The 64,329-nt window shown below is 40.8% G+C and overlaps 1 protein-coding gene across 1 annotated transcript; it reads left to right on the top strand.

The window, feature by feature from the left end:
* Window positions 1-3,826: 3,826 nt before the first annotated feature.
* asic4a (acid-sensing (proton-gated) ion channel family member 4a) lies at window positions 3,827-58,811 on the top strand. The gene is made up of 10 exons (XM_063005584.1): window positions 3,827-4,622; window positions 48,154-48,298; window positions 48,485-48,612; window positions 48,696-48,849; window positions 53,118-53,171; window positions 54,174-54,330; window positions 54,940-55,031; window positions 56,205-56,284; window positions 56,418-56,561; window positions 58,215-58,811. The coding sequence occupies exons 1-10, from the start codon at window positions 4,017-4,019 to the stop codon at window positions 58,332-58,334; spliced, it is 1,680 nt and encodes a 559-aa protein (XP_062861654.1). The 5' UTR covers window positions 3,827-4,016; the 3' UTR covers window positions 58,335-58,811.
* Window positions 58,812-64,329: the final 5,518 nt, after the last annotated feature.

The raw sequence follows: 64,329 nt of genomic DNA, 5'->3' as shown, positions 1-64,329 counted from the left end.
ATCTTCTCACGTTTCTAAATGATGCCGCTGCAGAGCTTCACATTTTACACTGATACAAAACTGCATGTGAATAAACCGTCCACGCTGTGGTTGTTTTTTTAAGCTTTGCTAGCCAGCAAGAAGAAAGCAGTTTTGCTGTACGATGTGAAAGGATGAAACGCTGTGGTAAGCGACAATATGCGCCCAGCCACGCAGCGTCCAGCTGATGTTTACAGAGAGGGTTATTGATCACACATTATTGTACTATGTATTATTTTATTATTTATTTGTTGTATAAAGTGAGTTAAATAGAAATTGATTTTTTTTTTTTTTACAGGAGCTGGTGCGTCTCATCGAGAAGGCCACAAAGAAATAAAACGTGCTGATAAATGTAGCGAAAATAAAAGTGATGACGAACACTGAAGTGCTGGAGATGATGGTGGGAGGTAGAAGATTAGAACAAGTGGATGCCTTATATTTGAAAAGTAGAGTATCAAATACTGCCTGATCAGTGCTGGTGAAAGGAAGTCATGAATGGCAGTGGGCATGGTGGTGATGGTCAAATTAACAAATAAATAAATTAGAGGTTGTGCGATTCTTTAGAATTAATTGGTGGCACATAAGATAAGATAAGACAGACTTTATTGTTATTGTAGTTAATACAACAAAACTTTCTTTGGCAGCTCTTCAATGGTGCCCCATCCAGGGTGACGCCAGACACTTCTCAGCCCTGACCAGGATAAAATGTTTAGTAAAAATGAATGAAAGAATGAATAATGTTGATCTTACTGACAGTATGTATGTAAAAAAATTTTAGAAAATTATATTCATGTTCTCCACATTATAATGCATCTGCACCTTAAGGTTCAACTCAAGCTGAAGTGGACCAGTGGATCATGTGCTCCACCTGGGGAGAAGCTGTGGTTTGATTTTTATGAAGCTATCGTGGAATCAAATGCACTGCTTGGTACAAGCTTAGTCAGCTGTCTACCATCCATGGAATATCTGCCTTGAAAAAACTGTAGCCTAGTATTTAAAGCACTAGGCTAGTAATCAGAAGGTTGCTGGTTCAAGTCTCACCACTGCCAGGTTGCCCCTGTTTGGTCCTTGAGCAAGGCCCTTAACCCTCAATTGCTTAGATTGTATACTGTCACAACTGTAAAATGCTTTGGATAAAAGTGTATGTGTAAATATGTGATACTTCACAATAGTGCCATGTTCAGAATGTTTTCATGCCCCGTGTCCAGTGTTTTTTTTTAAGTGGCTATTGCTGAAACCCTGATCACAATGAATATATTTGTGATGAACTGGAGGAGGAAGGATATAGAGGATTGAAGGTCAGTACGGCTGTAGATCAGAGCTTGTTGATCTGCACTGAAGGGCTTCATGCAGTTTGGTGACTTGAGTAAAGGAGACTCCAGGGCTCGTGCATGGATGAAAATGAATTGGAGTGAATGGGAGGAATGAGGGATGAGAAATAGAGGAGTGTGGGTCAGTGTGGCTGTTGATTAGAGCTTGATGATGTGCACTGAAGGGGTACTGTTTTTTGGTGGCTGTCTGGTAAAGGAAAGATTGTGTTTTTAATAAGGGGGAAATAAATAGGAGCGAATGTGAGGAACGAGGGATGATGGAATGAAAAATAAATAAGTGGGGGTTAAAACGACTTTGGATTTGTACTGTTGGCTCTGCCGTCATGTTTTACACTTAGGTTACATTCATGACAGAAACAGTAGCTACTCGATACACAAGATTCATCAGTTCACAAGTTTAATGTCAAACAGTCAATTTTGTATCTCCAATTCACCTCACTTGCACATCTTTGTACTGTGGAAGTAAATCGGAGCTCCTGAAGGAAACCTACGCAGACACGGGGAGAACATGCAAACTCCACACAGAAAAGACCTCAATTTTCGCTCCACCTTCGCTCGAACCCAGGATCTTCTTGCTGTGAGGCGACAGTGCTACCCACTGAGCAACCGTGCTGAAAATGAATAGGAGTAAATGGGGAACGAGAAACGAGCGAGGCGGGTGAACGAGTGCGCATTATTATTTTGCATTATATTCTGTCCCAACTTTTCTGAGTGTGTTGCAGACATCAAATTCAGTGTTGTTTAGTGAAAATAATGAAATCTTATCTATCTATTTTTTCCAGTTAATTAGAAATCACAGATTCTTTTTTATTGCATTTTACAAAACATCCCGACTTTTCTGGAAATGAAGTTGGTAGTTGGTTCAGTACAGATTTACGCATTATTATACAGCATGTGAATCGAGAAAGTGTGAAGACAAAGTGATAAAAAGTGTGTTGCTGTGGGTTTTTTTTTTGCTCCTGTAGGAATAATTTCAGTGATCACAGTGTTTCTCTTCATGAATTATGAATGAGTTTCTTTTTTGCATTAGGTCAGCAGCTACAGTTTGGGTCGCGGCTGCGCTTATTTATTTGGACACCTGTAAGATTATAAATATTATTATTAGTGTCAGTGCGCCGGGAGCGCTCTCTTTCTCTCTCCCTTTCTCTCTCTCTCTCTTTTCCTCTCTCTCTCTCTGTGTATGTTGGAGTGCTGAGTGAGATTTCATTCGCTCAGACAGAGCAGCTCTGTAGGAAGGAAGGAGGGAAGCTGCTGAACTCTCCGGCTACACCGTGCTTCGTTGCGCTCGCTTCTGAATCAACTTGCGCTGCATTTTATTATATCTGATTCAGGATTTCTGATGCTCAGGAACTTTCAAAACAGCCCTTATTTATTTGAAATGGCTTTATATTTTTGAAGAGGATGTACAAGTTTGCAAGCTGAGGACTTGAAAATGGAATAAATTATGGTACAAGTGGACCAAGCTGCTCTGGGACTCTGCGCACTTTGCCTGCTTTGATTGTAAGTCAAATTAAAAAGATAAATAAAAAGTCGAAACATATTCGTTTATCTGAGAGAACAAATCACTAATATCAACGACAGTTAATGCCCAGTTTTGTTTGGTGGCAAAATTATATTGAACAAACTTTTGCCACTGATGTTGGCGTGTCTGCGTTAAAGGCGCAAAACTGCCCGGAGTATGTGGATGTATAGTGATCTAGGTGCGCCCCAGTGAAAGAGGGTAAATGGGTAAAGGGGCCACAGCATATCCTAATTTGTGCCAACTTTTTGCAAACGAACTTGATCAGACAGGATTGCAAATCAGCACTTTTTTCTACCGTGTGTTTGTTAGAAAATGATTCAGTTTATGTAGACTAACTACCAATTCTATATAACGTATTTTTGGACGGACTCACTTTGGCACAGCTGGGTGCAGGATGGAAAATACCACTGTTGCCTGACATATGCAGGCTGTCCAAAACTACATGAAGTGTCTATAAATATCACGTTTTGGAGCAAAGCAGGATTCATGCCAACTTTTGCAGACGGATCTGGTTGCGGGACGCAAAATAGATCTTGTTTGGCGAGTGTTGTGCATAATAATAAAGCTCGAATCCCTATCTGTACATCTCATTTTGTCTAAACGTTTTGCAATCTGACTTTGGAATATCTGGTCTCTAGTTGAAAGCAGCTCTTTTTGGATTGCACATGTTGGTGCGTAATAATCCAGCTGTGTCCCACTGAAGGAGAGAATTTATTTTTAATTTCAGGGGCAAATGCAGACATTAAAATAAGTTAAAACTGGCATTGGCACTGGCACATGCATTACAAAGCTACAATTAGCTTTTTTTTCTCTTTCTGGACTCACCACTCGCCCACTTGCAGCCCACAAACAGCCCACACACAGCACACCCACAATCACCAGCAGCTCACCTGAAGTCCACAGAGAACCTGTGCACCCATCACCCTTTAGACTGAAGGACATGAATTGTGAGATTACCCAGTACCTCATCCAGAGCCCACCTTCAGTCCACTAACAGCCCACTCACCGTCCACGAGGCCATTGAGACCAGTAGGCGCATACTGGAGAACCACACGTTTTCTCACCAGGTCCACACACATCCCAACAACCGGTGCTCCCCACTCAAACCCCACCTTCAGCCCACTCTCAGCCCAAACGCTGCCCCCATGCCTGTCGAGTTTGTGTGTAAGATTAAATTCTCGGAGGAGGACGAGAAACGCAGGGGAAGTGCTGCCAGCCGACCGGATGGAGAGCGTGCAAGCCTAATCGAGGAGAAAGACCAAGCACCGGTAAAGGACCTGGCTGGTTTCGCCAGCTCGTGCTCATTACATGGAATTAACCATGTGTTCGTGTCAGGGACTGGCAGGAGTGGCAGCGGCGGGTGCGCCAGACGGGTCCTCTGGGCCTTGGCCCTGCTGGCCTCTCTGGTGCTCTTTCTGTACCAGGCGTCTGCATGCGCCCTCTCATACCTGTCTCATGCCCACGTCACTGCGCTGCGTGAGGAAGCTGCCAAGGAGCTGCTCTTTCCCGCCGTGACCATTTGTAACACGAACCGTTTCCGCTTCTCAGCGCTCACCGATGCCGACATCTTCCACCTAACCAACCTGACAGGCCTGCCGCCAAAGAACCCGGAGGGGCACCGCGCGAGCGACCTGCAGTACCCGGCCCCGGACATGCAGGACATCTTTAACCGTACAGGGCACCAACTCGAGGACATGCTCAAGAGCTGCAACTTCAGTGGCCAGAACTGCTCCGCCCGGGACTTCTCAGTGGTGAGTGCCAACTTACTTTAGAATTGTGGGGCTACAAGCTCCATCCGAGTGGAGAAAATGTTCCTGCTCTTCTGGTTTGGTGTTAATCCCTGGGTGATGCTCGATCATGTAAATTCTCCTGGGGTGTGGTGCGTAGTGGAGTGTGAAAAACTGTTGTTGGCATTTGGGTCACGTCAGAGAAACCCTGAGACCCTTAGGGCCGGCTGTATATTTGTACAGTCAAAAGTTTACGCATGTTGGGTGCACCTGTGTGACATCAGGTTGGTAATTTCTTCAGTTTTCTTCTATGATTTTAGTCACAGGCACTTTATTAGGAACATCTATCTGGTACCTACACTCACTCACTCGCTTATCCAACAGGGGTAATCCCAACTTTTCAATGGGCGCAAGGCACACAGTAACACCCTGGACGGGGCGCCAGTCCATCGCAGGGCAGACACACACACACACCCATCCACCTATAGGGCAATTCAGTGTCTCCCGGAGGAAACCCACGCAGACACAGGGAGAACATGCAAACTCCACACAGAAAGGACAGTGCTACCCATTGAGCCACCACTGGTATCTACATTCATTCATTATTTTATGAGCTACACTGACCATACAGGTTAACCATGTGGGTATACAATTACTGACTGTAGCCCATCTGTTGCTCTGTACAATTAAAGGAAAAGGATCCCCATCTGACCCTGATGTTTGGGTGCTGGATCATTCTTAGCACTGCAACAAGACTAACATGGTAATGATGTGGTAGAGTGTGCTGCTCCGGGATGAGTGCAGTAGATGCAGCAGTGTTGTTGGGATTTTAAGTCCTGTTTAAACATCCTGGAACACATACCCATTAGGGACACATACTCAGTTGAAGGTGGACAGTTTTTAAGTGTTTTTCTCCTTCCAGCATTGACACTGAGGTGTTTAAAATCCCAACAACACTACTGCACCTGCTACATTCATACCAGAACCAAAAACATACAATTTATCACCCTACAGTACATTTATAAATGGAACCTTACCCTGATGTTTGGGTGCTTGATCATTCTCAGCACTGCAACAAAACTAACATGGTAATGACATGGTAGAGTGTGTTGCTCTGGTAGCTCTGGAGTGTAGGAGGTGCAGCAGTGTTGTTGGGATTTTAAGTCCTGTTTAAACACCCTGGCCTCTTTATTAGGAACACATGCCCAGTTTGCACTAGATGAAGGTGGACAGTCATTTTCAGTGCCTGCTTTCTGTTCACAGGATTCTTTATATGCTGTCTTTATATTTTTGGTCGATATTCTCCTCCCAGCACTGACACTGAGGTGTTTAAAATCCTAACAACACTACTGCACCTGCTACATTTAAACCAGAACCAAAAGGCATACCAGATGTTGTCGTACCACCTTAAAAACCTGTGTTTATGTGATGCAGGTTGATGCTGAAGTGCGAGGCTGTAACGTGCTTTATAAACTCGTGTCTGCTCCAGCGCAGTGTGAACTGTTGTGGGTTCAGCAGCTCTTTCTGTGAGATCGTTCTGTGTGCTGAGTCGACTCGTTTTCAATCCCGTAGGGTGGAAATTTAGCGCTGAGCTGCTGTAATAATATTTGGCAGAGCGAGTTTGTGCTGAATTCTGGGGAAATGACAAACAGCTTTTAAACTGGAATTGCTTTAGATTAATCCAGTCCCAGTTTAGATCAGACAGGACTGCAGCTCGGGCACAGCTTTCCAGTTCAGACAGATGTTACCTAGATGTTTAGCACATGTTAAAAGCAGCAATCATCTGACAGTTTCCCACATCATTAGGCTTTGGATGGTGTGGTATAAAGTTTATGCCCCCTTTCTGATTTCTGCTGTTTTGTATACACTGATCAGCCATAACATTACAACCACCTCCTTGTTTCTAAACTCACTCTTCATTTTATCAGCTCCACTTACCATACAGAAGCACTTTGTAGTTCTACAATTACTGACTGTAGTCCATCTGTTTCTCTGCATGCATTGTTGGCCCTCTTTCATGCTGTTCTTCAATGGTCAGGACCCCCCACATGACCACCACAGAGCAGGTACTATTTAGATTCTCAGCACTGCAGTGACACTGACATGGTGGTGGTGTGTTAGTGTGTGTTGTGCTGGTATGAGTGGATCAGACACAGCAGCGCTGCTGGAGTTTTTAAATACTGTGTCCACTCACTGTCCACTCTATTAGACACTCCTACCTGGTTGGTCCACCTTGTAGATGTAAAGTCAGAGACGATCGCTCATCTATTGCTGCTGTTTGAGTTGGTCATCTTTTAGACCTTCATCAGTGGTCACAGGACGCTGCCCACGGGGCACTGTTGGCTGGATATTTTTGGTTGGTGGACTATTCTCAGTCCAGCAGTGACAGTGAGGTGTTTAAAAACTCCATCAGCGCTGCTGTATCTTATCCACTCATACCAGCACAACACACACTAACACACCACCACCATGTCAGTGTCACTGCAGTGCTCTGAATGATCCACCACCCAAATAATCCTGTGGGGGTCCTTACCATTGAAGAACAGCATGAAAAAGGGCTAACAAAGCATGCAGAGAAACAGATAGACTACAGTCAGTAATTGTAGAACTACAAAGTGCTTCTATATGGTAAGTGGAGCTGATAAAATGGACAGTGAGTGTAGAAACAAGGAGGTCGTCATAATGTTATCGCTGATATGGCTAAAAATTGGCCCTTAATTTTTATTACTGGCTGTGTTACTTTAATCAGACATTCAGATCTTACCTTGCTCTCGTGCTTCTTAGTATTGTCTTGTTACATAACTCTATTACCCTTGAGCTTCAGATCAGAGACTAATGACCAGACAATCTGGCAGGACTTTCTGGTAGAGCGCCGACTTCAGTGATGCTTCAATAATGGCAAATTTCAGCTTCTCAAACCAACACAACACCACCACAATGTGGATTGTTGTTGTTAAAGTTATGTACGAAACTCCTCGGTTTGAAACTCGGCTGGGCTGGGCGGCTATATGAACAATGTTTGGCTGTTGTTCATACAGAGAGGGAGCTGGATAGGGACTCTCTCATAACTGATGCAATTATGACCTGATGACGTCTGAACAGAGTCGAGGAATAATGCGTTAATCAGGGTGTGGCCCTCCGTACACAAAGCTGATCTGCATATGAACTCACCTCGTCATTTCTTATGCAGCTGCTTGAGATCTCTGTAATCCCTGTAAACAGTATTAGAAAGGATTGACAGGTTTTAGAGCACTCAAAGCAAAATAGATGTTTAATCAAAACACAGACCTGTCTATATAATTATGAGTAGAAGGTTAAAAGACATGACGTGTGTATAGTGTAAGTGGAGATTTGAACTGAATGTAGATGAGTGAAAGGGATTGAATACTCATTTCTCCTCATGTCCGTGGCTGTGGACTGAACGACGTCTTGATTAAATGCTGAGTCCGTAGAATGTTGGTTATAGTGTGTGTGAGGTAAACAGGGAGAGTTTGAATATTTATTGATCAGTATTGAACAGGATAAATGTCAAACCCTGGAGGGAACAACCTTCCAGTCAGAACAAAGGTGCTTTTATTTAATGAGCTGCAGGCAGAATAAACACTTCATCACTTCAGCATCCCATAATACTTCAGGTGTTTAAATCTGATGCAATTACGACCTCTGCTGGCTGATTGATGGCGCCTTTAATGGGGTAATGCTGCCTGCACAGAGATGGTGAATAATGGAGAGCAGTGCGTGAATCTCCATACGCGTCCTTGTTTCAGGTTAAATGTAGGTTAAATATAGCTTTTTATTTTTTTATTAATTGATTAATGTATGCAAATGGGGCAGCACGGTGGCTCGGTGGGTAGCACTGTGGCCTCACAGCAAGAAGGTCCTGGGTTCGATCCTCAGGCGGGGCAGGGCGGTCCGGGTCCTATCTGTGCGGAGTTTGCATGTTCTCCTCGTATCTGCGTGGGTTTCCTCCGGGAGCTCCGGTTTCCTCCCACAGTCCAAAAACATGCAGTCAGGTTAATTGGATACACTGAATTGCCCTCTAGGTGAATGGGTGTGTGTGTGAGTGTGTGTCTGCCCTGCGATGGACTGGCGCCCTGTCCAGGGTGTTTCTGTGTGCCTTGCGCCCATTGAAAAGCTGGGATAGGCTTAGCGGTTAAGACAGTGAGTGTATGCAAATGCATTTTGTTGGTCTGCAGAGTTTTTTTGTTTTGCGGATTTTTTCTGCACGGCTCGAAATGTTTCTGGTTTGTTTGTGGTGTTATCAGCTCTCACAGTTTGAGCATTAGCATAGTGAGATTGTATTTCCATGTTGAATTTTGGTGTTTAGTGAGCTGTTTCCTTTCTCGGCGCTCTTTATGTCGCTATGCTAATGATGCTCCCTCAGCAGAGTCGTTCATCTTCATCGTTCTGATGATGTTGATAAAGCGCCTGACCTTCAGACGCAATGAAACGACGTTCAATTCATCAGTTTGCGGTGTTTCTTGGTATTTTGGTGTGAAAGCGAGTGTGTGAGAGCGAGTGTGTGAGAGCGTCTGGGTTAGTAAATGTCCTGAAGAACACATTAGACTTTAATGAAGCTGGAGGAAGATCTAAATGACCTCACGCCACTTTCAGGAATGAAATGTGACGCAGCGTTTATTTATTCTGAAGAGCTGAATTTATATTCGGGTTTATTCATGAGTTTCCGAATGAAAAATGACGATGTGAAATCGTGCAGGTTCAGTATTTGTGGTTTTCGGTAGTTTAGTGCAGCAGTTGGAGGAGAAAGTTTGGAGAAAAGTGATCGCTTCATCTACAGGACGGAATTAATCGCTTCCTCAGCGTTCCTTCATCTTACCTGAATGATTCAGATGATCAAATGAATCATACATAATACGTTCCACCAATCATGCAGCTCGAATCAGTGAATCAGCGATCAGATTAAATGATTCAAATGAGATGAAAATGACTCGTTTGTGCTCTTTGTATATAAACGCTGAATATCCAAAATGTTATGGATGTGATTTAAATGTCTGTTGATTGATTAATACATGTAATACATATTGTTTTATATATTTTACTTGTATTTTTGTCTCATGGCTGAAAGTCTGAAGTCTTAGGACACCATTAGACTTGCTGTTTTAACATTGGTCAATACAAACACCAAAACTGTCACTAAAATTGACTTTTAGCCACTAGTTTTCTGCAGTAACAAACATAGTTAGTTTATAACTAACTGATATGTTCTGTTGTAACACTAGTTACTAAGGCACGGGGACAGACTAAGTGGGTAGCACTGTCGCCTTACAGCAAGAAGGTCCTGGGTTCGATCCCCAGGTGGAGCGGTCCGGGTCCTTTCTGTGTGGAGTTTGCATGTTCTCCCCGTGTCTGCGTGGGTTTCCTCTGGGTGCTCCGGTTTCCTCCCACAGTCCAGAGACATGCCACTAGGCTAATTGGAGACACTGAATTGTCCCATAGTTACCTAGCCGCTGGGATGCATTGTACCCAAGCCCGGATAAATAGGGAGGATAAAAAAAGCCCGGATAAAAACTGTGCCAAATCCTGCCGGCGACCCCTAACGGGAAGAAGCCAGAAATGTCGACCCCGTAACCGAAAAATGGGACAAAGGCTGAGGAACAAGAAGAAGATTTAATATCATTAATGATCTCACTGAGAGCTACCAAACAAAGTCTCATTGTATAACTACAATGGCAATAAAGTCTATTTAATCTAATCTAAAATAACATTAAGCAATGATTTACTAGGAATAATAATGTAAAAAAAAATTTAACAAAATTAAAAAAAAACCTATGAGTGCAAAATCTAACTTGTGGTTTTCATATTTGCTTAATTAAATAGAGGCTTTTTAAATTTTATTCATGAATTATTGGATTTTTTTTTAAGGCACGTCATGTCAGACGTGATGGATATTGGATTTGGTTTATCTGTGTGAACTAACACACTCCATGTGAACAAACAGTGTGACAGTGCGAGGTGTGTGAACTCTCAGGGCTGGAGCGTATGGAAGAGGAATTGTTTCGGAGCTGATCTACGTTAAAGAGGAGGGGGTGTGGGTGTGATAGGGTGTCGATAGGGTGAAATATCGCCCCCTCGCTGCCTAAACGCTGCGCCGTTCAATAACCTATTAAAGCCGAATCACAGAAAGGTGGCGAAGCAATCTGGAGATTTGTGCCGACATTGATCCAGCAGGAAGACGAGCTGATGCTGCTCATTAACACTCGCATCCCGAGAGAGAGGAACGCCGTAGCTCTCGCAGCGCAGACTTACAGCAGGAAAAATAATCATACTATAAATGTTTAAGCTCCAGGAAAGATCAATAAGAATAAATAAAAACACACTTGTACACTGTATGGCCAGAAGTATGTGGACACAAGTTATTATTCTGATTATTTAGTTCAGGCACTGGGGGGATAATAAGATAAATCATGCTAACCCATTACCACTGAGATTGGGGGTTTAAATCTCAATGGTGCTGTTAGCCAGTTGGGTTTCTACACAGACATGATTGGCTATGTCTTAGGGGAGGGATGTGGGTGGCCGAACAGCCTGGCCAATCGGAGGTGCACTTGTCAGTGTGTTCTCAGTGCCAATCCCAAACCTGGATAAAATAAGGAGGGCTGAGTCAGGAAGGGCATAGGGCGTGGCGACGATGACGCCTACTGTCAGCCACACCGACTACCGTAATAACATACATACAACCAATGATATGAACTAAATCATGTTTCTGACTCGGCAGCAGTTTAGGGAAGGTACTTTCCTGTTCCAGTACTGTTCCTCTCTGAACAATGTAAGCTAAATAAAGACATGGTTTGATATGGAGGACCTCCATGACACACTTTTTGAACGAACTGGAACGCCGATTACAACCAGGTCTGTCCTCACAGATGCTCTTTTGACAGAACATGCACACTTTTCTACAGACATTGCTGTCTTGTGAAATACTTTGACATGTATCGTATGTTTGTCACATTAATTAATCACTTCTCTCTTGTCTCAATGTTGGATGTAAGATTAATGCTATAAAAACAAACTGCTGCTGAACCTTTTCTCTCAGAACTTCCTCTGTTTGATTCTGTTTATTTTCTGGTTGATCATTTATCACCTTGTGTATTGATTGAACTGAAATAGTGAGAAAATAACTTCCTGTGTGATTGATCTTACAGACCTCGCTTTGTTTTTATCCTCCATGTCATTTAAAACCGTGCTTTGTTTATTTTTTTAACAGCTGGTCACTGTTTTGGTAACACCATTAGTACCACCATGGGAAAACTGGTCATGCTGGAATAGACCCTGAACAAGGCATTAAGCAAGGCATCATATTCACTATCACACTCACACATTCCCTGAATTACTTTATGGAAAAAAATTAGATAACAGTTTGAGGAAGGCCTTTCCTGTTTCAGCACAGTCTGACTGTGCACCTGTGCAACAAGTCTATAAAGACATGATTTGATGAGTTTGATGATAAGGAACTCCAGTTCTGTGCCCCCAGCCCTGACCTCAACCCACTGAACACCATGGGGATGAGTTTGAATGTTAAATATGACCCAGACCTGCTTACCTTACGAATGCTGTTTTGACTTGTATACATTTCTGTGGTTTTGCTTTTAAAAGTTGTGGTTGGTTTGCTTGAGCACTTGGATAAAATAAAAATATGTCATAGTACGTTCTCTTGCTGGTACAGATTAATAATAATAATAATAATAATAATAATAATAATAATAATAATGAATACATGTAATGTATTATTTTTTTTATTAATAATCAATCACATTTATAGATTTATTATTATTATTATTATTTATTTTTTAATAATATTAGTATATATATTAATAATTGATAGACAAATTAATAAATTAATTTATTACTTTATTTCATGAATTAATTATTTATTTTTAAAATAATATTAGTATATTTATTTTTTAATAATATAAGTATATTTATGTTTTAATAATAATAGTATAATTATTAATTGACACATTTATAAATTAATTTATTACTTTATTTCATAAATTAATTATTTAAATTATTTATTTATTATATTTGTTAATTAATTTATTAATAATAATAATAATTATTATTATGTATTTATTTTTTAATAATATTAGTATAATTATTAATACGTGATGGAGGAATTAATAAATTAATGTATTACTTTATTTAATAAATTAATTATTTAAAATATTTATTACATTTTTTAATTTATTATTATTATTATTATTATTATATGGATTTATTTTTTATAATATTAGTATAATTATTAATAATTGATGGACTAATTAATAAATTAATTTATTGCTTTATTTCATAAATTAATTATTTGACTTATTTATTTATTAAATTTATTAATTTATTATTAATATTATTATTATTATTATTATTATTCCAATAATCTATTTGAATCATTTCAGTCTGGTTTCCGCCCCCAGCACAGCACTGAGTCAGCCCTCCTCAAAGTCACAAATGACCTTCTTCTTTCCTCAGACTCTGGACAAATTAATATTCTCGTCCTCCTTGATCTTACTGCAGCTTTTGACACCATTAATCACTCCATTCTTCTGTCCCGCCTTGAATCCTCTGTCAACATCACTGGTACTGCCCTTTTGTGGTTAAGGTCATATCTCGTAAACAGACAACAGTTTGTTAATATCAACAATTGTAGTTCTGCCATTGCTCCACTGTCCCAAGGCGTTCCCCAAGGCTCAGTGTTAGGTCCCCTTTTGTTTATTCTTTATATGCTCCCCCTTGGTGACATCATACGTCGGCATGGTTTACATTTCCACTGCTATGCTGATGATATTCAGCTTTACATCTCCTCCAAATCCATTAATACTGAACTTCACTCCACTCTGACAAATTGCATCACTGAAATGAAATTGTGGATGAAAGCTAATTTCCTCAAATTAAACTGTGAATAATCAGATATGATCATCGTAGGTCCTACAACCCTGGCAAAAACCACAAAAAATTTTCAAATTACCATTGATAATGACACTTTGTCTCCGTCTTCTAACATCCGAAATCTTGGTGTAATTTTTGATAGCAACCTCTCTTTTGACCGCCATGTAAATCACATCACCAAAACTGCTTTCTTTCATCTAAAAAACATAGCACGTCTACGTCCATCACTCTCCTTTTCTGCCGCCGAAACCTTGATTCATGCTTTTATTACATCCAGAATTGATTATTGCAATAGCATCCTTTATGGTACATCTAACAAAATCCTAAAAAAACTTCAGTATATCCAGAATTCAGCTGCTCGCCTCCTTACTCATACTCGCTCCCGTGATCATATTACACCTGTTCTACAAAAACTTCATTGGCTTCCCGTTGCTCAACGCATTCAATTCAAAATTCTTCTATTCACTCACAAAGCTCTCCATAATCAGGCCCCATCCTACCTCACCGACCTGCTCCATCAGCACATTCCCTCCCGTAGCCTTCGCTCTTCTGAGGCTAACCTACTGTCCATACCCTCTAGGACCAAGCACCGGACCTGGGGTGACAGGGCCTTTTCCATAGCTGCTCCATCTTTATGGAATGCTCTCCCCAAACACCTACGAGATTGTCCTGACCTGTCCAAATTCAAGTCACTTCTCAAAACTCATCTATTCAATATGGCATTTAACTTGTAACAACACGAAATAAATGCTTTTATTTTTGCTATTCTTTTTAATAGTTTTTATACTTAGATCACGACAGAAATGTGAAGTCCTAGATCCTAAAACTTGTAAAGTTTTCAGTTTCCTGATTGCATGTAAATCTGTCCTGTTTCTGTCTAATTTTAAGAAATTGTTCTATATTTGTTGTTCTCTCTCATAATTTAGCTAATTTTTAATGAACTGTCTTATGCTGCTCTCTTTGTTTTTATCTTAATTATTCTTGATGTTGATGTACTATTTTGATTTTGTACTATGATTTGATTTGTATGGTGTATGTACGTATTTGTTTTGATTATTTGTCTTATGTAAAGCGTCTTTGAGTATCTTGAAAAGCGCTATATAAATAAAATGTATTATTATTATTATTATTATTATGTATTTATTTTTTATAATATTAGTATAGTTGTTCATAATTGATGGACAAATTAATACATTAATTTATTACTTTATTTCAAAAATTTATTATTTGAATTATTTATTTATTACATTAATTAAATAATTTATTTATTATTGTTATTATTATAATGTATTTCATTTTGATATTATTATTATTATCATTATTTTTATTGAAGTTATTATTTGTGTAGTCTACTGGTAACGCACATTTATCCCAGTTTGTCCACTTGAATTAAACTGGGTGCTGAAAATCTGCCGCTCGGCTCCATTCCTGATGAAACCGCTCCCGTTTTTCTCCTCCTGACTGTAGAATGAATAACGACGCTGATGGAAGCTGCTGTAAATTTTACCTGGAAAATCATCACGGTTTCTCACCATGTTCTTGTAGGAGCTCGAGTCGGAGTCTGTAGAGAGAAAAGCTACACCCATGTTGTGTAAATAAAAGCTTTTCCAACCCAAACAGCTGAATAAATCAGCAAGATTAGCATTTCATTACAGCAGAACCTGTAGGAGCCGAACATGGTGTGAAATACAGACGAGAACGGAGACGGAGACGCCCGGAATATCCAACAGATTCTGCCTTTACAAGAATAAATGAAAAGTAGCAGCTCATGTTCGGCTGGTTTGTACCATCCAAAGCAACGTACAATTATGATTGAATACAATTCCAGAAACTGTGGGTTAAGGGCCTTGCTCAGGGGCCCAACAGAGGCAGTGGTGTGGCTTAAACCAGCAATCTTCTGATTTCTAGTCCAGTACCTTAACTGGTGAACTACCTTTGCCCAGCCATAACATTAAAACCACCTCCTTGTTTCTACACTCACTGTCCATTTTATCAGCTCCACTTACCATATAGAAGCACTTTGTAGTTCTACAATTACTGACTGTAGTCCATCTGTTTCTCTGCATGCTTTGTTACCCCCTTTCATGCTGTTCTTCAATGGTCAGGACCCCCACAGGACCACCACAGAGCAGGTATTATTTAGGTGGTGGATCATCCTCAGCACTGCAGTGACACTGACATGGTGGTGGTGTGTTAGTGTGTGTTGTGCTGGTATGAGTGGATCAGACACAGCAGTGCTGCTGGAGTTTTTGACACCTTACTGTCACTGCTGGACTGAGAATAGTCCACCAACTAAAAATATCCAGCCAACAGCGCCCCATGGGCAGCGTCTTGTGACCACCGATGAAGGTCTAGAAGATGACCGACTCAAACAGCTGCAATAGATGAGCGATCGTCTCTGACTTTTCATCTACAAGGTGGACCAACTAGGTAGGAGTGTCTAATAGAGTGGACAGTGAGTGGACACAGTATTCAAAAACTCCAGCAGCGCTGCTGTGTCTGATCCACTCGTACCAGCACGACACACACTAACACACCACCACCATGTCAGTGTCACTGCAGTGCTGAGAATGATCCACCACCTAAATAATACCTGCTCTGTGGGGGTCCTGACCATTGAAGAACAGCATGAAAGGGGGCCAACAAAGCATGTAGAGAAACAGATGGACTACAGTCAGTAATTGTAGAACTACAAAGTGTTTCTATATGGTAAGTGGAGCTGATAAAATGGACAGTGAGTGTAGAAACAAGGAGGTGATCTTAATGTCATGGCTGATCAGTGTATAATATAATATTAAATAATAATAATTATTATCATTATTAAATAATAATTTTTTGTAGGGGTGTCCACATACTTTTGGCCCCATAGTGTCTAGGAGTTCTCAGAATACTCTCAAACTTTTGTAGTGGGTCAAAAAACATCTGTATCTCATCTTAAACAATTAATGTGATGACTACGTCAGGTGACTTCTCTGTGCACATTTAAATAGGGCTAGTTTGGCTGCACCTGTTACACTGAACCACAGGAATTACTATAGGAGGGTCTGGAAAGCTCTTCACAAGCTGTTATCAAAGGCAAGATTATGGTTTTTAGTCAGGATCATCACTTAAAGCCTTTTCTAAGCAGCTTCAGGTCCCAAGATCATCTGTACAAATGGAGCAAGAAAACCCCAATTATTTCCTACCTTTTATGCTGTGAGGAAAATAGGTTGTTCACCACCAGTGTCCAGACTCAGATACCATTAACTGTAGAGCTTCTGACCAGGATGGTGGCGTTGAAGTGAAGTTGAGTTGTTTTATAAGTGATGAATTGAAGTGGTGCTGAGGAGAATTTCACCTCCTCTGTTACACTCCAGGAATGTACCGTGATGTTCGGCTGTGTATTCATCTGAGGGTGTAAATGTGATGTACGGATCTCCTCACCACATGAAACAGAAATGTAGAAAATGAAATCCATATAAAAGTGGAAGTGAAGTGAGAACCTCAGCGTGAGGTGGATCTGAACCAGATGATGAATCTGAACAGCGGCTGATGTGTCGGTTCCTCTGAGGTTCTACCAACGTTACACTCAGATCTTTCAGACCACAGAGTGAATTATATTTCCGTGAGAAAGCAAACGGAGAATAACTAGATGATTATGGAACAGAGAGGACAGAGCGCTGAACAGCAGGAGACGAAGCGACGACTTCCTGCCAGTTTGGTGCTCTGATCTCCATCAGACTGTTCACACGTTCCTGCTGGATGAGAAGAGTCTCTGTTTCTCTCGGCTCATTCATGTTCCTTCACTGTGAAGTTGAAAATGCATGTTGGAGTTCTGATTAACCATATTGCTTTAGGGATTTAAATTCTTTTATGACCTGAACTTAGAGATCTTTTGTTCTTCTACCTTTAAGACAGCAGGATTTATTCTCTACTCATCTTTTATCCGCTGAGAGCAGACGGGGTCCCGATTCCCCACCGTATATTTAATCTCTCTGATTTAGTGCGGCTGAGGGAGCCGTCAAACTCGGACTGAATCGTCTGAGAGCTTTCCGATGTTGCTTTATGGATTTGCTCTATCAGCGAGGAACATTAATCTGCAGTCGGTGAAGAATTAGTTACTGGTTCCACGCTTGGTGCTGGACAGTTTTGGTCATCTTTCTTCTTAACGCAGAAGATCTTTATACCACTTTTAAAGAGTCACTTTTCTGTCTTGCAGCCTGAACTTAAAACCATACAAAAATATTTTTTCAAGCTTTATTTGCCTTATAATTATGGCCGTACTAAATTCACGGAAAAAATATGCTTAATTTCACAGACCTCGTTTTTCAAAAATCAGATTTCATGGATTTTTTAAAGAAAAGTGTCATAAATTGAATGACAGAATAAACGGAAGCGCCGCTCAGGTGGCGCAGCGGTAAAAACACACCCTAGAACCAGAGCTGGGATCTCGAATACATCGTATCGAGTTTCAGCTCTGCCTGCCGGCTGGGCTGGGCGGCTACATGAACAACGATTGGCCTGTTGTTCAGATAGGGGTGGCTGATTGATGGCGCCTGCACAGAGACGGGAAAAGAGTGCTCTCAGGGTGTGTCTCTCCATACACAGAGCTGATCCGCATTGCACTCGTCAAAGTGTAGGTGACAAAATGCATACGGCTGCTGCCCACGTGTCGGAGGGAGCGTGTGTTGTCTTCGTTCTCCTCAATCAGAGCGGGGATCGGCATTGGTGGAGAGGAAGCATGACGCAATTGGGCAATTGGACGCACTGAAAGGGAGAAAATGCATAAACAAAATATAAAAAATAAATAAATAAATGGAAGCTACAACACACAGCACAGCCTAACTTAATGGTTGAATGTAAACCTAGAACATCCAGAGACAATGCGAGGCTCCATGTTCTGTTTCAAATATGAACATATTTCATTTGCGTAGCGTTCAAGTAATAAGGAAAGTGTTTTAATGAAAAACTAGAATAAGAGGGTTGGAGAAGTAAGTTTTCTTATTTAGTACTTTGTAGAGCCACCATTTCCTTTCATCACAGTATATTTCTATTAATCCCCATCAGCTGTACACACACGTTCATTTTTGCAGAATTGTTTGAATTCTGTCTAATTTGACGCTGACTGCTCTGTTCACAGATCTTGTATTGGCCACTGAAGGACATTTACCCTCCTATTCATACTATCAGGGTCATTGTGCTGGAAGGTGAGCCTCCTTCCCATCTTCAGATGTCTATCAGAGGGCCACATGTTTTCCTCAGGAATTTGGATGTACTTGGCAGCATCCATTTTTCTTTCAATCTTAAGCAATTGCCCAGTCTCTGCTAAAGAATAACATCCCCAGACCATAATGTTGCCACCACCATGCTTCAGAGTAGATGTGGTGTATTTTCAGTGGTGTCCCGTTCAAACAAACCGCTTGAAGTTCAGTTTAAAAAGTTCAATCTTGGTCTCATTTGACTATAAAACTTTTGCCACATGGAATTAAATTCTTCTAATGTGTAAATACAGCTGAAAAAAAGTTAGACTCTGTTTAATTTTACTTTCCTGCTTTAATATAACAAAAGGCAAAGCTTTCCATCTGTTGTGGAAGGCACTGTGAATCGTTTTGACCTAAGAAGAGCACGAGGGTGGAGGACATTTGGACATGTGAGGAGCTGTCAGTACATACGTATATACATATTCAGCATTTAGCAGACGCCTTTATCCAAAGCGACTTACATTGCAGTTATAGTATACAGTCTGAGCAACTGAGGGTTAAGGGCCTTGCTCAAGGACCCAACAGCTGCAACCTGGCAGTAGTGGGGCTTGAACCAGCGACCTTCTGATTACTAGTCCAGTACTTTAACCACTAGGCTACAGCTTGTCAGTAAATCTGTAGACGAGGTGAAATGAGCCTTTTTTTCTCTCCGATCAGACGGTTTGATCAAACTCTCGTCTAATTAGAGACCGATACTGACACGACAAACTCAAGAACTTGTAAAAGACGTCCTGAATATTAAAGAAAATTTTGATATGAATAAAAAAGTTGGAATTATTCCAAACCTGTCGCTCCATCCTGGCCCGGGTGTCCTGCTGGGTAATAAAGATTTCATGTATTCATTTTACTCAGCACAAACTTGTAATCTATAATGACCTGACATTTCGGGCTTATTTAGCCAGGAGTTTGTTCCTGATTTGAATGTTAAGGAGAGTCTCTACAGAGCTGAACTCACTTGAAATTCTCCACCCAACCCACCTGCTGACTCACTTGTTTTCCACTACATCAGGTTTTCCTTTAAGATATTCGGTGTAGATCTCGACACAGAATAAATCTCAAATGACATTTTATAATCCAGTCACCGTGTCTGGAGATAGAACTCAAACAAACATTAACAGTTAAATCACTACCACAACAAACTCTAGTTCCAGAAAAGTTGGGACGTTTGGTAAAATTTTTGTTTTCATTCATTAGTAGCCAGTTTGCGCCATTTTTGCATTTTTCCTTTTGTAACCTACACTGTCAAGATGAGTGCTCAACCAAGCACAAAGAAACCAAAAATGCTTCGATTCAGGCAGGAACACTCCAAAGACGGCTGTTTCGTTCATACGTAGAAGAAGCTGACTGAGAATATTCAGATCTCATGTTACGTACAGAAATTTTAACCCTTCAACCTGACATTCATATTAAGTCAAGCGCCTCTGCTGGACAATTTTGGAACTTGCTGGCTGAGGAAAAATATCCAAACATAAGAAAATGTGCCACATATTTGACTGACAGCATTTTTGGATCAACCTACTTGTGTGAATCAGCTTTTTTAAACATGATAATAATTAAGACTAAATATGGGTCCACCCTTACTGATGAACACTTGAAAGCTGCTTTTGAATCAGTATCAGCAGCTATTTTATAGACTACATAAACCTGACTGACACCATTCAGTGTAAATCATCAGAATAAGGTTAGTGTGATTTTTCAGTCGCTTGTCCTGTAAAGCTGAATATCAATATAGGCAACTGAAGCGCATTTAAAAAAGCTTCAAAGCTTTTTTGAAAAATGATGAGGCCGATATTAAATAGTAGATCTCAAGCCACGAAAGTCTGGACACCCCTGATTTAACTGATAGAAGTAAAAATAAAATATTTCCAATGTTTTGACTGATCAGCTTTATTGTATTTTGTAAATATAAGCACGTACGATGCCTGCAACACACTCAAAAACAGTTGGGACAAAGGCAAGTTTAGGACTGTACTTCATCACCTTTTCTTTTAATGTGACTTTTTAATGGTTTTTCATGTGGTAAAAGGTAAAATACCTAAACTGTTTGTGATTTATTTTACAACCCCAAGTCAGAAAAAGTTGGGACAGTATTGAAAATGCTAATAAAATAAAAATACAGTGCTCCTTACCTTTACTTTGACTTTTTTTTTTATGGCAGACAGGGTGAACCTGAGATGTTTCATGTTTTATCTGCTCAACTTCATTTCATTTGTTAATGAACATCCATTCCTGCATTTCAGGCCTGCAACACATTCCAGGAAAAGTTGGGACGGGGGGAATTTAGGGCTAGTAATGAGGTGAAAAAACTAAATAATGATGTGATTCCAAACAGGTGAAAGCCGAGTCTCTGATGAGTAAAGATGATCAGAGGATCCAGTTTATCAACAAATGTGTGAGAAAATGATTGAAATGTTTAAAAACAATGTACATCAAAGAAAGATAGGAAGGGATTTGCATGTTCTCCCTCTACAGTGCAGAATATCATTAAACCATTCAAGGAATCAGGAGGAATTTCAGTGCGTAAAGGCCAAGGATTCAAGCTTAAGCTGAACGCCTGTGATCTTCCATCCCTCAGACGGCACCGCATCAAGAACCTCCACTCAACAATAGATTGACGATTCTCTCATGAAGTTTGTCAGACAGTGGTTAGTCATGAGTCTTATTTGCTGAGACTGAGCCTTCGGTGGATCTTCTTTTTATACCCAATCATGATCCAACTCACCTGGTTAATGTGGAACGTTTTATAATGGTGCTGCTTTAATATTCAATATAAAATTCTAAATGTATTTATATTAAAAAAATACAATGAAGTTGATCAGTGAAAGGACTGGAAAGATTTGCATTTTACAAAGCTGCAATTTACTGGAAATAGAGTTTGTTAATACTCTGTTCTGTTAATACACTAGCTGTGTCTACCGTGATCGACCGTCTGCTTTGTACAGAACTCCTTTTTGATCTTTTGTCTTTTTTCTTCATGTGTTTGATCTTTGTGATTAGTCCTGTTTGATTCTTCAGTGATTGCTTCGTCTTCTTTTACTGCTTCTCCCATTTTTTAAATCTGCTTTCAGCAATTATTGCTCTGTGACTGTTTTCTCAGGGCGTAATATTTTCGTGACCCCACGGCAGCCCTCCTCCCACCCCGTCGGCTCATAATTAGAGTGCATTACTACAGAGAGGAGCACTTTCCACTGCACAGAATGATAGACGAGCTGGTTGTATGTATAATTTTGGTAAATATGAAAGGTGCTCGTTGGTTCGAAACTCAGCTGGGCACCATCTAGTGGGCATAATTGCCAGTGCCTGCAGCAGATACTGATTGGCCACCATCTGCTTGGGTGGGACGACCGGACTATATGTGGGTGGGTCTTCATATGCTGTGTAAGGACCCTGATTGGCGTGTCCAGAATGCGAGGGCGAGAAGAGGAGGGCTGTGCACGTGTTGGATGAGGGTGAGCAGCGTCATGCTCTCCTCAGATGCAGTCGGGTATCCCTCAGCAGCGGAAGACAAACAGAAAATGCATAAAAAAAAGTCCCAAAACTTTTGCACATGCCGCTGAGGAAAGAGAGATTTCCATTATTATCTTGAGGGATTTTCTAACGTGACTTGAAAATGTAGAACATTGAAGAGCTCAGGAGCTCATACGTTCTATGGCCGAAAGTATGTGGACACCCCTTCTGTTCATTAAGTTCTAACATTTCAGCTCAACACACTGCTGACAGTTCTATAACAAATTATGATACGATATGCTCCAGTGTTGTGGTGACAGTTTAGGGAAGGTCCTTTCCTGTTCCAGCATGACTTCTTCAAAAACAAACTCTATTACTTTTCTACATCGTCACCTTCCGGTGCATTTTCCAGCGTCGTACCAACTTTTTAATGCCATCAGCAAAAATGAGCTCACAGCCACTGATGCAGCGCTGCTTTCACATCATCATCACATGAAAATCTTCTTCCCCTTAAAGCTTCTTTGTGCATCGAAAAGGTGGAAATTAGATGCTGCTAAATCCGGACTATAAGCATCTCTCAGTCTTTCAGAGACGACCGATTACTCCTCCTACTACACCCTCACCGCTTATAACCATAATATAAAAGTGAGGAAACTTTTTGAAGATCCCTCGTATATGGGATGACAAGTTTGAAGTGGAGGAACATCAAACTTCAAGAGGACCTCACAGTTCTCTGGCTATTACCCTAATCAACATCTTCAGGATGAATTGGAATGTTGACTGTGATCATCACCTTACTCCTCAACATTCATGCCTGACCGGAGTGTCGCTTTGTGATGTCATTTCCTCCTGAATAAGTGCGTACACTCAGCCGACGTGCTGAAGTCAGGTTGTTATTGATTGATGATATGGATGCATGAGGACAGTTTGTGTGTTTGTGTAATGAAGTGACTCAGATCCATTTCCTCCTCTTCGTTCTTCTTGCTCATTTCTGTTCATCTGGGTTGATTGAATTAAAGCTGCTTGGCTGATTAAATGAAATGACCTGTGGGATTTTCACACCTCATTAAGCTTCTTTACCTCCTCGTGTTCATATGAAAGAAACATCTCGTCTGCTGTCGCTTCAATCTGTTGGAACACGGAGCAGCAGTGAAATGTTTCTGAGACTGATTTTACTGAAAATTAATGTTCCAGGTTCTGCATCACATTTCCAAACAGATAGTAACACAGTCTAGAAAATCAAATCACACACACACACACACACACACACACTTTGTTGAAGCGTCAGTGACGTGACCGCTCATCTGGATCTAGTTCCCTCAGACGTGGCCAATTGTGTTTGTAAACAACAAGCTGGTGGTACCAGAGAGCAAAGATGGAGAGTCAAGTCCGAGTCGCACACACAGCGACTTCAGACTCGACTCGGACTCGTTTCAAATGACTCGGACTCGTGACTCGGAAAAAATGACTTGTGGACAACAAAAGTCAGCAACATTAGTTACGTGTGACAATTATATATATATATATATATGATCCGACAACATTCTGATCGTGTCATTTCTGCTCTCTAATAATAATAACGCTCCGGCCGTCTTTACCTGCAACACACGCAATGGGTAAATGTTCCAGCCAGCTTCCGGCGTAGTGATGAAGCGTCGCTCCCTACTTAAAATGGTGGAATACCCTACATAGTGCACTTCACAGTAACAGATAATGTGAATGGAACGCTCATACAGAATTGGTGCTAATGATTGTAAAAAGCGCTTTCTGGACCAATCAGAGCTTCAGATTGTAACTGTTAGTAAGAAATGCTGTTATTTGCATGTATTTAGTTTGCAGCGTCACACAGATGACGTGGTAATGAAACGCTTGATCGGCTTTCTAACGAGTTCATGTTTTACTTCACAACCGGGAAAAGTTTGGAGGTTTTTAATTATAAGCATATTTACAAAATAACAGATTCTATTCCTAATGGGACACACGCTTATAAATTTAATATCATCTGGAACAACATAAGCTAAGGTAAGTAGTATTATGGATTTTTTGCTGTGTTTGGGATTTTGGCCGCTGTGCCATAATTTGCAATGAAAACAAAACGTCAGTTTAAGCTTTTAACTGGTACCTAGGAAAGTAAAGGCACGAAGTAAAACTACGCTACACTTGCAATATATGTTTTGTGTTTATTATATCGACTCGTGACTCAACTCAGACTCTAGCCTAAAGACTCGTGACTCAACTCAGACTCTAGCCTAAAGACTCGTGACTCAACTCAGACTCGTATTTTGTGACTTGTGAACATCTCTGCCAGAGAGACTTGAATTTAGGTCCCTAAATTCAGGTTTAGGTTTAGTGCTCCTGTCTCCTTTTTTTAGAACATTAAACCATGTTAAGCTTTTTTTTTCTTACAATAAGTGTTTTAGATTCTCGGAAAAGCTGATTCTGATTCTCACAATTTCTCAGAAGCTCAAGCTGTAACACAAGTTTAAAAGTGAAACAGTAAGAAAAATCCAGATAAACACAGATACATGTGGAGCTTTCAGACGGGAATTGACAGTTATTCCACACAAATGCAGATTGTGTTCGCACTTTGATGAAGTTGACAAAGCTTGGTCTGACCACACCCACTTTGCAAAGTGAAACAAACTGAAAGTTTCTAATATGTCTGGGCCTTCAAGACTCAAGGAAGACGAGCACCGAAACATCTCTGTACTGCACATCAGGTGATGTAATGAATTTTCTCTGGTGCTTCAAATTGCTGAGCCACATCACATGTCTTATGTATGTCATGACATAAATGGTGGGTAGCACTGTCACCGCAAGAAGGGTCAGGCAGCCAGGGTCCTTTCTGTGTGAAGTTTCAATGTTCTTCCTGTGTCTGTGTGGGTTTCCTACTGGTGTTCCAGTTTCCTCCTACAAGTCCAAAGACATGCAGTCAGGCCAATTGGAGCAACAAAGAAATGCCCTAAGTGTGTGTGTGTGTGTGTGTCTTTACTGGCTTCCTGTAGCTGCCCACATTCAGTTCACAAACACTGATGCTCGCCTACAAAGCCAAACATAGACCAGCCCCAAGCTACCTTAGATAACTCATCACACCCCGTTCTGTACCACACAACCTCCGTGCCACTAGTCTCACTCCTCTTGATCCTCCACCCAGATCTCAAGGGAGACCAGCATCAAGGATCTTCTCTGTACCAGCACCCAAGTGGTGAAACAAGCTTCCCCATGTCTGTTCAAACATCTGAGTCAGTCTTCAAAAGATAACTAAACACCGTCATCACTTCTTTACTAAGCACTTAAGCCAAGAACCAACATGTACTTACTATCTTCATTTACATTTTTAGCATTTAGCAGATGCTCTTATCCAGAGCGATTTACAGAAGAGCTTCCACAGTAAACATTTCATACTCTAGTTTAAGTAAACAACAGTCCCGGAATACAAATCTGCTAAAACTGTTACAATAAAGGTTCTTTTGGTTTTTTAGAAATAAATAAGAGCGTGATGAAGGTGTTTAATCATCTTTTGAAGACAGTGAGAGACTCAGATGTTCGAACAGACAAGGGAAGCTCGTTCCACCACTTGGGAGCCAGTACTGAGAAAATCCTTGATGCTCGTGTTCCTCGAGTTATGGGTGGAGGATCAAGGCAAGTGAGACTAGTAGCTCAGGGGTTGTGTGGTACAGAGCGGGGTTTATTAGTCCCCTAAGGTAGCTTGGGGCTGGTCCATTTTTGGTTTTGTAGGCGAGCATCAGTGTTTTAAACTGAATGCGTGCAGCTACAGAAAGCCAGTGAAGAGAACGCAGCAGTGGGGTGATGTGGCAGTGTTTAGGTTGGTTAAAAACCAGCTGCATTTTGAATTAGTGTCAGGAGTTTAATAGTAAACATGGGAGCTCCTGGCAGGAGGGAGTTGCAGTAGTCAAGCCGTGAGATGACAAGTGATTGGACAAGAATCTGAGTGGCTTCCGCAGAGAAAAATGGACGAATCGTTAGTAGAGAGAACTTATGAGCAGTAATAATGAAGAGAAGTACAGTGTTCTTGTGTCGTTTTTTAATACATCAAACCATGTTAAGCTTTTTTTAACGATAAGCGTTTTAGACTCTCTCGGAAAAGCTGATTCTCACAATTTCTCAGAAGCTCGAGCTGTAAAACAAGTTTAAAAGTGAAACAGTGAGGAAAATCCAGATTAACACAGATACATGTGGAGCTTTCAGACTGAATCTGACAGTTATTCCACACAAATGCAAATACAGTTTAAAACACTGATGTTCTCCTACAAAGCCAAACATGGACCAGTCCCAAGCTAACTTAGAGAACTCATCACACACCGCTCTGTACCACACAACCTCCGACCACCTTCTCTGTACCAGCACTCAAGTGGTGGAATGAGCTTCCCTTGTCTGTCTGAACATCTGAGTCTCTCACTGTCTTCAAAAGACAATTAAAGACCTTCATCACTTCTTTACTAAGAACTTAAGCTAAGAACTAATATACACTTACTAACCTTCTATAGCATCTTATCTATAAATATATAAAAACTATACCTTTGTTGTAACAGTATATGTAAATGTGATGGGCTGGTGACCGGTCCAGTTCATCAGTGAATTAATACCATGACCCAGACCAGGCTAAAGCAGTGGTAGGACAGATGATGAATGAATGAATGCGATGATAATTGTGATCGAACCAGCTCCGCATGTCTCAGTGAGACGCTGTAATTCCACTAAAAGCAAATAATTTACTGACTCCGAAACTTTCATAGGGATTTTAATGAGGCAGAAGAAATCCTGCGTGTGTTGTAACATGTTTAATACGTGACCTTTAATCTGATCCCTTTTTAACACTAGCCTCTGCTGACAAGTGCTAATTAGCGTTAGCTTCCAGAGGCTGCGCTACATCCTGTAAAGTGACAAAGAGACAGAGAATGGCTTGTAAAATAAACGACATGCTCTTTGTTTCTTTCTTTTTGCTGTTAATTGTGCTCGGACGATCGTCTGCTGGTGTTTAGGCGCCCGGTTGGCTGATAGCAGAACTAAGATTCAAACTCGAGAGCTTGAGGTCTCACTGCTGCACCACCCGAGTGCCCATGTCATAAAAACCAGTTTCTTACATTTACTTTGACTTTTATTTTATGTCAGACAGGATGAACCTGAAATATTTCATGTTTTATCTGCTCAACTTCATTAAATAAACATCTGCAACACATACCAAAAAAAGTTGGGACGATAAAGCATTTACCACGTTGTAATGTTGCTGTTTCTTTTAACCACACTTAAAAGACGTTTTGGCACAGAGGAAACCAAGTGATTTAGTGTTTCAGCTTTTATTTTGTCTCGTTCTTCCTGCAAACACGTCTTAAGATGTGCAACAGTACGGGGTCGTTGTTGTCGCATTTTTCATTATAAAATTCTCCACACATTCTGTATTGGGGACAGGTCAGGACTGCAGGCAGGCCAGTCCAGTACCCGTACCCTCTTCTTCCACAGCCATGCCTTTGTAATGTGTGCAGCAGGTGGTTTTACATCGTCTTGATGAAAAATGCTGAACGTCCCTGGAAAAGACGACGTCTTGAAGGCAGCACATGTTGCTCTAAGATCTTTTCTGCATTAATGCTGCATCACAGAAGTGTAAATGACCTTTACCAAGGGCACTGACACACCCCATACCATGAGAGACCCTGGAATGCTGATTTATCTGACCACAATACACGTTTCCACTGTGTGATGGTCAATCCGAGATGCCTCAGAGCCCAGAGAAGTTGAAGCCGCTTCTGGACATGATTAACATAAAGCTTCTTTTTTGCACAGTAAAGTTTTAAGTATCATTTGTGCAGTAACTCTGTATTGTAGAGCTTGATAAAGGTTTGATAAACTAATCCCTCACCCATGATGCGGTGCCGTCTGAGGGATCAAAGATCACAGGCGTTCAGCTTAAGCTTGAACCCTTGGACTTTATGCACTGAAATTCCTCCAGATTCCTTGAATGGTTTAATGATATTCTGCACTGTAGAGGGAGAAATATGCAAATCCCTTCTAATCTTTGTTTGAGGTTCATTGTTTTTAAACATTTTAATCATTTTCTCACACATTTGTGGACAAACTGGATCCTCTGATCATCTTTACTCATCAGAGACTCTCAGCCTTTCCTGGATGCTGCTTTTGTACCAAACCATGATTACAATCACCTGTTCACATCACATCATTATTTAGTTTTTTACCTCATTACTAGCCCTAAATTGCCCCCGTCCTGACTTTTTTTTGAATGTGTTGCAGGCCTGAAATGCAGGAATGGATGTTTATTAATAAACTAAATAAAGTTCACCAAACGAAACATGAAACATCTCAGGTTCATCATGTCTGACATCAAATAAAAGTCAAAGTAAATGTATGGAACACTGCATTTCTATTTTATTAGCATTTTCCATTCTGTCCCAACTTTTTCTGATTTGGGGTTGTTAAATCGTGTGTGCTGCTCCTGTCCAGGGACGATTTGTGGCTCCATAAAACCAGTTTCCTAACAGATGTGTTTAAAGTGTTTTCAGCCACACACAACAGATAGACGTCATTCATTTACAGCCTATTAAATTACAACGTGAAGCTGCAGGTACGTTAGACAGCAGGCTGTGTCATTACCAGTAAAAGTAAACTGGTATTTAAACTGGTTTTGAGTGTGACCGGAGCAGCAATCACTCTTTATACCGTTTAGCTGGAGGCTGGTTGAAAGAGAACGTTAAAAATCAGGATTATTGATCAGGTCGTAACGTAAACAAGCTTCAGCCCGACACCGATTGAGTTGAATCTGTAATCAGGAAGTTCAGGTGGACACGCGGCTGCTGGAGTGCTGATAAAACCGCCGGCGTTTCATTTCCCTCTGGTTTTCCTCCACACGCTCTGGTTATCACTGTGGGTTTCAGTTCTCACATCACACAATCAGATCAGCCGGTAATCTGATAGAGTTTCTGTGGTGCCGCCGTAGATTCAATTCTCTTTGTTACTCGACTGATGTGATTCATCTTCAACAGCGTCTGTTTTTTTTCCTTTTCAGTTTAGTTTCTGTTCAAATGTATTTATTTACTTTTATTTGACTTATCAACCTCTTTATCCAGGTCAGAGTCGTGGCAAGTCTGGTTCCTCTAGAAAAGACTAGATTCAGGGTATGAGGCAAAACAGATACAGACACAAAGGCAAAGGCAAAACAGATACAGACACAGAGGCAAAACAGAGGCAAAGGCAAACTCTCAAACTCACAGACTTAAACCAAACAAACAGATCCAAAATGGAGACCACTGAGCCTTCCCCAGCTCCCCTCTTAAATGCCCTCAGATGCGGGACAGCTGGAGCTAATTTGCAGAGGGGACCAGTCACAAAAGCGGCGTTGGCTCAGGACTGAGAGTGAGAGAGGGGCGTGGCAGGAGAGTGAGAGTGCTCCCAGAGAGAGGGGTGTGGCACAGGAGCTCCAGCAAGAGCACACAGAGGCTGGATTCGTGACACTGACTCATTAGCTGCATCCGAAATCGCATACTTACAGAGTACATACTAGATTCGAGGAAATATGCACCGCTCGGCTGGTAAAGAAGTATGCGCTTTCAGTACAGAAGTGTGCAGTATGCACGCAACACCCCTATGTACTACGTCCGCCATCTTACCAACGTCAAGTGATGACGTGAGGACATGATGAAGTAATATCACCATAGTTACAGACCGCGTGCTCATTTCAAGCCCCGGATATTTATCATCTGTTTGCGCTAATCATAACGTTATTTAGGGTTGTACTCAATAATAACATTTTTATTTTATTTATCTTACTTACACCTGTAAACAGAGGACTCTTCGTTTTCCGCCATCTTTCTTGTTTCTTCTTCCGCTTCGAACGCCTACGCAGCTCCAGTTGAATTATGGGATGCATTAGCGGACCGAAAGTGTGCATCGTTTGCATACTCAAACATGGCTGCCCAAGTAGTAGGTCATCCGGGTACTTCTCGCGTACTTCTCGAGATTTATGTATACTATGTATTCGGTCATACTAACCGCTCTCGCGTACTGCTTTCGCGTACTATTGAGAATGGAAGTATGTGATTTCGGACGCAGCTTGAGAGTGCTCCTAGAGAGAGGGGTGTGGCACAGGAGCTCCAGCAAGAGCACACAGAGGGTGTGTTCGAAAACCTAGTGAGCTGCCTTGCTGTCTTACTGCCCACATAGGCAGCTGCCTCAGTAGAGAGGATTCTAATAAGTCATCGACTCATAAGGCAGGTTATTCGAACGCACTACTTAGACAGCGATAACATCTGGTTTCGCTTACTAAGCTAACAGTTAGCATCATGCCATTCAAACCAATGGGATGAGGTGGCACAACGCGCTAGCATGTCAAAAAACATCTGCCTCCGTGTACCGAAAATGGTTAAACTGTCCCTGATGCGCCCGAACTTGCAAATAAACGACACTTGTGCACGTTTATACAAATTAAAAATCAATAATAATTTATTACATTTGAAAATAACTGTTCGTTTCTCCGCACCGTCCGCCATGTTTTTCTTGAGTCAAAATAACATTGAAATTTTAAGATACCTAACTAGTGAGCATATTAAGGCATCTAGGATTCCGAACAGCCTCCTTCTCGGGAGCGCGCCTAGGACAACGTAAAATGCGTCTATGTAGAGAGATCACTAGGTTTTCGAACACACCCAGAGGCTGGATTTGTGACGCTGACCCATTGTTCAATTTTTGGAGGCATCATACAGATAGATGGGTTCTGATGTTGCTCATTTTGAACGACTGTAAAGACAATCCCATGTTTCCTTTCACCAAATGAGAGTCCATGAAACTAAAGCAGATGGAACTTGAGACATCGATCCACACTAACATGATCCCTCTTAATGATCGTGTCTGATCGAAATCTTCTTCTTCTTTCTTTTACTGTAACCAACGCGAGCTCGGTCAAACCTCGACTCCGAGCGCACACCGCCGATCGAAGACGCTCACCGCGTCAGTGTTCGTCTGTTACCATGGATACATCTTTAGCAGAAGCACTTCCTGTTTGTTAGTCAGCGGCTCTGATGCTTTTCGCTCTGATTGTTATTACAGTGTGGCTGTAATTACACTGAATCTGGTTTGCTGGAACTGTAATGGTGTGAAGAGATTCGGCTCTGACGTTCCGGTCTGATTATAAATTATAAACTCCTCGTCTCTACAAACACAGAAATAATAATAAGATAATAAGATGGGTTTTTTTATCTTCTCTGTGGGTTTTACTGCAAGAAAAGCAAAAACAAGAACACGTCTGTTTAATTACTGCATGTGTGAGGAGAGGAAAAAGCACTAACTTCAAATCTTACAAAACCAAGTTCCAAAAAAAGCTGGGACAGAAGGAAAACTGTAAAGTAACCTACTGCAAATCCTTTTTGACCAGTGTTAATATATACCAATAAGGCATAACATTATGACCAGCTTCCTAATATTGTGTTGGTCCCCCTTTTGTTGCCAAAACAGCCCTGACCCGTCGAGGCATGGACTCCACTAGACCACTGAAGATGTGCTGTAGTATCATTAGCTTCTTCAGCAGTTGGAGCTACAGTAGCTCGTCTGTTGGATCGGACCACACGGGCCAGCCTTCGCTCCCTACGTACATCAATGAGCCTTGGCCGCCCATGACCCTGTCGCCGGTTTACCACTGTTCCTTCCTTGGATCACTTTTGATAGATACTGACCACTGCAGACCGGGACACACCCCACAAGAGCTGCAGTTTTGGAGATGCTCGTCTAGCCATCACAATCTGGCCCTCGTCAAACTCGCTCAGATCCTCACGCTCGCCCATTTTTCCTGCTTCTAACATCAACTTTGAGGATAAAATGTTCACTTGCTGCCTAATATATCCCACCGACTAACAGGTGCCGTGATGAAGAGATAATCAGTGTTATTCACTTCACCTGTCAGTGGTCATAATGTTATGCCTAGTCAGTGTATACTATACAGTATTATATACACCGATCAGCCATAACATTAAAACCACCTCCTTGTTTCTACACTCACTGTCCATTTTTATCAGCTCCACTTACCATATAGAAGCACTCATACCAGCACAACACACACTAACACACCACCACCATGCCAGTGTCACTGCAGTGCTGAGAATGATCCACCACCCAAATAATACCTGCTCTGTGGTGGTCCTGTGGGGGTCCTGACTAAAGCTGAACCACCGCCTGACAGTCACTGACGTCCGGGCTTGTTAAAGGTCTCCTCGTTCAATTGACGCTGTGTCATTTTGCTCAGATGTTTTGTCGGCAGCTCGGTCGAACACTTCACACTCTGTTGTTGGTTTGTGCGCTCGAGCCACTACCAGTGTGGTGTTAAAAGCTAAAAGCTAACGTTGAAAACGTTCCTGCTGGTGCTTTTAATGGAGATCAATAAAATGTTTGGTCTCTAAAAAAAGCTGCGAAGTGGTTGAGCAGAAGTAAATAAATTGATTGAGAAACGAAAGTGCAGTGACGACTGACGCTTAATAGACCATAAATAAAGTGGGTTTTCTTACCCAGACTCACAAATACCCTCAGCAAAACAGAGGCAAATTCATAAAATACCCCACAGTTCAACTGGTTTCAAAGTTCTGATTGGTCAGAGTCAAATGAAAATATTATTGACCATTACTCCAGGAGTTACGGTCTGTAATTGAGGCTGTAGTGTTACTACAGTCACCATCCTTAATTCTATTGTTGCTTTGGAGTCAATACCCATGAACCTCCTGTTGTTGAAGTGTATATACTATACAGTATTATATACACTACATAAACAAAATATATACTATACAGTATTATATACACTACATAAACAAAATATATACTATACAGTATTATATACACTATATAAACAAAATACATACCATACAGTATTATATACACTATATAAACAAATATATACTATACAGTATTATATACACTATATAAACAAATATATACTATACAGTATTATATACACTATATAAACAAATATATACTATACAGTATTATATACACTATATAAACAAATATATACTATACAGTATTATATACACTATATAAACAAAATACATACCATACAGTATTATATACACTATATAAACAAATATATACTATACAGTATTATATACACTATATAAACAAAATATATACTATACAGTATTATATACACTATATAAAAAAATATATACTATACAGTATTATATACACTACATAAACAAAATATATACTATACAGTATTATATACACTATATAAAAAATATATACTATACAGTATTATATACACTATATAAACAAAATATATACTATACAGTATTATATACACTATATAAACAAAATATATACTATACAGTATTATATACACTACATAAACAAAATATATACTATACAGTATTATATACACTACATAAACAAATATATACTATACAGTATTATATACACTATATAAACAAAATATATACTATACAGTATTATATAGACTATATAAACAAAATACATACTATACAGTATTATATACACCATACAAATAAAATATATACTATACAGTATTATATACACTATAAAAACAAAATATATACTATACAGTATTATATACACCATACAAATAAAATATATACTAAACTGTATTATATACACTATATAAACAAAATATATACTATACAGTATTATATACACTACATAAACAAAATATATACTATACAGTATTATATACACTATATAAAAAATATATACTATACAGTATTATATACATCATACAAATAAAATATATACTATACAGTATTATATACACTATAAAAACAAAATATATACTATACAGTATTATATACACCATACAAATAAAATATATACTAAACTGTATTATATACACTATATAAACAAAATATATACTATACAGTATTATATACACCATACAAATAAAATATATACTACACAGTATTATATACACTATAAAAACAAAATATATACTATACAGTATTATATACACCATACAAATAAAATATATACTAAACTGTATTATATACACTATATAAACAAAATATATACTATACAGTATTATATACACTATATAAACAAAATATATACTATACAGTATTATATACACTACATAAACAAATATATACTATCCAGTATTATATACACTATATAAACAAATATATACTATACAGTATTATATACACTACATAAACAAAATATATACTATACAGTATTATATACACTATATAAACAAAATACATACTATACAGTATTATATACACTACATAAACAAAATACATACTATACAGTATTATAAACACTATATAAACAAATATATACCATACAGTATTATATACACTATATAAACAAAATACATACTACAGTATACAGTATTATATACACTACATAAACAAAATACATACTATACAGTATTATATACACTATATAAACAAAATACATACTATATAGTATTATATACACTATATAAACGTTGGATCTGTGGTACTTCTGAATTTACCGTCCATGGCTGTGAAGTCTTCTTTAATGGCTCTCTTGGACTTTTTGAGTTGCCATCCACTGTTCCACTATTGTAACTGTCCCTAATTCTTCTAGACCACATGGACCAGCCTTCGCTCCCCACGTGCATCAATGAGCCTTGGCCGCCCATGACCCTGTCGCCGGTTTACCACTGTTCCTTCCTTGGATCACTTTTGATAGATACTGACCACTGCAGAACACCCCACAAGAGCTGCAGTTTTGGAGATGCTCTGACCCAGTCGTCTAGCCATCACAATTTGGCCCTCGTCAAACTCGCTCAAATCCTCACGCTCGCCCATTTTTCCTGCTTTTAACATCAACTTTGAGGATAAAATGTTCACTTGCTGCCTAATATATCCCCCCTACTAACAGGTGCCGTGATGCAGAGATAATCAGTGTTATTCACTTCACCTGTCAGCGGTCATAATGTTATGCCTTGTCGGTGTATGTTACTCTTGTAGTGGCTATTCATATTTCCTCTGAAGTCACTGTCCTTAAGTTTATCTAGAGCTGTCATTCCCTCAGAGGTTCTTTATGGTTCTCCTATAAGTGCCTTCCTGCCTGTGAGTTGCCACCCTATCCACGTCCTCTGAAATATCATCATCCTGTTTATCTTACTTTTTTTTGCTATTCTTCATGGACAATCCTCTCAATCTCAATCCTTTCAGTCAATTTGATGTAAAATATGGACAGGTTTAAGCCTGGGCTTTGGCTGGGCCACCCAAGGACATTCAGAGTCTTTGCAGTGTTGTTTTGGCTGCATGCTTTGGGTCACTGTCGTGTTGGAAGGTGGTTTGTAACATAAGCATGCTCTCCAGCGGGTAGCAGTGAGATGTCTGCTGGTGTTAAAGCTTCTACAACATTTCACTAAACCAGAAAATTGAAGGGAAGTGAAGCCTGAAATGAGCTGAAACTGATCAAGAGGAAACGTTCATCCATGATTCAGATACACACAGGGTAAACCTCACCTTTAACCCTGGTTCCCCCTTTCAAACCACCACCCCATCATTGAGATACTCTCGGGGTAAACACGTCCCCTTTGAGCCTCCACTGATTGTAAATAGTGGAGCACTTTGGTCCAGCGTAACTTGACTGATGGATGGAAACTGATTGGGTGAGAGCAGAAGTGTGTGAGAGATAGTGGAGGATTTAACTTCACCGCTTGGTGACTCGGGTTTGGAGAAAGTTTCGGAGTCTGATCTCACCGGGATTTTAGGATTTTAAATCCAATTACACGCCGTCTACACTTCCTCTTTTCCTCCGCAGATCTTCTCTTACTGCTGTAGTGAACCTCGCTGATACATCCTTCATCCTTCATCCTTCATCCATCATCCATGAAATACACTAGATGAACCAAATGGCCAAAAGTATACACCAATCAGCCATAACATTAAAACCACCTCCTTGTTTCTACACTCAATGTCCATTTTATCAGCTCCACTTACCATATAGAAGCACTTTGTAGTTCTACAATTACTGACTGTAGTCCATCTGTTTCTCTACATACCTTTTTAGCCCCCTTTCACCCTGTTCTTCAATGATCAGGACCCCCACAGGACCACCACAGAGCAGGTATTATTTAGGTGGTGGATCATTCTCAGCACTGCAGTGACACTGACATGGTGGTGGTGTGTTAGTGTGTGTTGTGCTGTATGTTATGTAGAATACAGAGAAAAAGGCGAGAACAAAGCAAGCCTCCCAACAAAATAATGCCTCTCACTCATGTAAACATTTACATTTACGACATTTAGCAGACGCTTTTATCCAAAGCGACTTACATTACTGCAACAGTATACTGTCTAAGCAATTGAAGGTTAAGAGCCTTGCTCAAGGGCCCAACAGTGGCAACCTGGCAGTGATGGGGCTTTCGACCAGCTACCTTTCGATTACTAGTCCAGTTCTTTAACCGCTAGGCTACAACAGACTATTACAGTTATTAAAAATGTATTTCCAGAGGAACAGGAGGCCCGTGGGCTTAAATATGAGTTTGGATGCTAGCTACCTTTCGATTACTAGTCCAGTTCCTTAACCGCTAGGCTACAACAGAGAATCGGACAATTACTGAACTACAGGTCTTGGTTCGCTTCTCGCAGGAATTATGAACAATTGGACCAGACCAGACGTTTGGTTTTTGGTGGTGGTGTGTTAGTGTGTGTTGTGCTGGTATGAGTGGATCAGACACAGCAGCGCTGCTGGAGTTTTTAAATACCGTGTCCACTCACTGTCCACTCTATTAGACACTCCTACCTAGTTGGTCCACCTTGTAGATGTAAAGTCAGAGACGATCGCTCATCTATTGCTGCTGTTTGAGTTGGTCATCTTCTAGACCTTCATCAGTGGTCACAGGACGCTGCCCACAGGGCGCTGTTGGTTAGATTTTTTTGATTGGTGGACTATTCTCAGTCCAGCAGTGACAGTGAGGTGTTTAAAAACTCCATCAGCGCTGCTGTGTCTGATCCACTCATACCAGCACAACACACACTAACACACCACCACCATGTCAGTGTCACTGCAGTGCTGAGAATGATCCACCACCTAAATAATACCTGCTCTGTGGGGGTCCTGTGGGCTAACAAAGTATGTAGAGAAACAGATGGACTACAGTCAGAACTACAAAGTGCTTCTATATGGTAAGTGGAGCTGATAAAACAGAGTGTAGAAACCAGGAGGTGGTTTTAATGTTATGGCTGATCAGTGTATGTACACAATTTCTAATAATTTATAATACTGATAAATATCTGAACATACTTCAAATTCAGTGAGCAGCCTTCTCAGAGAGGTCACACTATTTTACTATCATTTGTTTTTAAAATAGACTGTCCAACAAGCTCATGGTCTGGTGTCCAAATACTTTTGGCATTATAGAGTTTGTGTCTGGGGTACGATTTCAAGTCTTGTTTACACGGTGCTGGAAAAACTGTCTGTCCCAGTCAGGCTGTACCATCAGCAGGACAAGAACCCGAACTAATCCGAGGGTAAAAGAGAATGAGGAGTTGGCAGGGTGAGCACACAGATGCTCTCTCTCTATATCACTCTCTCTCTCTCTCTCTCTATCTCGCTCTCTCTCTCTATCTCGCTCTCTCTCTCTCTTTGATTAGCTGTGCTGCTGGCGTTCTCTTCTCCATGCTGGGATGATGGTGTGAATTTAGATGAAGGAGAAAATCTTCCTCCTCTGAGAGACGTTTGAGAAGTTTCAGTGATCAGGCAGAACAGATGGATTTTCAGCTGCTGGTTTGATGGTGGATTTCTTCTATTTATTTTTTTCAAACCCAATTTCTGTCTCTGCTTCATGGTGGAACCCAAAAATGTGAAGGGAATTTAGAAATAAAACTCCTGTTCAGTGGCGTAACTAGGAGCTCATGGGCCCCAGTGCAAAAAAAAATTTGGGCCCCCCTCAACAAATTTCATATATATATACTGTATATATATATATTGGTCTAGTAATGTTAAGCAGGTTACACAGATTCCCAAAATCCCTTGCTGTGCACTCACTGTATACAGTAGACCCTTGAGTTACGAACGGTTTACCATACGAACATTTCAGGTTATGAACGATCTTTTTCAACTTAATGTACGAACAAATTTTGGATTACGAACAGAAATCCGCAAAACACGTGACGTCATGAACAAGTTAACTCCGACCGTCTCTCTCTCTATATATATACAGTGAGCGAACATTCGGACAGCGGATGGTGTTTTTCCGGTGATTTCTTTACATTTTGTAAAATTCAATATTGAGCCTAAAATATATGCAAGTCCACGAGACCATGGAACGCATTAACAGGTTTCCCAAACATCCTTATGGTAAAAAATACCTTAAAACTCAACGCCTTTTAAACTCCACGCCACGCCCCGAACGAACTGACGTTCAGTTTTAAGGTACCACTGTATGTAAATATATAATGTAAAACCTGTAGATAAATATTAAAATTGTTGAACTGTACTACTGTGGAGAAATTTCATTTACCTAGGCACTGGTTGCCTGATGCTTTTAGGATTCAGTTTAAAATCTTGGTTTTTACATTCTAGGCGGTGCATGGTGATGGACCAGAATATATTTCTGACCTTTTAGTGCCGTATTCCAGTGCCAGGACTCTGAGGTCCTCCAGTCAAGAGCTTTTAGTTGTCCCTAGGACAAAGCGGAAAACGGAACCTAAGTTGTGGAATACCCTGCCCTTGGATATTAGACTTGCTGGGTCAAAGGGGATTTTTAAAAGAAGGCTTAAGACATATTTTTATACCTTAGCCTTTGAGAATGGACACTAGATGATGTTTTCTGTTTTATTGTTTATTAGATAGAGCTGCACTGTTTGTATGGTTAATGTCTGATTTTATTCCATTCATGGATGTAGCCGGGTTGTTTTTCTGGTTTTATATGTATTTTATGTGTGTTTTATTTTTGTTTTATTTCTTTTATTCATATTGTATCTTATTGATTGTGAAGCACTTTGTAGCTTGCCTTAGAAAAGTGCTATATAAATAAATGTTTACTTACTTACTTACACTAGAACTTAAGCATAGAATACAGAGAAAAAGGCGAGAACAAAGCAAGCCTCCCAACAAAATAATGCCTCTCACTCATGTAAACATTTACATTTACGACATTTAGCAGACGCTTTTATCCAAAGCGACTTACATTACTGCAACAGTATACTGTCTAAGCAATTGAAGGTTAAGAGCCTTGCTCAAGGGCCCAACAGTGGCAACCTGGCAGTGATGGGGCTTTCGACCAGCTACCTTTCGATTACTAGTCCAGTTCTTTAACCGCTAGGCTACAACAGACTATTACAGTTATTAAAAATGTATTTCCAGAGGAACAGGAGGCCCGTGGGCTTAAATATGAGTTTGGATGCTAGCTACCTTTCGATTACTAGTCCAGTTCCTTAACCGCTAGGCTACAACAGAGAATCGGACAATTACTGAACTACAGGTCTTGGTTCGCTTCTCGCAGGAATTATGAACAATTGGACCAGACCAGACGTTTGGTTTTTCTGATTTTGTCTGTTAAATCCAAAATCCTTTAAATGGAGGTCCGTTAAATCGAGGTTCTACTGTACTAAGATTTAATCCACATCAGCACAAACCAGTGTAGAAAACCAGTAAGGAAACAGGAATGCACCAGTGAATACGAGAAGATCTGATCAGATCTCAGGACTCTGAGACTTTATTGATTCTCTCTTGTTAAACTTGTCTCATGCAGTAACATCAGGATCTCGTGGCCTTTTGCCACATAATGTGTGTCTTATAATTTTGACATCACTTTTTGCATCAGTTTGTATGCAGTATTTCTTATGGAGCTTCCACAAATCAAACTTTAGACCAAATCAAACTTTATGCTGTCGACTGAAGTTCGGCGGTTCAAACCCTGATGAGTCAGTAAGCTGATAGTCAGGAAGCCCCAGAGTCATGTTCTAAAACTTATTACATTTATTAAAAAAGTATTCCCAGAGGAACACGAGGCTCATGGGCTTAAATATGAGTTCGGATGCCAGATTTCCCGTTGCTGACGTGATGCTACAGTAAGGCCTTGTGGGAAATTACAGTAGATTGTTGTAGAGTCGGGACCGGACGAGGCGACTCCCTGTAGAAGAAGGTTTTAATATTTACATAAGGTGGGTGAGGAAGTGCAGCGTTCAAGGTCGTGATTAAACTGGGAGTTTAAAGTGGTTTCCTGGAGAAGTGTGGAAGCGACCGGCTTCATTCAGCACTAATTACTGCAGCACGTGTTTAAATAACGAGAGGAAATGATTTCAGCTATTAGAAATAAACGTCCTTAACAGCACACGTGAAGCACTGTGATCGTGAAACGATGGCTGCTGTGAAATCACTGTTAACTAAACCTATGTTACATAACCAAAAGTATGTGGACACCTAATCGCAAGCTTGTTGGACCAACCATTTCTCTTTCTTTTTGGCCATAACAGTCTTAACTCTTGTAGGCTTTCTACAAGATTTTAGACAAGACTTGTATCTGTGGGAATTTGTAACCTGGCTTAGCAATTTGTGTGCCTAAAACCTAAATCTATTTATAACAAAAGAGTGTCCGCAAACATATGGACTTATAGCTTATATATTCAGAACAACATCTTTCTAAAAACATGAACAAATGAAAATGTAGCTGCCTTGGAATGATTTGTAACTTTGATTAGAGTTCCAGAGTGTCTTGGACCCCAATAGGACCCTCACTGATCAGATGATGTTTGGGTGGTGGATCATTCTCAGCACTACAGTGGCACTAACATGTTCTGTATACACTAATCAGCCTTAACATTAAAACCACCTCCTTGTTTCTACACTCACTGTCCATTTTATCAGCTCCACTTACCATATAGAAGCACTTTGTAGTTCTACAATTACTGACTGTAGTCCATCTGTTTCTCTGCGGGCTTTGTTAGCCCCCTTTCACCCTGTTCTTGAATGGTCAGGACCCCCACAGGACCCCCACAGAGCAGGTATTATTTAGGTGGTGGATCATTCTCAGCACTGCAGTGACACTGACATGGTGGTGGTGTGTTAGTGTGTGTTGTGCTGATATGAGTGGATCAGACACAGCAGCGCTGCTGGAGTTTTCAAATACTACTGTCCACTCTATTAGACACTCCTACCTAGTTGGTCCACCTTGTAGATGTAAAGTCAGAGACGATCGCTCATCTATTGCTGCTGTTTGAGTTGGTCATCTTCTAGACCTTCATCAGTGGTCACAGGACGTTGCCCACGGGGCGCTGTTAGCTGGATATTTTTGGTTGGTGGACTATTCTCAGTCCAGCAGTGACAGTGAGCGCTGCTGTGTCTGATCCACTCATACCAGCACAACACACACTAACACACCAGCACCATGTCAGTGTCACTGCAGTGCTGAGAATGATCCACCACCTAAATAATACCTGCTCTGTGGTGGTCCTGTGGGGGTCCTGACCATTGAAGAACACCATGAAAGTGGGCTAACAAAGTATGCAGAGAAACAGATGGACTACAGTCAGTAATTGTAGAACTACAAAGTGCTTCTGTATGGTAAGAGGAGCTGATAAAATGGACAGTGAGTAGAAACAAGGAGGTGGTTTTAATGATATGGCTGATCAGTGTATATGTGTGTAGCAGGTGCAGCAATGTTGTTGAGATTTTTAAATTTCTATTAGGAACACATTTCCTGTGCTGGTTGTAGGTGGACAGTTAGAGACACAGTGTGTGCTTATTTCTGTTTAGTCCTTTATCAGTGGACACTTTCTGGACACAGGACGCTTTTGGCTTTATATTTTTGGGTGAAGCGCTGTTCTCCTCCCAGCAGTGATGTTGCGTTGCTCTTTCTTCATGGTCTGTATTTTATCCCCAATTCCATTAGCTTTCTGTTTAAATGTTATGTTTTGATCTGTAGGTCTGCAGCTCTCAGTCGCTATGTGTGAACTGAGCGCTTGGCGAAGCAGGAAAAACATCTAGCATGTTAAATATCTGGACCAGACTGTGACTCAGAATCCTGTAGTGTGAAAGGCATTGTAAGCTGGTTGCGAGTGGCAGCGAGCGCTACGTCGAACTACTGCAGATGAGAACGCCAGATACGGGGTGACCTGGGGGAGGAGTGTTAAAGCGTGGGACAGGGGCGTAATATAGTTTCTATCAGAATACATCAGCACACACACAAGATTTACAGTATTTTGTGATCTTATCGTTCACGCCAAACCATAATACCCACGCTGCATTGCAAAAAATATTTATTAACCTTCAACTCAGTACAGAACAGATGATCCCTGCTGGTCATGTAGCCAAATCCACTCGGATTCATTTCTTTTCCTACTTTCTTTTACGTTGCACATCAGTGCACAAACAACTTTGATCCCTCGCTACTTGTTGACGTGTATTTTTGGACGTGGTATCATTAAACCCCTCGTCACTCCTCACGATTGTTTTAGTGACAAAACTTAGTTTTGGAGAGTGGACAGATTCGCCTGTGATTCCTCCTGGTGATAGATGGTGTAGTGTGTGATCCCCTATCGCCGATCAGTCGTGTAGTGCGAACTGTACAGAGATCTGACGACTTGGAATGTGGTGTAGTGTGAACCTGGCGTAAGTTGCTCCTGTGTGAAAGTAAATATAAATAAAGGAATCTGTAAGTGTGTAATAGCGTGTGATAGACTTGCACTCTTTTATATAAAGAAAGAAAAAGACCCTGAACGTGCATGTTGAAGATAAGAGAACACTAAAAAAGAGATCATGCCTGGATTCCGGTGTTCAGTCTTTTTCGGGATCCACCGGTAGCGTGTGGGTGCTGGAGCTGGTGAACTTTTTTAGGAAGCTGCCCACGTTCCCAGTAGTTTAAAAGCAGAAGTGTTACATAATGCCATGTGGGAGTTCACTGGTCAGGACTTACGTTTGGACTTTGATGTTGTGATGATATTTTACAATCCAGAGTAACTCGAGTATAAGGACACACACACACACCGCGACACACACTCACTTTATTACTTTCAGCATTTTATTCACTGAACAGTCTACAGAACTCTCATCACTGAAATACACAACATAGAGTTTAGTTGTTTTGGGATTATATATATATATATATATATATTATTTAAAATATATATTATATATAATGCAAAGCATTAAACATAATAATAATAATTGCAGTATCCAGTCTCTGCTTTAATGGTTTTAATGGGTTTTTGGAAGTCATGCAGGTTTTGTGGTCAGGCTGGATCTAGCTGAACTGGGTTAATGGTTTTGAATTGGTTTAGGTTGATGGTCAGGCTGATTCTAGCTGGACTAGTTTAATGGTTTTAATGGGTTTTTGGATGGTGGTCAGGCTGGATTTAGCTGAACTGGTTTTGATGGGTTTTTGGATGGTGGTCATGCTGGATTTAGCTAAACTGGTTTGATGGTTTTGATGGGTTTTTGGAGGCTGGTTTTAATGGTTTTTTTTAGGCTGGTCAGACTGGATGTAACTGAACTGGTTTTGATGGGTTTTGGATGCTGGTCAGGCTGGATCTAGCTTAACTGGTTTTAATGGGATTTTGGATGCTGGTAAGGCTGGATTGAGCTGGTCTGGTTTAATGGTTTTAAAGGGGTTTTGGATGCTGGTAAGGCTGGGTTGAGCTGGTCTGGTTTAATAGATTTAAAGGTATTTTGGATGAATTTAGCTGAACTGGTTTTGATGGGTTTTGAATGCTGGTCAGGCTGGTCTTCAGTGTGGAGCGAGTGGTAAACGATACATAGGCTGAAGTTGTGTCTGCTCACCAGATCTGATTAACGCAGTCATCTGAAACTTCTCAATTACTCTGATCAGCTGTGTGAATGTGTTATGACAGTTCTGTATCTGGTCCACCAGAGGAACAGATTGTGCCAGTCAGTGCTTTAATGGAGTTAAACGGAGCTGATAGGTGCTAAATGGACGTTTTATGGTGTTAGCACTTGTAGCTAATGGAGTGCAACCCCGAGATCCTCTTTCACTCTGATCTTCAGATTAAACGTCTCCATCGTTCACTGTGAAGAACCAAACTGAACAGTGAGTAAACTTCAGTTAAACCAGTACTTACAGAGTTAATGGACTCTGACCACTGACCGATCGTTTATGTCCTGAACATCATTACTCCACTGCAGCAGTGCGTCGCTACATTTCACGGCTACATGTATGTGGACACGAGTGCTTTAGTCACATCAACTGCTAACAGCTGTATAAAATCAGTGCTATTAAATGAATTTTATTCTACAGTATAAACCCTGTGGCAGCTACTTTTCTGGTGTGACTGACCCTGTCCACAAAGCCAGAACCATAACATGAATCCTTTATTGATCCTGATGGGGGAGTTTGAGTGTTACAGCGTCTCCAGCACAGCGTTAGAAACAGAAAGGTGTGAAAGGCGTTGTGAGCAGGTTGCGAGTGGCAGCGAGTGCTATGTGGAACTACAGCCAATGAGGCCAACGCAGGATACGGGGTGACTTTTTAAACACTTCATTGTCACTGCTGGACTGAGAATAGTCCACCAGCGGCCCGTGGGCAGCGTCCTCTGACCACTGATGAAGGTCTAGAAGATGACCGACTCAAACAGCAGCAATAGATGAGCGATCGTCTCTGACTTTACATCTTCAAGGTGGAGCAACTAGGTGTTGGTGTGTCTAATGAGTGGACAGTGAGTGGAAATGGTATTTAAAAACTCCAGCAGCGCTGCTGTGTCTGATCCACTCATACCAGCACAACACACACTAACACACCAACACCATGTCAGTGTCACTGCAGTGCTGAGAATGATCCACCACCTAAATAATACCTGCTCTGTGGTGGTCCTGTGGGGGTCCTGACCATTAAAGAACAGCATGAAAGGGGGCTAACAAAGTATGTAGAGAAACAGATGGACTACAGTCAGTAATTGTAGAACTACAAAGTGCTTCTATATGGTAAGAGGAGCTGATGAAATGGACAGTGAGTGTAGAAACAAGGAGGTGGTCATAATGTTATGGCTGATCGCTGTATACTATGACATTAGTGACATATGACATTGTTATGATGTCAGCTAATGCTTAGCACAAAGTCTTGAACTCACCCTCTTGGAACAGCATTGAGATGAATTGGAATACTGACTGTGAGCATGGTCTTCTTGTGCAATGTCGGTGCTTGACCTAACAAAGCTCTTTCACTTTGATGGATGTAACTCCCACAGACACAGTCCGTAATCTTGTGGAAAGCTTTCAGTGATGAGTGCAGGCTGTTATTGCCAGCGAAGAAGAGTGGAACAGTGGGACAGTGGTAGCCTATTAGGTAGAGCTTTGGCCTATCAATTAAAAGGTTGAGAGTTTGAATCCCAGCTCTGGCTTGCACCCACTGTTGGGCCCTTGAGCAAGGCCCCTAACCCTCTCAGCTCCAGGGGCGCCATACAAACGCTCTGACTTTATGCGAAGAACGAATTGAATTGTACTGTACACATGTAAAAGTATATATGACAAATAAAGGCGTTCTATTCTATTCAAACAGAGCACAGTCCTGCAGTTATGATCTTTTCACTTTAACAAGCTCAGATTGGATCATGGTTACGTACCCGAGTATTCCGACCAAGCGTGAACATGTATTACCAGATTGTTTATACTGATGATCACTGAGATGAAAAATATAGGCTGAAAATATGAAGAAATGCTGTGGGATGGTGGGAGTTCGAAACCATCATTTATTTAGTTTGTGTTCGGTTTCACTTCATATGCACTGGTAGCTATAAATCATTTCCTGCTTATTTTACACAGGGTGTCCCTCAGGGATCGACTCTAGGTCCATTATTATTTCCACTTCATCGATTATACAGTCTTTCTGGAAATGTGGAATGGTTTTCGTTATTTGGACCCTTTTCTAGTGTTAAAATAGTTTTCCAAAAAAAAAAAAACCTAATCATTTTTTTCATGCTTTGTGACTGGTGACTTCGGTGCCTAGATTAAAGGGGCTAGTTTGACTGAGCTGCAGCCATTACAGTAGAAAAGTGCAGGAAGCTTTTTTGATGCAAATTCAGGTCTCAAGATCATCTATACAAACAACTGTCCATAAATACACTGTACGTGGAACAGTGGCGGCTTTAACAGGGCAGGACAATTACTCAGACTGTTACCTCGATCGTACTGAAAAGTAATGTGTCTGCCAACAAACTGTACATTACATTTTATTACATGCATCACATTAAAGCCGGTGGTTTAATGCATTGTTGTTTTGCTGGTGCAGAATCACGTCCTAACAGAGAAATGAGGAGAAACCATTTTGAGGGAAACTGGAATGGGAATGATTCCTAATGGGAAACCATTAAGGCCAATTTAGGATGGAAGTGAACTGGGAGGATTTATGCGAATGAGACGCTAATGAGGTTTGGAAGCATTTCAGGAAGGAAACCAGAGTGAACTGAGTAAGAATGAGAGTGAATTTTAATTTATAGAGGCACTCTGGACTTTATGGGAAAACATTCATCCCAGTTTGTCTTTCCTAGGTGTCCCAGTACTTTTGGCCATTTAGTGTAGGTGTCCTTATACATTAGAGTAGTGTACTTACAAAAGTAAAAGTACATTACATACACTGATCAGCCATAATATTAAAACAACCTCCTTGTTTCTACACTCACTGTCCATTTTATCAGCTCCACCCACCATATAGAAGCACTTTGTAGTTCTACAATTACTGACTGTAGTCCATCTGTTTCTCTGCATGCTTTGTTGGCCCCCTTTCATGCTGTTCTTTAATGATCAGGACCCCCACATGACCACCACAGAACAGGTATTATTTAGGTGGTGGATCATTCTCAGCACTGCAGTGACACTGACATGGTGGTGGTGTGTTAGTGTGTGTTGTGCTGGTATGAGTGGATCAGACACAGCAGCGCTGCTGGAGTTTTTAAATACCGTGTCCACTCACTGTCCACTCTATTAGACACTCCTACCTAGTTGGTCCACCTTGTAGATGTAAAGTCAGAGACGATCGCTCATCTATTGCTGCTGTTTGAGTCGGTCATCTTCTAGACCTTCATCTGGTCACAGGACGCTGCCCACAGGGCGCTGTTGGCTGGATATTTTTGGTTGGTGGACTATTCTCAGTCCAGCAGTGATAGTCGGATGGCAGAGCTAAGATTTGATACGATGTATTCTCGTGTGCTAGCGTGTTTTACCGCTCCGCCACCTGAGCGGCCGTATGGGATACGCCATCAAGGGGAAATGCCCCTCCACCTCACCACAATATAGCGTATAAAGCTTTTGGTCAGAGCACTTTAATGGAATTGGTGCCCTGCCCAGTGTGTTCCTGCCTTGTGACCAGTGTTTCTGATTCATGATTCATCCAGGGGAATTGAACCCAATGGGACCCTGACCAGGCTAAAGCTGTTGATGTATTGAATGTATTGAAGAATATTATATTTTTATATTTATATTTAGTCCTGATTCTGATTTTTCTTTGTCATTCTTTCTTAATTTTCTATTGGATTATCTCAGCCTACATAACGCCTGTTTACCCTCGTCCCATCCAAAACACGGACCACCAGTCATACCCAGAATGCGCTGTAGAAATACCGTTTTGTTTATTTTGTCCTCATCCCTCCGTTCCGGTGCTTATTACTCCCTCGTCTTCCTCCTGCACCGATCTTCTCCCTCCTCTGTGGTTTGTTTCCTCCTCATTGCAGTGTCAGTGAAGCTGGTAGCTCGGAGACGCTGAGGCGGAATAATAATCTTTACGTCACCTTTAACTTCACGTTAGAGGAAACCAGCGAGCGCTGGTGTGGCAGAAGTGCTTTTGTTTTCTACTGTTGGGAGTTTATGAAAGGTTTTAAATTGGACTCTGTACAACGTTTATTGATTCAGCTGAAAACGTCCCGAGACCTGGAGAATGTTGATGAATAAATGGCTTATTAAAGAAGTTTTCTAGTCTTTAACTTTTGATGTAGCTGGTTTATTTTTTCTCCTTTTGTCTTATAATGATGAGTTCGGTCTGTTACTTTTATAAGATTGTGGGTTTCTTTTACCTGCAGGTTTACACAAGATACGGGAAATGCTACACATTCAACGGGAATAAGACGATGTCAAGAAAAATGAAGCAGGGAGGGATGGGAAGTGGCCTGGAGATCATGCTGGACATCGAGCAGGACGAATATCTGCCGATCTGGAGAGAAACAAGTAAGAGGAGATTCATTGATTGTTTTACTACTGCTTTATCCTGGTCCGGGTTGCCACAGTTCCTGGTATTTGACTCTGACTTGCTGTTCTCGCTGTGAAACCTGCTGTTCTGTTTCTTTATAAAAGTGTGTCCTGTAATATTATTCTAATAACACTTTTATACCCTGATTTCCTGTCTGTCTGCAGATGAGACGTCTTTAGAAGCGGGGATCCGAGTACAAATCCACAGTCAGGATGAGCCTCCGTACATCCATCAGCTCGGATTCGGAGTCTCTCCGGGTTTCCAGACCTTCGTCTCGTGTCAGGAGCAGCGAGTAAGAACCAGCACACAGATACACACATCATTAAATACCTGATTTATTTCTTATTACATGTTTTCCTGTCCCGCTCTGTGTAGTTGACATATTTGCCCCAGCCGTGGGGGAACTGCCGCTCCTCCTCTGATCCATCCATCCCCGGGTACGAATCGTACAGCATCAGCGCCTGTCGTTTACATTGTGAGACTCAGCTGGTCCTGCAGGAGTGTCAGTGCCGCATGGTGCACATGCCTGGTAACTATATAAATCATATTTATTGTACTTAAATATGGCCGAATGTATGTGGACACCTGATTATGAACTTGGTGACATTACAGTCCTCAGCTTTGTTTGCTCTCAGTCATCACCACTTTGGGAAGGCTTTCCACAAGATTTGCAGTGTGTCATTTTTCAGGTCACGTCTGTAGGTTGGGCATTGACCAAAAAGGTCTGGCTTGCAAATGATGTTCCAGTGCATATCCACAAAGTTGAATCAGTTCATCTGGACACAGTTTTGTTGTAGAGAAACGTTTCGTCACTCATCCCAGTGACTTTTTCAGTCTGAGCTGGTGGTGAATACCCCCAACCTTATATGCAGACGATTTGCATAACGACTGATCACCGCACATTACATAACAATGAAACCGGTGATCAGGTCCATAAGCAAATCACAATGAGCATTAATTACAGTGGCCATGATTGGGGTATAGCTCCTATCACGGCGTTGTAAGATGGTGAGAGATGTACTCTCAGACCCCCTCCCCGGTTAAGAGATGGCCGTTCCCTCTTCACATACATGGCCTCTTTGACTCCTCGTTCAAACCAGCGTTCCTCCTTGTCAAGTATCTGCACATCTTTATTATTAAATGAGTGGCCGCTGGCTTGCAGGTGGGTGTAAACCGCGGAGTCCTGGCCAGAAGAGGTCGATCTTCTATGCTGGACCATCCGTTTCGCCAGTGGCTGTTTAGTGTCACCAATGTACAGTTCCCGGCAATCCTCCCAGCACCTAACAGCATACACTACGTTACTCTGTTTGTGTGGAGGGACCCGGTCCTTAGGTGAACTAATTTCTGGTGTAGCGTGTTTTGGGGTTTGAAAGCAACTGAAACACGGTGTTTGAAGAATATCCGTCTCAACTGAATCACCACTGGTTTGCACTTAGACAGCGCCTCCTCCCTTCGATCCACTGGAGCAGTGTTACAATGCCGTGATAGGAGCTATACCCCAATCATATGTGAAAGGCACACATGGCCATTGTAATTAATGCTCATTGTGATTTGCATATGGACCTGATCACCGGTTTCATTGTTATGCAATGTGCGGTGATCAGCATATAAGGTTGGGGGTATTCACCACCAGCTCAGACTGAAGAAGTCACTGGGATGAGTGACGAAACGTATCGCTACAACAAACCTGTGTCCAGATGAACTGATTCAACTTTGTGGATTTGTGTACCTGGATTATTGAGCATGCATCAAGACGTTCCAGTATATTGTAAATGTATTCAGTGTGGTTGGGTCAGTTCTCTGGAATAACAATAACAACATCAAGCTACATTTTTATGAACCTTTCTATATGCGTAATGGTGTATTAAACTGAACAGTTAGAATGGGTGTCTGCATTCTTTTGGCCGTGAAGTGTACAGGTATATGTAATAGTAGGAATGATGCATTATTGACTAGCGCACCTTCAATATTTTATACTTTTTACCGCCTGATGGAATGAGCTAGAATTTATTTATACAACCAGTCGGCGTGAAACCTAGTGAGCTGCCTTGCTGCCTACTGCCTACCTGATCAGCTGCCTCAGTAGAGAGGATTCTAATAAGACATCGACGTATAAGGCAGATTATTTAGACGCACTACTTAGACATCGATTACGGCAATTATGTTACAGTTAGCCTCAGGCCATTCAAACCGATGTGCTGAGCGGCACAACCCGCTAGCACGCCAGCTAACATCTCCCTCTGTGTACCGAAAATGGTTAAACTGTCCCTGACGAGCCCGAATTTGCAAATAAACGACACTTGTGCACCTTTATACAGATTAAAAATCATTGAGAATTTATTTACATTTGAAAAGAACTCCGTTGGTTGCTCCGCATTCGTCCACCATGTTTGTCGTTTTTTGTGAGAAAAGTCGTGCTGCACTGAATGCTGGGATTGCCTTCAGTGCTGAGGAAGCATCGGACGCTCCCTCGTTATTTAGTCAGATTATCACTCAGAATTAAGGCACCTTAGTAGGAGCATTTTTAAAAATATATATTTTATTTATGCATTTTCTCCCTTTTAGCGCATCCAATTGCCCGATTGCGCCATGCTTCCTCTCCACCAATGCCGATTCCCGCTCTGATTGAGGAAAATGAAGCTAACCCATGCCCCCTCCGACACGTGGGCAGCATGCCGTATCCATCTTATCACCTACACTTTGACGAGTGCAATGCGGATCAGCACTGTGTACGGAGAGACACACCCTGAGAGCACTCTTTTCTCATCTCTGTGCAGGCGCCATCAATCAGCCAGTAGAGGTCGTAATTGCACCAGTTATGAGAGAGAGACCCCATCCGGCTTAGTCCCGCCCATATCTGAACAACAGGCCAATCGTTGTTCATGTGGCTCCTCAGCCACGGCAGGCCGAGCTGAGATTCGATACGATGTATTCGAGATCCCAGCTCTGGTTCCAGCGTGTGTTTTTACCGCTGCGCCACCTGAGCATTTTAAGGTTTCTAGGAATTTAGACGTGCCTTCTTCTCAGAGTGTAGGATGACGTCAAATGCGTCTATGTAGAGAGATCACCAAATTTTCAGACAGACCCCTTACGTGACCCCCTGCTTTTAAATAAAAATAACAGAAAAGGTTTGTGTCCTTATTTATTAGTCGTGCTAATGAGTGATCAGAGCGTCCAAATCTCCGAGCTCCTCACCGGTATCTAATGGAGTCTGGATTCATTTTGTCTTTTTCTAACATCTGCGAATTAAATGAAGCTTTGTTTCATAAATGTTAGCTCAGAGCGATGTGTCTCACGTGCCACAATTAGGTTCTGCATTAATTAATCACCACGCTGATGAGCTCTGGCCGTTAGCGAGGACCTGGCGTGCTGTGAGGGGAGGAAATCAATGATCGGTTTTTAAAGACTTTTTAATACGAGCATCAGGGGGTTTGATGGAACGGGGTTGAGTGCAATCTGAGTGCTAAGTCAGGAGGCCACTGCACAAAAAAATAGAAATGATAACAGGTGATTATCTAACAATTTAATTGTATTTTTAGGACACAAGCAGAAAAAGTAATTGCCCCCTTGCAGATTTCCTGTCAGTAATCAGTAAACAAAGCATGAATGGAGCGAGGTACAACAGGGCGATAGCACATGAACAAGTGCAGTGCTGCTCAACTAGACTAGAAAACGGAAAGCTTTATGTAGAGAAGGTAATCGGGTGAGGAACAAGCCGCCAGTGTCAGTCAAGTCAAGTCAAATGTATTTATATAGCGCTTTTTACAATAGACATTGTCTTAAAGCAACTTTACAGAATCCAGGACCAACAGACCAAAAACCCCTGTTGAGCAAGCCGAGGGTGACAGTGGCAAGGAAAAACTCTTTTAAAATTATAGGAAGAAACCTTGAGAGGAACCGGACTCAGCAGCGACCCCCATCCTCTTTGGGTGACCTGGAGGATAATTTAAATAAATAGGAGTTACACAAATCATACAAACAATAATAATAATTGGAGTTTTTCATTGTTCAGTCCAGTCTGTGATAAAGCCTGTAGTGAGTCTTTGATATTTTTGGTGCAAACACACCAGGTTTCCGTCACATCTGGCAGGAGCAGCATTGTTGGCACGGAAGTCTCGACTTCATTCCTTAACCTCGGTTGGGTAAACAGGTTTCCATCAGAACCACCTGGGGGTAAAACAACAGAAAATGTAGTTAAAAATGTGAATTGAGTAAAATTTTTCTCTCAGTTTTGCAGAGAGTAGCTTTAGACTCCGGCACCCCTAATTATTACATCATAACTAAAAGGGAGAGCGAGCATCTATCTATCTATCTATCTATCCATCCATCCATCCATCCATCCATCCATCCATCCCAACCAAATGATATTCTTCCAGTTGGCGCAGTGGTAAATCACTCTAGCCCTCATCCAGGGTTTAAATCCCCAACACTGCTAAAGGCTTTCATTTGTGCATCCACATGCAGAAGGAGTTTGTAACTGCATTGCCGCATCCCTGACAAAGATAAAGCATCGGTGAAACATAAAAATGAAATGAAATAAAAATGAAATGCTGTCCTGTTGCATGATTTTGCCCCTCTGCACAAAGCAAGGTCTGTAAAGACACTGTTTAATGAGTTTGGTTGAAGATGAATTGATGAATTGGAACCCCTTTTCATCTAACCTCAGTTCCTGACCTCAGTAAACCAGTCCTCAGTTCCATAAACCTTCACTTATAATTATTTCTAACAGCATCTAGACAGGAAAAGTTTCTGTTTTATTCTTTATTGATTGTATTCATTTTGTGTTTTCCTTTTTAGGCATCGCCGACATCTGCACCCCTGACCAGCTGAATTGTGTGGACAAAGCACTGGGTAAGTCCAATTTTCCATTTTTCATACTGTATAAGAAACCTCTGAGGTAAAAGCTGTGAAACAGGAATACATGATCAGGAAACATTTACACAAATGCATTATTAATGATACAGAGAGGAGAAAATATGTTTACATTTACAATTTCATCCAAGGTGGCGCAGTGGGTAGCACTGTTACATCACTGCATGAAGCCTTTACATTTAGTCCTTTCCATGTGCATGTTCTCCATGTGTCTATGTGGGCTTCCTGCGGGAGCTTCCTTCCATTCAGGTCAATTGGAGATACTAAAATTGCCCAAGTGTGTGTGTGTGTGTGTGTATGTGTATGCCTTGTGATGGACTGGCGACCTGTCCGGGGCGTTTCTCGCCTTTCGCCCAATGAATTTTTGCATTTTCTCCCATTTTCTCCCTACTTTAGCGTAGTCAATTTGTCTTCCTCTGCTGGGGGATCCCTGATTGCATTTGAGGTGAGTATATTGCTGCTCACGCCTCCTCTGACCCGTGTGCAGCCCTTAGCGGAACCCATTCTGCACAGGCGCCTCTCTATCTGCTAATCAGGGTCCTTACACAGCGTTTAAAGACCCCACCCACATAGACCGGTCATCCCACCCTAGCAGAATCGTGTCTGCTGCAGGCACCACCAATTATGCCCGCTAGATGTCTGTACATATACTTCTAGTAAAATAGGACAAGATTTAATTTCCAGTACACACCACTGTCTGTGAGCTCAGCACCAGTCTGTAGATCCTCTGAGCTGCTGTTCTTGCCTCTTCATGTTTTATGGAGCTCATAAAATTAAAGGATTATGTCTTTTTGAGGAGACGATGATGAGATGATCTGTGAACAATAATGAGCTTCCTCATCTAATTGTTCATAAATGTCATTATCTGCTTTGTCAGATGGATTTCCAGCCTCATTAAAGATCCAGTAAAATCCAGATGAACAGATCTCACTGTAACCACCACTGTGTGTGTGTGTGTGTGTGTGTGTGTGTGTGATACAGATGTGATGCAGAAGACCTCGGGTGAGTCCTCGTGTCCATGTGAGACTCCGTGTAATCTGACCCGCTATGGTAAAGAACTCTCCATGGTGAAGATTCCCAGCAAAGGATCGGCTCGTTACCTGTCCCGCAAATACCAGAAATCAGAGGAATATATCAGGTAAAAAAATAATTAAATAATAATAATAGTAATAACAGTAATAATATAATAATAATAACAATAAACAACAATAAAATAAAATACCAGAAATCAGAGGATTATATCAGGTAAAATAAATAAATAAATAATAAATAAATAAATAAATAATGATGAAGATAAAATAATAATAATTATAATAATTTAATAATAGTAATGATAATAAAATAATAACAATAAACAATCATTTTTTAACAAAACATACCAGAAATCAGAGGATTATGTATAAAAAAAATAAAAAAAAATAAATAATGATGATGAAATAATAATGGTAATAATAATAATAAAATAAGAATAATAATAATAACAGTAATAAAATAAAAATAATACTAGCAATAAACAATAGTTTTTAACAAAAATACCAGAAATCAGAGTATTATATCAGGTAAAAATAATAATGATAATAAATAATAATTATAATAATAATAATTATTATTATTATTATTACAACAAAAATAATAAAGTAATTATTAATTTATTAATCTGAAATATATGTCGTTTTTTTTGCTTGTCATTTGTATTAATAATTATGAAATGTTATGTGATGCTTTTTTTTTTCTTTTACATTTGTAGAGAAAATTTCCTGATTCTGGATATCTTCTTTGAAGCTCTGAACTATGAGACGATCGAGCAGAAGAAAGCGTATGATGTTGCCGGATTGTTGGGTGAGTATTCGATCCTTTTCGACTTTATTTATCGAAGTGATTTATTTATGTATGATTAGTTAGAGAGCTCGGTTACTGTGTTTTATTACTGCTCTTTATATGGTGGAACATCCTCCAGTATGAAACTCTGAGATACTGAGAGACAACAATCAGGAGACAATCAGTTAGATAAAACTAATAACATGCTTCTAATTTTTTTTAAATAGTTTGAGGATGGCCCTTTCCTGTTCCAGAATGACCATAACCATGTGCATAAAGCAAGTTCTATAAAGACGTGGTTGTTGAATTTAGTGAGGAGGAACTTGTTGTATACCTCCATCGTGTTTTCTATTAATGACACATTTTAATGGTTTGGAAACTGACAACACTAAGTTTGGGCACATTTGTGAGGTCAGGCTCTGATGTTAGATAAGAAGCCCTGACTCACAATTAAACAGTGTTCATTGTGGTTGGGGTCAGGGCTCTGTACAGGCCACTGGAGTTTCTTCACACCTGCCATGTCAAACCATGGACCTTGTTTTTAGCACAATAACAGTCATGCTATATAAAGTCATTTTATATACCTTGATCAGCCATAACATTAAAACCACCTCCTTGTTTCTACACTCACTGTCCATTTTATCAGCTCCACTTACCATATAGAAGCACTTTGTGGTTCTACAATTACTGAATGTAGTCCATCTGTTTCTCTACATACTGTTTTAACCTGCTTTCACCCTGTTCTTCAATAGTCAGGACCCTCACATGACCACCACAGAGCAGGTATTATTTAGGTGGTGGATCATTCTCAGCACTGCAGTGACACTGACATGGTGGTGGTGTGTTAGTGTGTGTTGTGCTGGTATGAGTGGATCAGACACAGCAGTGCTGCTGGAGTTTTTCCAATACCGTGTCCACTCGCTGTCCACTCGCTGTCCACTGTCCACTCGCTGTCGCTCATCTATTGCTGCTTTTTGAGTTGGTCATCTTCTAGACCTTCATCAGTGGTCACAGGACGCTGCCCACGGGGCGCTGTTGGCTGGATATTTTTGGTTATATTTGGTATAGAGAAAAGCATGAGTGTTTTTATAAGGATTGAGCTCTGAACTCCACACAGTGGTGTTTTCCTTCAGGACCAGAGTGTCACACTGCTGGACGTGCTCTTATTTCCTCTACGTTCTGTTTTAATCTCAGGTGATATCGGAGGACAGATGGGACTCTTCATAGGAGCGAGCGTCCTCACCATCCTGGAGATCCTCGACTACATTTATGAGGTAAACCAATGGTAATGCTTGGGTTTGTATAATAAATGGTCCAGTTTGGTGAGCTAATCTGTGAGAAGTATCATGGCTAGCACTGATTCTTACGTCCATCCACACGTTGTTCCATCTGTCACCCTCTGTGCAGGTAATTAAGTTCAGGTTGCAGCGAGTGTTGAAGCCACAAAAAGAGGAAAAACATCAGCAGCAACATCAACAACCGCAGCAACAGCAGCATCAGCAACAGTGCAGCACTGTAGCTACAGTAAATCTACAAGATACAAAGATCAAGGTGAGATTACAGGTTCAGTTAAGCCATCAGTGAAGGTCATCAGGGTCCGAAAACTAAATTGCACACAATTTAAAACTGGGCGCCCAGGTGGCAGGTAGCACACCAGCGCCGAGATTTTTAAACTCCTCGGTTCGAAACTCTAGATTATGCCATCTAGTGGGTATAGTTAGTAGTGCCTGCAGGGAGGGTCTTCAAACGCTGTGTAAGGACCCTGATTGGCAGATAGAGGCGCCTGTGCAGAGTGCATGGGTGGAAAAGGGTTCCGTTAAGGGCTGCACGCGGGTCGGAGGAGGCGTGAGCAGCAATATACCCTCCTCGACTGCAAAAGATCAGGGATCCCCCAGCAGCGGAGGACAAATTGACAACACTAAATCAGGAGAAAATGACAGAAAACAATAAAGAAATTTGTTTTTAACTGGCCTTTAAAAGTATTGGGGAAAGTTTATAAAATAGTTTCACCTTATCTGTTTGTGTTGTTATTATTTTATTTATATCTTTTTTCATTATGTTTTAATTTGTGAATTCTTTTTTGCCAAGCTTCAGAAGTTTCTGCACACGTTATTGTGTTGTGAATTTGATGTTATAATCACCATTTTTATAATCAATCTACAATAAATCAACCAGAATAATGAAGTAAAAACATTCTATTATTAGTTAGCCATTATTACCCATCAAATCAAAATTTTGAAATCTCCTATTCACAAACATATTCAGACCCTTTTTTCAATACTTTGTTAAAGCCTTGATGTAGCAGATACAACTTGAATATGTTCTATTGTTCCCAGTCTCAATTGTAGAATATAATAGAATGCCTTTGTCATATTTACATCGATCAGCCATAACATAATACCCACCTCCTTGTTTCTACACTCACTGTCAATTTTATCAGCTCCACTTACCATATAGAAGCACTTTGTAGTTCTACAATTACTGACTGTAGTCCATCTATTTCTCTACATACTGTTTCAACCCCCACAGGACCACCACAGAGCAGGTATTATTTGGGTGGTGGATCATTCTCAGCACTGCAGTGACACTGACATGGTGGTGGTGTGTTAGTGTGTTGTGCTGGTATGAGTGGATCAGACACAGCAGCGCTACTGGAGTTTTTAAACACCGTGTCCACTCACTGTCCACTCTATAATTAGACTCTCCTACCTAGTTGGTCCACCTTGTAGATGTAAAGTCAGAGACAATCGCTCATCTATTGCTGCTGTTTGAGTTGGTCATCTTCTAGACCTTCATCAGTGGTCACAGGACGCTGCCCACGGGGCGCTGTTGGCTGGATATATTTGGTTGGTGGACTATTCTCAGTCCAGCAGTGACAGAGAGGTGTTTAAAAACTCCAGCAGCGTGCCTTTACCGCTGAGCTACCAATGCTTATACCGAGAACCCACCAAGAGCCTCTTCAGCTATCAAAGACCCAAGAAATGAAATTTTGTGTTGCTTGTACTTGCAAAGTTATTTAATAGTCTATCACTGTAAGTTTACTTTAGGTTAAAATTTAAGTAAGAATAAATGGTCATTAAGAAACCAAGTGATCTAAAGATTCTGATAAGTTAAATTAAGAAGTCACGGTTTGGTATAACCCTGTATTTTGAACAGCTGATGAGAGAATCTTGTGTTATGCGTGTTTTGTTTGTTTACTACCAGGATACAAGTGAAAGAATAGAGAAAAATGCAGAAGGAGCAACATTCACCAAAACCTTTCTCCCAAACCACCATCACCACCATCATCATCATCGTCGTCGTCATGAAGACTTCGCCTGCTGACCAACACACTGGACTTCCATCTGTGTTCCGGGTTATTTTTACTTCAGCATTGAAAGCTACAGCCAAAGCTGAACTTTAGAACCAGACGGTGTGTTCGTGTACGTGTGATGAACTTCAGGACAGCAGAGATGCTTCAGAAACGGGTTCTGGATTAGTACTTTAATATTTAGTGTTTTCACCATCTGTAAGTTTTTGTCAGAATGGTGGAGTAAAAATGCCATCATCGACCCAAAGGACTCATACAGGTCATTTTCAGCTAGATGATTATGTTGGAACGGACTGAGTGAGGTTCTTCAGCGATAACTGAGAACACTGTAGAACATCTTAACTGTAGAACCATTCCAGTGTGGATCAGATCAGTAGCATCTCTGTATCCGTATCTCTAGGATACACATGCTTAACGATGTTCTCTTTATATAAATAAAGGGTTTGTCATTAATCTCTGAAACTATATTAAATATATAATTAATTTTGTAACATGGTCTCTGCAGAGTTTTTAAAATGGGATGATCTATTTATGGGTAAGTGTTTTTTTTTCAGTGATAAAATCTGCTAAATCCACATATACCGATCAGCCATAACATTAAAACCACCTCCTTGTTTCTACACTCACTGTCCATTTTATCAGCTCCACTATAGCTCTACAATTACTGACTGTAGTCCATCTGCATGCTTTGTTAGCCCCCTTTCATGCTGTTCTTCAATGGTCAGGACCACCACAGAGCAGATATTATTTAGGTGGTGGATCATTCTCAGCACTGTAGTGACACTGACATGGTGGTGGTGTGTTAGTGTGTGTTGTGCTGGTATGAGTGGATCAGACACAGCAGCACTGCTGGAGTTTTTAAACAGCTCACTGTCACTGCTGGACACACCACCACCACCATGTCAGTGTCACTGCAGTGCTGAGAATGATCCACCACCTAAATAATACCTGCTCTGTGGTGGTCCTGACCATTGAAGAACAGCATGAAAGGGGGCTAACAAAGCATGCAGATGGACTACAGTCAGTAATTGTAGAGCTATAGTGGAGCTGATAAAATGGACAGTGAGAGTAGAAACAAGGAGGTGATTTTAACCGGTGTTTTTTTATTGGTGTATAGTCTGTTATTATTTTAACTATAAATGTTTTTTGTCTATGCACATTTGAGTTAATTACATCCATATTTTTCCCCCTCAATTTTCCTCCCAGTCTAGTCGTATCCAGCTGCTCGATTGCATTACGCTTCCCATCTTCTGATGTTGACCTCCACTCTGACTGACGAAAGCCGTGACTATCACTCTATAACACACGTGTGCAGTAGTCAACTGCATCTTTTGACCTGCATGAGGCAAGTTCATATGCTATCAGCTTTGTGTACGGAGTCACACCCTGATCAACGCATTATCCCTCGACTCTTCTTTTTATACACAAAAACTACTAGTGCAGCAGCTGGAGTTCTGGCTGAAACAGCTAAAGAGCATCAAGTAATGGTCAACATTATTAACATCCTGAATATTAAATACACCATCTCCTGAAATAAAGCTTGGACATATAAACTTATATGTTTGATATAGAAAAGCACAAGACAAAATAATTAAAATTTTTTCATTATTTCCAATGTCTTCCTTCTTTCTATTACTTATATCAACTTCTCCACAATCTCTAGAAGTTGCACACTTAACTACTTCAACATCAGCAGCTACTAATTGCCCTTGTGGCACTTACTTAAGAGACTATGCTATTTTTTTAATCTTTTTGGATCTTTCTGAAGCAATTTAAACAGTTTTAAATCACTGGTTCAGAAAAGCAGTGGTTTACCTTCTAACTAAAATGTGATTGTATTAGTTTATATGAAAAGGATTCATCTGAATTTACATCAATAGGCTACTTAAGGCAGATGCTCTACTGGTATTCCACAGGGCTTGGTGCTTGGTCCTTTTTTGTCTTTCCTTTAGTCCTATTGAGATGTACAGTAATATCTATACATGACTTTTTCCATTCCATATCAGCGGCTACCAACTGGTGTCTTCAATTTCTAAACATCTAAACATGTAGTCTACAATTATTATTTTTGATTTTACCAAATCTCACACTTAATTGAAATTGCCCTTGGGACATTTACTCATGAGTCCATGCTATTTTTTTAAACTTCGAATCAATTTACTTAGTTACAAATCACTGATTCAGAAAAGCAGTGGTTTACCTTCTTACTCAAATGTGATTGTATTAGTTTATATGAAAATGATTCACCTGAATCCACATCAATACTCTACTGGTATCCCACAGGGCTCGGTGCTTGGTCCTTTTTTTTGTCTTTCCTCTAGTCCTATTGAGAAGTACAGTAATATTTTTCTACTCCATAGGTTTGCACACTCATCTCATCCTGACTACTAACATGTTGCTAATCATATATTATAAGCATTAATTATACAGATGAATGAATAAATGAATGAAAGAATACTCTGCATAGTGTGGAATGATTAGCTGTCAGATTATGTCAGACAGTGCAGGATTCTACAGTACATCAGAAATATCTAATCATTTCTCCTTAATGCTCCCTGGTGTCATTTTAATCATCATGTCCAGGATGGTCTTACTTTATTTCTTCTAGCTTTTGCTACTAATTCAAAGCACATTAGCTTACTTCTGCTAGCTCCCTGGTGGTGCCTTTGAGTGCTGGCCTCCAAGACTCAAAATGAAAGCTTCTCTGCTTGATGGCAGCTGCAAAAAGTAAACAGTCACTGTTAATAGTGAGAATTTTAAATACTTAAGCTTTAAGCCTTAGCTTTTAAGATCAAATTAAAATCCTAAAATTATTTCTAATAAAAAAAGAATAGAAAAAGCAAAACTACATTACATTACGGGTTCTTTACTCTTAGCTTGGACTGATTTCTTTAGAGTTCTTGCTTTAGCATGAACAACCAAGTAACACAAACCTTTCTTATGCCAAGTTCACACTACACGACTTTTGCCCAGATTTTCGCTCGCCGACTGGTCGCCGCTAGATGTGGCAGCTCGGGAACAACTCGGCGTTCGCTCGGCGATCTAAACTCGGCTCTCAATCGCTGTGTGTGAACTACTCAACAGCTCGATCCGAGCGGCTCGCCGAGCACGACTGAGGAGAGATATCTAGCATGTTCAATATATGGATCAGTCAGTTGCGACTGGCAATGAGTGTGGTGAGGGGGATAATATAGTTCTATCAGAATATATCGGCACACACACAAGCTTTACAATATTTGTGAACTTATCGTCCACGCCAAACCATAATACCCACGCTGCATTACAAACAAATATTTATTAACCTCCAACTACAGGACAGACAATCCCTGCTGGTCGCGTTGCCAAATCCACTCTGATTCACTTATTTTTCTCTTTGATTTTCGCTGCACATCAGCGCACAAACTTTGATCGCTTGCTACTTGTTGACGTACATTTTTGGACGTGGTATTATTAAACTCCTCGTCACTTCTCACGTTTGTTTTCATGACAGAACGTAGTTTGGGAGACCAGAGAAGCTCGTCTGTGATTCCAGTCGGTGATAGATGGTGTAGTGTGAAACCCCCTCTCGCCGATCAGTCGTGTAGTGTGAAATACACACCGACCTGAAAGACTCCCGATTACAAGAGATCCAGTCGTGTAGTGTGAACTAGGCATTAGCCGACCATCAAAGCCTGAAGTATTAGAGATTTCTAACATGAAGCATTAAAGTTTCTGCCGTGAACAAGCAATCACAGAATAAAATGTAAAAGCAGCCGTGAAGCAGCTGGAGATGGAGCTGGAGGAGTGGAACTGTCAGATGAGTAGGTTTCGCCTGTTTTCTAAGCTAACAGGAATTATATTGCATGTTATTACTACTAAAGCTTCAGTTCCCTACATGTTAGACAGCTACATTACTGCAGCTGGTGTATTTTGATGATAGTAATACTACAGAAACATCAGTGGGATTTGGTGCTTAAGTTTCCATAAAATGAAATCCTGCTTTAAATCTGTTGTTTTGAATCTGTGTAAATACATCAGTGCTATTTAATGTCCCTACCGCTGTGTTTACTCCTAGTTTGAGCTACTGATGCAGCTAAACGCTTATTATGTTTCTGGATGTTTCAGTGGTATCCAATGTACAATAACATCCTTCACAATGTTGGACAAAACAAATGTACTTTTTACATTACTCTATCAAAAATAAGCTTATTATTGTACTTTGTGGTGTATTGTCAGGAATATACACCAATCAGCCATAACAATAAAACCACCTCCATGTTTCTACACTCACTGTCCATTTTATCAGCTCCGCTTACCATATAGAAGCACTTTGTAGTTCTACAATTACTGAATGTAGTCTATCTGTTTCTCTACATACTGTTTTAGCCTGCTTTCACCCTGTTCTTCAGTGGTCAGGACCCCACAAGTCCACTACAGAGCAGGTATTATTTAGGTGATGGATCATTCTCAGCACTGCAGTGACACTGACATGGTGGTGGTGTGTTAGTGTGTGTTGTGCTGGTATGAGTGGATAAGACACAGCAGCGCTGCTGGAGTTTTTAAACACCTCACTGTCACTGCTGGACTGAGAACAGTCCACCAACCAAAAATTTCCAGCCAACAGCGCACCGTGGGCAGCGTCCTGTGACCACTGATGAAGGTCTAGAAGCTGACCAACTCAAACAGCAGCAATAGATGAGCGATCGTCTCTTAATTTACATCTACAAGGTGGACCAACTAGGTAGGAGTGTCTAATAGAGTGGACAGTGAGTGGACACGGTATTTAAAAACACACACTAACACATCACCACCATGTCAGTGTCACTGCAGTGCTGAGAATGATCCACCACCTAAATAATACCTGCTCTGTGGGGGTCCTTACCATTAAAGAACAGGGTGAAAGCAGACTAAAACGGTATGTAGAGAAATAGATGGACTACAGTCAGTAATTGTAGAACTACAAAGTGCTTCTATATGGTAAGTGGAGCTGATAAAATGGACTGTGAGTGTAGAAACAGGGAGGTGGTTTTAATGTTATGGCTGATCAGTGTATAAATTATGTTTTATTACTTGCTTGCCAATATAAATCTCTAAATTTGGTCAACACTTGGTCAAAAGGATGTTCCATGTCAGAAATCACGTAAACCATATGACTGAAGTTTTGTGCTCCCCATGACCGTAAGCTTACTGAACATTCCACTCTGTAACCATAGTCATTAACCTGGGTTGGCCTCCACTTTGCAGAGCATAATGCCTGGACTATTCTAGGAAAGATTTCCACAAAATTTTAAAGTGTTTCTGTTGAAATCTGTGTGTATTTGGTCAGAAGAGCATTCGTGAGGTCTGTCAGCAATGTTAAATGAGAAGACCTGGCCCACAATCAATCACAGCAACTCGCTCCCAAATATGTTCAGTGGGGTTGAGGTTAGGGCTCACTACAGGCCACCTCGATTTATCCAACCAAACATCAAACAATGTATTTATTGACCTTACTTTGTGCAAAGGTCTATGGTCGTATTGACTCAAACTCACTGCAGACGGAAAAAGTGAATAAAAGATCAAGTCAGATGTCTTGGGGTACTGCTGGACTTCAGTAGCCACAATAAATCAATAACTGGCAGATTTCCACCATCTCAAAAACAACAGTAGATTTACATGTTTAATATATACACAGACCAGGCATAGCATTATGACCGCTGACAGGTGAAGTAAATAACACTGATTATCTCTTCATCACGGCACCTGTTAGGTGGGATATATTAGGCAGCAAGTGAACATTTTATCCTCAAAGTTAAACAAGGGCCAAATTGTGATGGCTAGATGACTGGGTCAGAGCATCTCCAAAACTGCAGCTCTTGTGGGGTGTTCCCGGTCTGCAGTGGTCCAAGGAAGGAACAGTGGTAAATAGACGACAGGGTTATGGGTGGGCAAGGCTCACTGATGCACGTGGGGAGCGAAGGCTGGCCAACAGACGAGCTACTGTAGCTCAAATTGCTGAAGAAGTTCATGCTGGTTCTAATAGAAAGGTGT

This window comes from Trichomycterus rosablanca, chromosome 12, assembly GCF_030014385.1.
Source record: "Trichomycterus rosablanca isolate fTriRos1 chromosome 12, fTriRos1.hap1, whole genome shotgun sequence".
Taxonomy (NCBI): Eukaryota; Metazoa; Chordata; class Actinopteri; order Siluriformes; family Trichomycteridae; genus Trichomycterus; species Trichomycterus rosablanca.
The sequence above is the reverse complement of the archived record's forward strand: the minus strand, read 5'-3'. Positions and strand labels throughout refer to the sequence as shown.

What these genes read in the sequence shown, in the direction of transcription:
- asic4a (XM_063005584.1), top strand. Translation starts at nt 4,017, where the DNA reads ATGCCTGTCGAGTTTGTGTGTAAGATTAAATTCTCGGAGGAGGACGAG. An exon ending in CCGCATGGTGCACATGCCTG is followed by an intron (nt 48,850 to 53,117) that starts GTAACTATATAA and finishes TTTCCTTTTTAG; the next exon opens with GCATCGCCGACATCTGCACC. An exon ending in TGATGTTGCCGGATTGTTGG is followed by an intron (nt 55,032 to 56,204) that starts GTGAGTATTCGA and finishes TTTTAATCTCAG; the next exon opens with GTGATATCGGAGGACAGATG.